Source organism: Falco biarmicus, chromosome Z (genome assembly GCF_023638135.1).
Source record: "Falco biarmicus isolate bFalBia1 chromosome Z, bFalBia1.pri, whole genome shotgun sequence".
Taxonomy (NCBI): Eukaryota; Metazoa; Chordata; class Aves; order Falconiformes; family Falconidae; genus Falco; species Falco biarmicus.
Window position 1 is genome coordinate 35,735,356 of NC_079311.1, and position 60,709 is coordinate 35,796,064.

At 38.8% G+C, this 60,709-nt stretch overlaps 1 protein-coding gene across 1 annotated transcript; it reads left to right on the top strand.

The window, feature by feature from the left end:
* Window positions 1–310: 310 nt before the first annotated feature.
* Window positions 311–16,328, top strand: ISOC1 (isochorismatase domain containing 1). Its single transcript, XM_056325261.1, has 5 exons — window positions 311–677; window positions 10,003–10,122; window positions 10,288–10,491; window positions 10,858–10,974; window positions 14,854–16,328. Exons 1-5 carry the CDS (start codon window positions 378–380, stop codon window positions 14,998–15,000), a joined length of 888 nt encoding a protein of 295 aa, XP_056181236.1. The 5' UTR covers window positions 311–377; the 3' UTR covers window positions 15,001–16,328.
* The last annotated feature ends 44,381 nt before the right edge of the window (window positions 16,329–60,709 follow it).

Below are 60,709 nucleotides of genomic sequence, written 5' to 3' on the forward strand. Positions count from 1 at the left end.
GGCGACAGCTGCGGCGGGGCTGCCCCCGGCGGGAGGCGCCTCCGCCGCTCCGGGACGCTCCGGCCGCGGGCGGGCGCTGGCGTGAGGGGCCGCTCCCGGCGCCGCCCGCCCGAGGGGGAGGCACTCGCCCGCCCAGGGGGAGCGGCGGCAGAAGTAACGCCCGCCCGGCGGCGGCGCCCCGGCGGCGCGCCCACCTCCGAGGGCTCTCGGGGCAGGGCCGGGCCCCATGGCGAGGAGGAGGAACGGCGGCAGCCGCGGCCGGGATTGGGAAGGGCCGGCGCCGCCCGCCCAGCCGGGGGGAGGAGGCGGCGGGGGGGGGAGGAGCGGCGGCGCGGGCCGCAGCGAGCTGGCGGGGATCGGCGCGGCTGCCCCTGAAGATGGCGGCGGCGGAGCCGGCCGCTGCGCTGGGCGGCGGGGGTTGCTCGCCGGCGGGCGGCGGCTCGGTGCCCGTCCTCTTCTGCTTCTCCGTCTTTGCGCGGCCCTCCAGCGTGCCCCACGGCGCCGGCTACGAGCTGCTGATCCAGAAGTTCCTCAGCCTCTACGGGGACCAGATAGACATGCACCGTAAGTTTGTGGTGCAGCTCTTCGCCGAGGAGTGGAGCCAGTACATAGACCTGCCGAAGGGCTTCCTGGTCAGCGAGCGCTGCAAGGTGCGCCTGGTGCCGCTGCAGATACAGGTGAGACCCGACGGCGGGTAGCGCTGGCCGCCACAGGTGTGTGTGGGGGCGGGCAGCCCCGTCCCGCCGCCGGCCGCGGCTGCCCGGCCTCCCCCGGAGCCCTCCGGGAGAAGCGGCGGCCGGAGGATCCCGCCGGGGCAGCCCGCCCCCACGGACTCTTCTTCGGGGAAACTTTTGTTTGACTGATGCGGCTAGGCAGGTGCGCTCCGCGCCGCATGCGGGTGGTAACCGGGTTCTGCTGCAGCGAGTCACCGCTTGCGTGGCCCCGCCGACGGGAAGATAGCCTGGTGCCTGAGACAATCAACGCTTCTCCTTTAAAGCAAGCGGCCGGTGGTACCCGGCCTTAGCCGGAGGTAATGCTGCTAGGTAGAAACTCAAAGGGTGCCCCTGAAGTGGGCTCTGCCAGAGCTGGGTCACACAGCTCGTAGGTTCCTAAGATTTCTGTATCCCTTCTTGCCTCAAAAAGTGCTTTCCCATTTACACGTTCGTAACTCACAGGTTTTGTGGCCGTGAACAGGGAAACCAGACTGCCAGACAGATACAGTACGTGTGTTTCATACTAAGATATCTTTATGCACACTGGAGATTCGTGTCAGTCATGCTGTGATAGTTACGCTCAAAGCAAAATCACTTCTTCCTTTCTCCAGCAACAAATTCAATTTTTAAAAAGTACAAACAACTAACCAAAGAAAAAAAAACAAAACACAATACGGTTACTGGTTTAATTCAGAACATTCTTCTTCACTTATAATTAAGAGGCTTTAGGGTTTTGAGCCAGCATTACTAATAAGTTGACAAAGTGATGTCCTAAAAACTGAAACATTGCTCATCTTCTCTTTATGTTTGCAGAAACAACCTAATTCACACTGTTTGTAAACCCTGCTTAATCGTAGTGTCTCGAACCCATAAACTCTCAAGGTGGCCTTTCACTTAGAGTGTACCTCAAGGATGCTTTTGGAGACTTTTGGCCTTTCCTGAACTCTGTGTGTGGAAAGAGTGGTTAAGAAGACCAAACCAGTTTAATAACTTGTTTTGTAATTTATTACACATTTCATCACTCATCGTATTCAGTTTAAAATCTTTCTCCTTTGTGCATTGCAAACAGAATGGATGGTTGCCCAGCCAGAGAACCTGGAAAGGACAGTCTCTCCAACTTGCAAAATGAGTTGGTATGCGTGTTAAGCAGAATTTGTGTAATCCGGGCGTGCAACAGTGGCACAGGTCAGAATTTTGTTTCTTATTTGTGCGTGCAGATCACTGTTTTGCAAAGACTCTTGCAGATGGCTTCTGCTCTGAAACTATAAATGCAGCCCAAGCATTGTAGCAGGACGTATCTCAGTGTAAAAGGTCAGTGTTGAGACATGGAAGGATCCCAGGGTGCAGAGGCATTATGCAGCTTTAAGTGACTGCAGGGATTCAGGATGAACCAATATTTAATGCACTAATTGCCTAACCGATCAGCCGTTTTCATTAATACTGTTGCAATTCCGTGACAATAGCAACTCTTGATATTAAAAATATGGTACTTGTGTATTATTTTTGTTATCTCCTTGATTTGCTTCAGCAGCTGAGAATGAGTTAGAGACAGCACAACAGTGTCAGTCAGCTTGCCTTAAGCCACCGGCAGGTGCTCAGAGATCACTTGTTCGGGGAACATTTGGTCTGGTACAGTCACAGATGGGCTTTTAAAAACCTTTAGGATTTACTGATGGGAAGATTATACTTTCTTTCTGTATGTTGATTCATGCACTGCCATTATTGTGTGCCTTCCCTGCTTCCCCCCTCCCCCGTGTTTTATCTGCAGTTACATATAAAATAGGTTTGTCAACTCTGCGTGTGGCATAGTCAGTTGAAATACCATTTTGGACGTGTCTTTCAAGAGGGATGACCTTTGCTCACTGATGTGATTAAGATGTGTATTTGGAAAGATATGTTTAGTTTAAAATTAAGATTCAGATACTAGCATCCATATCCCTAGACAGTAATTTCAGTATTTTTTATGCGTGTGCTTTATGAAATATCTGTATGTGTTTAATTAGGTGTGTCATTTTAACCCATAGAGCAGTAGGTTCCGTGGTCTCTGGAACGAGATCCTTCTGTTTTGATTCCTGGGCAAACCTTTCATGGAAGGATGACTTATGTTGCAATAGCTCAAGAAATATCAGTGCCAAATGGTGTTTGACAGGGTTGTTTTCGATTTCCTGTCCCTGCAGTTGAGGGGGGCAGTAATCTCACAGAGAAAGCACCATATGCTGCCCTTGGAAAGCCACTCCACGCAGCTCAGTTCAAGGCTCGATCTGTGCAGGGGCACTTGCTTTCTAGTTATATTTAGGCCTTTGTACTGTGCTCATATACATACATTAGTTTGGTTTAGCTGTCCTGGTGCGAAACAGCCACTTGAACTTTTAATGGCCACCCAGGGTCAGGCAGGCTGGTGGGATGCAGTATAAACCCTGATGTTCAGCCTGGCTGCTGCTCTTGAAACTCCGCAGTCACAGGCTTGCAGTGAGGAGGGACTTTTCCTTTGGCCTCTCCTAACTGGTGAGAAGAGCATTTGCTTGCAACTTGAGGGACTGAGTGCTAGCAGAAGGGAGCCATCTGCTTTTTGTGGATTTTATGTGTTTTAAAAGTTTTAACAGAATATTATTTATCGTGGGGGTGGGGAAATGCAGAACCACTTTAACCTCTTCTAACTCTAATTGCAGTTAAATAGTGCTGTTAAAACTGTTGTGTTTTGCTGTAACTGTTGTAGCTGCCTTTGGAGGAGAGAAGCAGTAAGAAAAAACATTTTGGAGATACTAGAAGACATGACAGTTATGCTTATTACAGCTGTGTAATAGAGGAGTTCAGACAGCATTCGAATCTGTGCCCGAGAGAGGCTATTTCACAGTCATTGTCATAACTTCAAGGTGACTTCTCTGCAGCAGTACTTGTGCTCTGCTTTTAAAAACTTGTAACCTGAAGATGCTAAAGCTGAAAGGGTAAATTTATTATTACTGAAATCATTGCCTAAAGCACCTCTGCTTCAGGGTGTTTTTAAAAGACAGGTTGATCTCTCAAGCATATTGTTCTTGCAGAAAGCTGCTTGCAGAATGATACTTAATTGTTGCTGAGAGACAGGTAAATAAAGTAGAACTATTTGTACACAGATTTTCAGTCTTTTTACATGTATCCATATTGCTGCATTCAGATGCTTTGAAAATCGAAGTAACATTAACTCAGGAGCCTAAATCCATTTTCTGAAAATCAGGAAAAGGCAAAGCGTAGATTGTAGGATACGAGTCAGATGAGGGGAGTTGTTTACATTTTCCCCCAAAGGTGTAATTATAAATTCTGATACATTACAGTGTTTCTAAATAAATATTTAAAAAACAAAACAAAAACCAAAAAACAACCAGCACTGGGAACCCTAAAGAAGGAGAAAAAAGGACTGAAAATATTGAGAGAGGTTTTTTCAAATCCAGACTCCTTGTTTGTATATCTTTACTCTGTAGCAAGCATTTTGATTGTTTTGGATTTTGATGAAGAATTTTGTACTGTCTTAATTATATGACCGTCATGTACTTACCTAACTAAATCTGTCCTTTTAAAATGCTGAATTACATGTAAAAGGCTGCACTTTGGCTTAGCATAAAATAAATATTTATATTTCTAAACTGAGACACTTGTAACCTATTTTTCCCTTGAAATACAGGAGAAGAAAATAGGATAGCGAGCTGCTTTTCATTGTTGTGTTTTAAATGCCATCCTTGAAATACCAAAGCTGCGAGGTCCTCTGCTCTGCCCTTTTGGTGGGTAACCCCGGCAAGAGGGTTTGGGTGGCTAGTGATGTCACATGGGATTATTTCTCTGCTTCCTTGTTCATAACAAATACGGGGGGAAAATTGTTTTTTGTGTGTGTAATGCTTTCCTGAACTTTGAATAGAGGACGTACAGGTAAAAAGCCAGTATATGTCAATATATTTGTAAAGCTGATTCTGTAATTACAGTACTTCATCACAGTCAGATTTTGTATGATTAATAATAATCAGCAGAGATGAAATAGATGTGAAAAAACACCTGTCCTTTCCCACCTAGCCCTTTTCTGGAGTAGGATTTAAAGCTGTCTGTGGCTCTTGACAGCATACATTTAAATCCTGGTCTGGACAAGGTCCTAGGGATGACTTCTCTAGCTGGGTAAAAGAGCTGCATCAGATTACATGTCCATCTGATGTACCTATTCTGGTTGTGCTGTGGATAACTTCCAGCTGGAGGGAAGGAAGTCCTGGTTAATAACTGAGCGGGTGAGGCAACAAATGGAGAAGCTTATATACTGCCTGGGGAAACTTCAGGTGATAGTTTTTTGGTTTGTTTTTTTTTTTTTTTGTTTTAAATTTAAGTTGTTTAATGATGTGCTGGCTGAGTAGATATTCTGTTTGGGGTGGATTCGGACAGGTACCATGTGGCTGCAGTGGCTCACCATCCTTGCCCTGCCTGCATTTCCTTGGAGTGAAAGCGCACAGGTACTGGTGTGCCAGCCCAGGGTTTCATGTTTGACTGTAGGTTTACCCCCACCCCAGCTTACCGGTAGGGTACAACACTGGAACAGAGCAGACACATTTTTTTGCTGCCAAGGCATGTGTGACGTGGAGGTGTCCCATGTCTGTTATATGAGAGCAAGTGAGTAGTAGGATTTATGTGGCACAGTGAAGAACCAGTAAATGGAAACTCTTTTATATGTAGTAGTTACTTCTGTGAGTTTATTTATGGACTACGTCAGCTACTATATGAAATTTAATTTCAAACTGCTTTTAGCTGCACTCCATCTTTCCCACATCTGCTATTCCTAGTAATACTAGGAAGTGTTGATTTTTTGATCGTGCCATCTATTTCTTCTGGTTCCTTCTTGTTCTGATATGCGTTGCATGGTTTGATTGAGACTGCATGTTAATCAGAAATAAATACTAAAATCAGTATAGGAAATATTTGTATTAGATTTTGTAAAAGCTTTTATTTAGCAAATACATAGTTGATGCAACTTTTTTTTTTTTAGAGTGCTGCTGTTGTTAAACTGAAGGCATAAATTAAATCATACTAAACCAACTTGATAGCAGGGGAAAGCAGATATAAGGCTGTTGTTCCAGTTACCTGTGATGTTTGACAGAAACTCATGGGATTGTGGTTTCAGTGGAAGTCTGTAATGAGGATGCTTCCTAGCTAGAAAGACAGTCAGTTTTCTTCCATGCTTCACTATCAAATCAGAATACTATTCAGTTGGGCTCTGTAAGATCTGTTCTGAATCCACTGTTTGTAAATATTCTGCCATCCATGTCATTGCTGAAACTTAGGGCAAATACTGTTTTTGCGGAAGACGCCAAGCTGAGAGCAGCTGCTAGCATCTGAGAGAACAGAACTCAGGCTTTCCACGGCAAGTTGGAGAAACAAGATGAAATAAAATGCAGTGCAAAATGGAAGCAACAAAGCTAGAAATCATTTCTATGCTAAGGTAGAAATAATCAAATATGCAAATAAAAGATGAGGGAGAGTTCAAGGGATGATTTTGAGGTTAAAATGCACCTCAGGAGTCTTAAGTATCATCAATTATGAAAAGAGCAAACAGTCTACTGGAAAGTACAAATTGAACAAGGTCTGCAAGGGCTGTGAATTGACCAATCTTCTCTGGGGGTGTGGTAGTGCCTAGAAGTATTAATAGCAGAGAAATACTACTGTTATAGTAGTATGGGATGCCTCGCTGTAGACTGCAATTTGGAAAGCACCCCAGAGAGGGCAGTGAAAATTGAGTTGTAGGAGGAAGGATTGAAACTGTTAGCTATGTTTTAGAATAAGGGAGGGGAAGGACTAAAGGGAGACCAAATCTGAGTCTTGACATGTGGTAATAGGTTTGTGCATGGTTATACATACGAACACACAGCAATGCTGTTGTGTTTCAAATCCACCATGGACAGAACTGGAAGTAACACTTTTCAACAACAGCAAAGGACCTGTGGGTGAGAAAACACTGCAAAGTAAGATAAGAGAGCTGTGGGATGAATCGTATAGGAGCCCTGTAAATTGTGTGTTGCTGATGGGTCACACCAGTTAGCTATCTGTGAAGAATATTTGTGTTTGGCTCATCCTTATGCAGAGGCAGACTGTGCAGCTCTTGAAGGCCTTCCTGGTCCATTCATACTAGTTCCTCTGCTAAGGATGGTTGTGCCATTCACTGCCTTTGTATAGGAAGGTGTATCCTAAGGCTGTAGACTAACTCCACGTAGGCCACTCTACAGTCTGCAGTAGTTTGAAGTGATCTTAAAGAAACGAAGTGATGAAATGATTTCTAGAAGAAAATAATGGTCTTTTCTTGCCATGTAAATGCCAAGACAAATGACACGTTTTCTGAGTAGGAGGCACACTTATTGTCTATTTCAGTTACCCGATTTGGCTGCTGAGTGGTAGGAAAGTTAAACGTGGTGATTGACTGTTCTGATGATACTAAGTGCCAGAGTTAGTGGATCACAGTAGGTGCTCACTGTGATGTTGAATTGTACGTTAGTACTTCCCACTGACTGGCTTCTGCATTGTTCGAGCATGCAGGTAGATGGTGTTCAAGAACGAGGCAGTTATTCGATTTTAGTTTCAAGCATTCTTGGTCCCAGGCCTCATTTATACATGGTGTAGAATTGCAGAAGTGTTGTTTGGAAGAGATATCTAGTGGCTGCCTTCCCTAACTCCTATGCAAAGCCAATTCTTGATCAAATCAGCTGTTTCTTTGCCCAGTGCTGAAAGCCTCCAAGGATGGAGATCCCACCACCTATGGTGATCTGTTTCAGTGCAGCTATACCTTCCTAGTGAAAAACTTCCCTTATGCTTGCAGTGATGCTCATCTGTCTTCCTGTGGCATTAGTGGGTTGGTCCCGTGCTAAAAACATCTGCTTTATGGATGTATCTGCATTTGCCTTTGTAACTGGTTGTGCTAATAGTATTGTTGTTTCATCCACAAGGACAGGAAGAACTGTGGTTTACAAGCACACAAGCATTTACAAACGTAACACACAGGTAATTTTCACAACAATTTGAACAGGCCATTCTGTATGGTTGAGCGTGGCTGTTACTGTAGCTTTTTAGTCTTGGGAATTGAGATCAAAAGCGTTTCACTCAGGAGACGTGGTGAAAAATTTGGGACTAATATTTAAGGATTCCCAGTTCCCTTGTGGTGAGTTGACCTTGGCTGGCCACCAGCTACCTACCAAGCTGCTCCATTGCTCCACCTCCTCGACAGGACAGGCGGAGAAAATATGCCAAAAAGCTTAAGGGTCAAGGTAAGGGCAGGGAGATCATTTACCAGTTACTCTCACAGGCAGAACAGACTTGACTTGGGGAAATCAGTTTATTGTCAATCAATAACAGAGTAGAATAATGAGAAATCAGAACAAATGTAAAAAACACGTTCCCCCCACCCCTTCCTTCTTCCCAGGCTCAGCTTCACTCCTGACTTCCCTACCTCCTCCATGCAAGTGGCACAGAAGGATGGGGAGTGGGGACTGTGGTCAGTTCATAACACTTCCATCTCTGCCCCAAATTCCTCCTCACACCCTTGTCCTGCTCCAGTGTGGGGTCCCTCCCATGGGAAATAGTTCTTCACAAACTTCTCAAATGTGGGTCCTTCCCATGGGCTGCAGTTCTTCATGAACTGCTCCAGCATGGCTCCCTTCCATGGGGGGCAGCCCTTCAGTAACAGACTGCTGCAGTGTGGGTCCCTGCAGTGTCACGTGTCCTGCTAGCAAACCTGTTCCAGTGTGGGCTCCTCTCCATGGGGCCACAAGTCTTGCCAGGAGCCTGCTCCAATGGGGTCTCTCCACAGGGTCACAGCCTCCTTCAGGCACATCCACCTGCTCTGGTGTGCGGTTCTCCATGGGCTGCAGGTGGGTATCTGCTCCACCACAGACCTCCAAGGGCTGCAGGGGGATGGCCTGCCTCACCATGGTCTTTGCCATGGGCTGCAGGGGAATGCATGCTCTGGTGCCTGGAGCACCTTCTGCCTCCTTCTGCACTGACCTGGGTGTCTGCAGAGCTGTTGCTCTCACGTATTCTCCTCTCTCCCAGCTGCAGTTGCACAGTGGGTTTTTTTACCTTTTCTTACAATATGTTATCAGAGAGGCACCACCAGCATCGCTGATGAGCTCAGCTTTGGTCAGCAACAAATCTGTCTTGGAGCCAGCTGGCACTGGCTCTGTCTGACATGGGGCAGCTTCTGTCATCTTCTCACAAAAGCCACCCCTGCAGCCTCCCCTCGCTACCAAAACCTTGCCACATAAACCAGATACATCTCTGTTCTTCCAAAATATACTATTTTACAGATTTTGTAATTTTGTTTTGATTTAAAACATCACAACCTCAGTTTGCAGAAAATGAAGTATATACAGGTAATGGCTACTTCCCAGAAACGGTTTATTCAATTTGATTTATCAGTCTGCTGAAAAGCTCCTGAATGAATGTAGTTGCTCTTGAGTTGCCTTACAACTAAATGATAGTATGTAGCTGCTTTCTTTCCCTGTAGCCTCCAGCTGAAGCCTTATCCTTTGCTTTTGCAGGTCGTACAAGTAATTTCACACAAGTACAAAGCACTCTTTCAAAGCATGAGCAAATGCAATCTTTGATTTCTTTTTCTCTTACCCTTCCCTTCTGCTCCACTTGATAGACTGTACAAGGGGAAGTCTGGGAGATTATTGTTATCATTAAAATGTGTTCAGTTCAGTTTCTGGTCATAATACTGATAAGCTTCTTTGGTTTTGTTCTAGCCTTTGGACTTTTCATCAGACTTCTGCTAGAAGATGTCACATACAAACTGTCCACACAATGAAACTGTTGAAAATATGTGTACCTACAGCATTGAAAACAAGTGGAAGTCTTGACTTTTTTTTTTTTTTTTTAACTTTAATGTATCCTGATTTATTTTCAGTTCCAGGAGCTGTGGATTTAAAAATGAATTTGAGGAATGTAATTTTGCTGTTTAGTACTTTTTTTTTTTTTTTTTTCACACTACTTTAGGCAGTACGCTTCTCCATCCTGCTTCAGGGTTGAGAAGTTTCCATATACATTTACATGGACTTGTGTCTCCCACTTAATAAAAATCTTGATTACCTATTGATGACTGTACTATACTGCTCAGTATTGGCCATTCATCTGAATTTAGAAACATACCAAAATCAGGCTTGAAAAACTTTAAAGAATTGACTTAAAGTGATATATAAATCTGTTACCTGGCAGAGGCATTGCAGACTTTTTCATTTTGCTGCTTTTCTGAAAGGGTTGTCACTGCCATGGAAAACATTATTTTGTTTTTCAGATGACTACTTTGGGCAACCTGACACCCTCAAGCACTGTGTTTTTCTGTTGTGATATGCAAGAGCGATTCCGGCCTGCCATCAAGTATTTTGGGGATATCATCAGCGTGGGCCAACGACTGGTATGGCTTTTGCTTTTTTTCTTGTTGTGACTTCTGATCACACATGTCAATTATTATTTCATACATAGCTAGTTTACTGGTTGTTCAGTTTCAGGCAATAATAGTGTCGCTATTGTTCTTCAGTAATGTCTTTTCTTGTACACTTTCTTCCATGCCCCCTTGCAGCTCCAAGGTGCACGGCTCTTAGGAATTCCAGTTATTGTAACTGAACAGTATCCTAAAGGTCTTGGCAGCACTGTGCAAGAAATTGATTTAACAGGAGCTAAACTTGTGCTTCCCAAAACAAAGTTTTCGATGGTGTTGCCAGAAGTTGAAGCAGCATTAGCAGAGATCCCTGGAGTCCGCAGCGTTGTACTTTTTGGAGTAGAAGTATGTGCCTTGTCATTCTTACGCTGTTTTATGGTAATGTCTGTTGCGTTAGTATTAATTACAGTATTGTGTAATTGCTTTGTGTAATTAAAAAAAAAGTCTATATATTGCTTAGAGCTCAGATGTCATAACAGATTAAATTATTCTTGTGTTACTTGCCTTTGATATTATAATAAAAATTGAAATTAGCTATTTGTAAACTGCAGACTGTAGTTTCGAGCTTCATTGGCATTTAAACCCCACATTGAGTAATTCTAGGGGTAGAAAGGAACGTGTTTGCACCCTTATTAATTTGGCATTGTGCTATTCATGTTTTATAATAATGGTTTGTTAGTGGGGTTTTTGCCTTTTGATTTTCCCATGTAGACTCATGTTTGCATCCAGCAAACAGCACTGGAATTAATTGGCAGAGGTCTAGAAGTTCATATCGTAGCTGATGCCACCTCATCAAGAAGTATGATGGACAGGATGTTTGCTCTTGAGGTAAGTGTCCTAGTCAAGGCTTTCTCCATCTTGGGTCTGTATGTTAATTTCCCTGCTTACTGTAAGGTAACAAGGAATTTCTAAGGACAATAAGCAGTGGACAGATGTAGACTTGAGAAGAAGTTAATGCTCTGATTCTCAGAGTACCTTCAGGGTGGAGAAGGATTACTGTCCTATTTTGGCTCCCTGAGTTATGATTTAATATGTGGAACCCGGTTTGGGATGCTTGGATTTTAAAAATGATTGTTTTGTGCAGTCTAGGTTACTCTCTATAACCATTAGCATTTTAGGATATTTTCTTGTGGAGTGTTACCTGTACAGCAGAGTTAAAGTTCTACAGACCTTTTGGTTCTGTTGTTCCAAACAGTATTTGTTCTGCTGTTGAAATTCCTTGAAATGCAATGTAAAATAGTAAGTGATCCTGTTCAGATCTCCTTCTTGTATGACTCTCCCTCCCTCTGCTCTTCCTCATCAGTGCAAATTAAAACTTAATCTCAAGACACTGTGATTATAGTAAAGACTTCCCCCCACCCCTTTCTTAGGAGCTTAGTCTAACTAAATGTTGAGAAAGTGGAGATAAATGTAACAAGAAGATTTAAAAGCACAACTATGTGGTAGCAAATTCATGCAAACAGATTTTTTTGATAGTGTACTTTAACTTACCTACAGGCATCACTGCTGGAAATAAAAAACTGATATATACGTTAAGTACTGCAATTTTTACCTCAGGCCCTAACAGCTATTTGGAAATTGAAATTTCTTCTGTTTCTCCTGAATAAGAGAATTAAAGGCTAAAGGGAAATCACCAGCATATACCATTTGATGAAACCCATGACTTTGATTAAATGGAAGCTTAATGTCATCCGTCATGTAAAGCGAAGTGACGCACACAGAGTGCGGGAATGACTGAGATCACGGACTTCCCAGGTCAATGTGGTGTTACAGCAGTAGTAGACAAAACAAGTATGGAAGAGCTGAAATGTGTCTGCCTTATTGTATAACTCTTTGTATGTCTGATTATCACTTACACTGTGTCTGCAGGTGTGGAAGGTGGTTCAGTGTAAGAGAGGTTAAAGCAGTGACTAGCTAGGTTTGTTTTTCTTTCTGATCAGAAAGGTATCAGTCATCTTAAAAGTGTGTTTGGTTGCAAAAGCGGTAATCCAGGAAAACTGGTCTGTTTTAGGTAACTTTTAAGCGTGTCTCTGCAATGTTTTCTCACTGAGCACAAAGAAAACATTTTGCTGTGTTCCCTTAAGTAGCTATCATTAAAATATGATTCAGGGAACATTTACTGGCTTCCTGTGATGAGCTAGCCAGTTATATGGCAGTAACTCCTCCTTCTCTGTGGTTGTGCATGCCAACATTGTCTCCTTTTTGCACTGTAGAGCCCCTTTTAAAAATGCTACTGAGGACTGTGGGTTAGAGTAGGCAAGAGGTAGGAGACCAAGAGAAACGGGGACATGTACTGGGCATGTCAGTAATCAGGATTGACCATGGTGATACGGTTCTTGGGGAAGTCAGTAAAATATCAAAGCACTGGGAAATCCTGCTTTAGTCTCACTGTACAGCTGATGGTTTCTAGGAGAGTCTGACATTGTCTCTTGTGCAAATTTGCTCCATAGCTTGTGAGTTGTGGTGAGGGTTGTTGATCTGGGATCCCTGGATCCTTCTCCTTACCTTTCTGGGAGGTATAACATTTACCTTTTCCCAGTATCACAGCCGCCCTCTGTTCACAGTGGCCTTTCAAGGATGATAAAGAGCGACCTTGCAGTGGTAACGATCAGCTTCTTCAGCAACCTCAAATAAATCCCATCTGGTCCCACCCACCCCTTCAGTTCTCCCCATTTCCCCTCACATAGCATGTGTTTTGATGGTGCTGGTGATGAACATGCAAATTTCTTTTCCTGTCCTAGAAAGTACAGTTTGAATTAATTGATAGCGAAAGCTTTCATGTCTGCCTGGATGACCCTAAAGAGTTGTCTCTGCTTCTGTTGTGTGCTTAAAAGTGACAGAAGGCAAAACCTTGCAATCAAAAAGAACCCTAGAGTCCAAAAAAACCTCAACATTTCCATGGATGAAATAATTCAGCCTAACTGGCCGAGGCTGTGACTGGTCTTCATCTCTGCCCTATCTGATGAAGAGGCCTCGCGTCACTGTTTGGTCTTGGATTGAGCCAGTTTAGTCTGTTCCTGCTGGATTTCTTTTCTGTTCTACTTGTTCCTGTGGTGTGGATGCACCACATGCTTGCTGCTTCCCTTTGTCTGTTCGAAGAAAACTTTTCCTTTCCTTGAAAATCAGCCAGTATGCTTAGCACATGCATCTCTTCACTCCCACTAATCTCAAAATTATATCAATTATATGTAGTCCCAGAAGTAGAGTATAAGGCAGTGCAAGCTTCTTTGCCATGTTGCGGTATGTTGTGCTTCTGAACAGAAGACATTCTCTTCGTCAATCAACGTTTCTCATATGACAAGGTTCTTCAAGAGTCTGTTTTTTCTCTCATCCATACTAGTTAAAAGCAAAAACTTTGTATTTCTGGAGAAGTACATCTTGAAAACATTGTCATAGTATTCTGATTTTCCTGTTTTTCTCTTTTATATGTGTATGTGGTTTAAACAAATGTGTCGCTGTACAGAGTAGGAGAGCAGTGGAAGCGATCAGCTTTATTTCAACTTAAGAATATCGCAAGGCTTGCTGCCAGTAGCAAGCAGGAAGCACTGACTTGAGTAAATCTAGCGTAGTTAATTATTATATAGATCGTAGTTACATATACTGTACTGGTCCCCTAAAATTAATAACTTTTCCCCAGTCAACTGCTTTGTAATTGAACAACTAGGCAGCAGTGATCTAGGTCTGCCCTAGAAATCCGGATCTTCTCTACAATTGAAACCTGTCTGAAGTTGTATGTATCTGTTTTTTCTGCCTTTTGCCCTCCTTTGGCTCATTCAGAACCACCTTAGATTTAGTGGAACACGCAGCTGATGAGGATGATGGAGGGGAAAGCTGGATCCATGAAGAGTTTTACTGCCAAAGCATACGATTGATTTCTGGAAAGCTGATGCGGGGCAGGGAGTTGTCAGCCTTTACTTAAAAATAACTTGCTACATAGGAACAACCATAATTTTAAAAGTCAAAAAACTTTATGCAGTATGTCCTGTGGTTTGAGCTACATGAAACATTGCTCTGTTTAGTTGCACACTTGTGAGATCTAGCAGATGTCTTTCAGTTTTGCTTTCTATGCAGTGATGCTTTTTATTCTGTAGCCTGTGAGAAGTAACTTGGGAGTTACTGAGGCTGTAATGAAATGTCTGTTTAAGGGAGCTGCTGTTGTGCCAGTATGATTTATAAGGTCTGTGGAAGAGGTATTTGTTCTGTCTCCTCAGATTAGTACTAGTGCTCTGTGTAGTCCAAAGACCGAAGTACTAGTACATAACAAGCCCTGAAAGAGCAATTGTTACTATTAAGTTTCTTGCTTAATGCCTTTAACTTGGACCTTGATATTTTCTTTTTCCCCAGGCCTTTCAAACATGCATGAAGTGAAGAAAGCTATGCTTTGGACAATGCAAGGGGAAAGGGTTTTTAATATAGGAGTGGGTAGGTCTTCTGCATATTAAATCTGACATGGGGAAAGAATCCAGTCCAAGTAGGAAGCCTTTATTTGTAATCCAGGGCAGCCTTTTTCCTCAGTGAAGTCTAAAACCAGTCACTTTACATCCTAGCTTTGTAAATAGTACCACTAAGAAATACTGGAATGGAATTGGCAATACTTTTGTTAATAGGTGTTTTTAAAAATACCATTAATCTTTTTTTACAAAATGTATACTCATTGGCATTTGCAAGTATCTCACGTTATTCTCTCTCCTCTCTTTTCTCTTTCAGCGTCTTGCTCGTACTGGAATTATAGTTACTACTAGTGAAGCTATATTGCTGCAGCTGGTAGCTGATAAAGAACATCCAAAATTCAAAGAAATCCAAAATCTCATTAAGGCGAGTGCCCCAGAGTCAGGGCTCCTTTCCAAAGTTTAAACAGGATGTGGAGGAAGTGGATCTCATTGTCATCTTTATGGAGGAACAAAAGCTGTAAACGCACATGTACACCTTCTTTGGTAGAAGTGTAAAATTAAAAATTGACATACTTGTGCTTACCTTAGCAAAATTGTCTGATTATACATCTGGGTGCCAGTATGTTCTGTTTAGTTAAAGCTGTCAGAGGCTTTGGGTACCATAGGACCCCTTTGTTGACAAATTTCCTTATTTATATTAAAAAAATAAAATTAACAGAGGTGCCTGCTAGTCTATACTTACACACTGATTGTAACAGCTCCAAAAAGTGCATATTTCTGTGACACCTCTTGATTGTGCACTTCATTGTAAACATATTCTGTGACATTCTATTTTACTTTTGTATGAATAGAAAATAATTATGTATTGGATAAATGTGATGTGAAACACTGTAATGTTCTATGTAAGTTAAGTATTTAATAGGGCATAAGTTAAACCCAATTAAGATACATGGACTACATGTGCGCTTTTGTCCCCTCGGATAAAATTTAGGCACTTTGCTTCATAGAAAAGATGCATAGATCAAGCAGCAGCTGATGTTTGATTGCTTTAGGTAGTGAAGCCTGCATCACAACTTTTGATGATTCTGAAAAGGATTGCCCAACCCTCTGCTTCACTTAGGTGTACGCAAACAGAAAACTGTCATTTAATGAATTCTTTGTGAACAACTGGTGCAAAGTCCTCCAGAACTAGCAGAAGATTACCAAAACTTTAAATACATTTATAATGCTAAGAATGTTAAAGAACAAAAGCTTTTCAGCTTCAAGTACTGAATCTACTACTATATTTTGATTTATTTATTGATTTTTTTATGCCATTTTAGACTAATAATTCCATCTTATTTACTCATTTGGCCAAGTGAGTGCCGAAAGAAACCTCAGCTTCTCTAGGTTTGTGTGCTTTTTTTGTGGGCTGCAGTTGGGTGGAGTTTGAATAGAGTCTGGCCTAAAAGCATTCTACAGAAAAGTAGCATCTTTAACTTAATGATATATATTTTTTTTTCTATCTAGAACCAATCTTTTAACACATGATTGTTCATAAAGGCACTTCCTTCATGTTCCAGTGGTTTAAACAATGTTGTATAAAGTTTACAGTGTGACTGACATTTATTTTTTTAAAAGAGTACTAGAAAATGTCATACTGAGCACTGATCTTTTTGGTAGAAAATCAATTACAGTACATGTGTTGTTTTAAATTGCTTATTTTCCCCACAAGATGGCTCTAAAAGAATTGTTTCATAGAGTTATAGCCTTTATATGTTCAAAACAAATAAAATGTTAACGTTTGCTGTCTCTCTTATGCTTGTGATATTTATTGAAGAGCAAATCCTGAAAGCTGTGTTTGCCATGAACCTTACTCTGTTTTATGCAGCTGTGGAATTTCTATAGATGTCGTGGGAATTTTGTGTAAAGATTAAGGGTGAATAATGTCTAATAAATCTTGTCTTCTGTGTCTAGTTACAGCATTATTTAGTGCTCCAAAATATGAGGAATGAAGGTTACACTTCTTGTTGGAGGCAGGGATGCGAGTTGAGCTGAAGAACTGTGGTCCTATATACTGACCTACTTCTTGCCACCTTTTCTGTTATATTAATCATGTTGCCTAGCAGTATAAAGTCCATTTATATAGATCAACAGCTAGGCACAAAAATGGTATAAATTTCTTATGAAATAATGGTTTTATTGCTTTCTTACCTTTATGTGTTGATGGTACCTAGAGGTTGTTATTGAAAGAAAATTGGTAACAGTTTTTTGACACACATTTATTTTTGGAACAACATCAGTTACCTCAATAACAAATACATTGGTTTTTAAGAGAGAATTGTATTTTTAATTAAAAATTTACCATTTTTATAGAAGCGTAAGTTGGAGGACAGATGTCACTGGTTCCTTTGCACATAGTCCTTTCCTAAGGTTTCTGCCACAAGGGGAATCATTTGCTAGCCAAATGGCCCTAGAGAAGAATCTGTACAATAAGTTTATATTCTCTCTCATGGTTTTGGGGTTTTGTTTGTTTGTTTGTTGGGTGGTGTTTTTTTTTATTTGCATAGCCTTCTGTGTATTTTCCTCAGGGGTTTTTTTTCTATAAGCTTAAAAAACAAGAAGGCAGAAATACTCAGTGTTATGCTATAAAACTGAGCTCTTAGGCTTCAGTCATACTGCCCCTAAATTCAGATATTTCTCCTTCATTAGATGATACATTAGTCAGCATCCCGTGGATCACTCAGATGAGATTCTAAGTGTGTTTATTTAAAAAGAACAGAAAAATTATTGCCATGCTTCTCTTATGTAATGTAAGTTTATTCACAGCAGAGAATTTCTGTTACTTCTTCATACTGTAACTCGTCTGCATTTTCTGTTCTCTGACAAGTGGCTGTTCCCATGCAGTAGAACAGCAGAAAAAAGCTATGTGAGAAGAGGTCTGCGGTCTCTTGCATTATCTAGTGTAAGTACTGTTTTGCCCTGCAAGTGTATGAAATGATATAATGAAGTAACACAGAGAATTGCTTAAGAGTACACTGAAGTGATTGTGCAGAAGCCTACCTCATCACTGTCTGAGTGCCAAGCTGTCCTTCCAAGGCTTCACCACAGCTGTGGCTGAGCGACAGGATTGCTACCTGCTGTAGGTAGCTTCAGTGTAATTTCTCTTTCCTTGGGAAGCAGAAAGACAGTCCTTAATGGAGAAGGCTAGTTTATTTTCCTTGGCAAGTGTTGTGTTTCTGTGCAAAGTTGCTGAAGTTGTTAGCCTCATGTTTGTCATCCTTTTCTCTGCTAAACCCTTACAAAGATGAGTTCTGTGACAGTTTAGTTTTTGAGTTTAAAATATGATCCTGCCTATTCACAGAACCGTGAACTTTTTATTATTTTTCCACCTGTATGGTAATTTTGTATGAAGTAAAGAAAGTAAGGTCTCCAGTACCCTTTGTGAAACCTGAAAATGGGGAATGAAGGAAAAAAATCAGCTGTTGCTAGCTGTTTCCTGTTACGGTCATCACCAAAGGCAGGAGAGTTGTTGCTGTGGGACTGCTCCACCTTTATTTCTGCACTTGCCTGATGGTAGTTCTCAGGTAAATCAATCACACTGCTTATTGAGTGTGTTTCCTATTAGACATCAGGGTGGTACCCTCTCCCTCCTGCGCATGCACACACTACCCCACCACCACTCTTTATAACACTACCTAAACAATGACATTAATCTTTCAGGAGAGAAGAATTAAGATCAGTCTTCTCTTTTTAACATGAACACTCTGTTTTTTTCTTTTAGAAGCCTTGTAAATACTAGTTTTGGTCAAGATTTTTGTTGAACTGAAACTACTGCTACAGATTTTTTCTTTTGTGTCAAGAGATGAACATTCAATGCTTTGCTGCTTTAAAAACTTTGTTTCAATTGAACATGAAGTAATAGCTGGAGCTGTGGAGCCCTGAAGAAAGGCAAATGATACTAAGGAGGATAAAGGCTTTTACTTTCACAAGCAGTGATGCCAACTAGTACTGTTATGTAGTTCACTTGTTACTCTTCAGAGTATTTTCTACCATATTAAGTGCTATGACAGTGACAGAACATGTCAGTGGTTTGTAGAATATATATTTTTTTCCCCCTCTGGTTAAATTAGAGGTAAACTACACTAGATGGGTGGAACAGATGTCCTTCAGATAGATTTAGAACAGCTGCTCCCCAAATGGGCTATGGCAAGAAGTCCTTGAAAAAAAAGTTCTGGTTTGACTGTCCAGTGCTGGTTTCTTCTTAATCTCTGCAATAGGAATACTTTCCTGAAGCTGCTGTTAGACTTTTCTGTAATGTCAAGAAATACTTCTAGTACCGCAGAGGTTACGATTGATAGTATGCTGCTGTTCCTGTTAGGACAGGGGAAAAAAATAAATTTATTTTTATATACAAATATATATAAAAAGATAAAAACCCAGACCCCACACTATTACTCATTTGATTTACCTAACTTAGTTTTTCATATTAGATAAAGAAATATTTGCAAAGGACTGCTGTGAATAGAAGGAATTTATTAAGCATTAGCGTGATTAGGTCAGCTTAATAGACTTACTAAAACTGCCAGGATTGGCAGCTCTCCTGCCACTGACAGCATTAGGCTTTGCTTTAATGAAACCCTTTTATCTACTCAAGAGAGAAGATTGAGCAAACAAATTGAGAGAGCAGTTAATAGAGAATAGATGGTGAAGTGTGAAGGCAAAATGGGAAAGAAAACTTGTTTTCTGATTATTTCCCCCGCCCTCCCCTGCCATGGGGATGTTAAGAAGCTGGAACACTTACTAACATGGAATGACAATCCTTAAGTTTGCAAAAACTGAGTAGGTCACAACAGTCCTCGCCTCTTGTCTCGCTGTGCACTTTATTCCCTTCCTGGAATGTTTCTACCTTATTTTCATTACCTTGTAACTGTCCAAAAAGCAGACTTTGCTAAGCTTTTTGGCTCTGAGTATCACAAAAATTGTCAACTAGAATGGTAAATATTCAGCTGTTGAAATAAAAAATACGGGGAAGGTGTTGGAGCAGGGGCTGAAGATGACGATATACTCAGCATTGACATCCCCGAGGCAGGTATGAACTGTTACCTGCACTGTGGTTTCAAGAGCAGGAATATGTCCAACTGAGGCTTGGAGAAACTAAAAGCTTGCTGAAAACCAAGATAGTTCATCATAACTGGGATGATTTTACCTACCTAGGACATGGATTTTTACAGCTAAAAGATCTTTTTGTACACCTGAAATGATGCAAGTCAGAACTAAATTGGTGTCACTCATCTTGCACCGTAGGGAGGAGGCTGGACTATTAGACTGAGCCAAAATCCATTAGAGGCAGCCTTTCACTGTGCTGCCACAGGGAAGCAGATGTTTGCAATTAATCCAAATGAGAATATTTGAACTGTTTTTTCAGAAGGATTTGCCTGTTCAAGTTCACAAAGCTCTTGGTAAAACTTTAGTTCAGCTGAGCTCTTGAATGGAGCTTACAATATCTTTCAGGTGTCTGGAAAAGCAGATGTTTAGTTACCACGTTTTTTCCATATTTCATAGGAGCTTATTAAAATTAATGTAATAATGCCATTATTTTGAAGTTCCAATATGTACCTGCTTGTGTTACTGGTGTACCAGTAAAACACATTAGACAGTCTGGTGTTCAGATTTTGATCCAGAATTTAAAGATTTCATTGGGTATCTTAGTAATTTCAATGGGATTTGAATTTAGGTGTTATGGACAGGGAAGACACCATGCAGATTTCCTCCTAAGTCATAAAGCAGGAAACATTGCTGATGGGAAGAACCAAGGAATAAGCCATCTTAACTGTTCACTGGAGTATTTGACTGACTCATGGCATCAGAGTTTCCCCTTTATGTCTCTGGCTAACTTAAAAAAGACAAACCGAGAGTCCTTTCAGACATCTTTGTGTGTGTGTATATATGTACAGTAGCATTGTTCAGTTTTGGTGTATGTGTAGTGAGGCAATGAAACTCTTTGAGTGTTTGTCATATTGAGTAACCCTGCTGGGTCTTCCCAGTAAAAATTCTTTTATCCAAGGAATCAAAGTATTATCATAGTGTCTGCTAGCAACCTCAAGGACCTTACAAGAAAAAGACAATCTAAAAGTGGGTGAAAAATGCCATACAGGAAAATGTTAATCACTAAAACATGATAAATACGAACTTACGCTCTTGGTGCCTACTGGCTGAAGGACCCATCATTTGCAAATCTTATGCCGTAAATACCATAAAGTATCTGCACGGTTCTGTTAGTGTTTAGTAGAAACGTTTGGGCTCATAAGTATGATTAAAATGAGCAGTTTCACTAAAATTATGAAAATCAACAGGAACAACACTTTACAGGAGATGTATTGCTCATAATCTAGTAAAACCATGCTAACCAGGTAGACTAGACCATTATGTTGCTTTACGAAGTTTCCTTACACAAAATAGAACCCATTGTAAAGATTTTAACTTGTATTTCTGCAACTTCTAGTGCAAGGATTAGGATGTTAAAAATTCCAAGGGGATTAATATATTAAAATATATTAAAATAAAACTTCCAAGGTAAGTAAATAGCTGAACAGGTAAAATCTTGCTCCTGTGTACTATGTGGGCATTTTACTGTTTCGATCAATAGACCAGGCTGTTGGTCTTTGTGTTTGATTGAAAATGAACAGGTTGCTGAGCTCTGGTGTAGCAGCAGAGAGCTGAAGCCCAGGACAGCTTTCTGCGCTCTGCTGGGGCTGGTGCAGCCAGCCTCTGATGGTGCTGCTAATTCCTCACTGCTGTGGTTTCTCTGGCAAGCTCTGACACACTCATTAACTGTGAATAATGACAAGGTGGGTTCTGAGCAGCCTGCCACAAATGGTTATTACATGGAATAAGTTACTTCGTACAAATAAAAGGAAATGTGCCATGTCACAGAGCTCACAGGTGGTGTCTGCTATTACTAAACTAAGTGGGATATGCTTGCTCCCCCACTCTGCCCTTGATAATCCCTCTTCCTCTCCCAAAGTAAGAAATAGAAGATTTTTGCTTAAAGCCTGTCAGGAGAGGAAGAAGAATCTGATTTAATCTGCACCATGTCTAGATTCAGGCCATGAATCCATTACATTGCTGTTACCATTGAATAGTTTATATCATAACCCTGCTCCAGTACAGTAACCTACTCGATGGTGTCCGTGGGTGGCTGTGACAGCAGGTGACAAGACACATCAGTGCCAGAACCATCCAAAGGCTCAGAGCAGGCTTTGCCAGCTCCAGGAGACAGGCCTTTGCAATGCACAGTATCAGTCACTCTAGGGAAACGTTGCAAGAAAGCCTGTAAGAGCAAAACAGCAGATTTCCTCTTAGCAAGCAGTAGTTGAATGCTTAAATGCATATCTCTCTATTGGAGCAACATTAAAGGGAAGAAAGGCTAAGGTCTGCTAAGGAACCCCTCTTCCCTCCTCAGTGATGAACAACTCCTCCCACAATTGTGCGGAGGTTGAGCAAAAGCCTGAAACTGGAAAGCTAAAAAGAGCAGTTTTACTGTTTCAGACAGTTATTTTAATGAGTACCCAAGAGGATACTCAAGCAATTTGCAGGTGGGGTTGAGACCAACAGTGCATGATGGTTCAGTGTTCCACAGTAGAGAAATACTCAAGATTTACCAAACTCCAGTCTGTAAAATGAGATGAGATTAGACAATTTTCCTGAAAAGCCATGATTTGCAAGGGTCACTGTGTTCTATTAAATGCTTGTATTTAATCATATACTCATGAAAAACAGTTTTTCTTATAAATGGTGTCATCATTTCTTTCAGAATGGCATATTTCAGTATATTTTTAGATTTCTGAATATTAAAAATAATGTTCCTATTATCATTAATTTAAATCGACTAGATAACATACGGCAGATTTACATGGCGAATTTTCTGGTGAGGATAGCTAATGTGGTCTCCTTTATAGAATTGTATTTTAACATTAGAAAACCTCTGTATTTCATGCTTTGCATATGGTGAAAAGAGTGGCAGTAGCTATGTTCCACATCATTCATTAACATTTCCCAGTGGAAAACTGACTAACACTAGCTGAAGTGCTGTGCTGAAGTAATTTCCTTTGTGAAAAACCTGTTCTAAGCATGCAAAGAGTGATGACAGAAAATATTTCTTGTAATGACTTGTTGGTAGAAGCAGTTTAGGGTTTGTAACAAAAAACAACATCCTTCAGGGATATGCATTGTAGCAATGAAAGTACAATAATTTGAAGGTGGTTTAAATTCATCTTTGAAGGTGACTGTTTGTTCTCCAAGCTAGGTTAGATCAAGTAGATCATGTATATTTCCATTGCTCATCATCAGTAATTTCCATTATTCAGGAAATAATTTCTGCATTGCTGGTAGCTGGTGCTCCAACTAGAATTTATATCACGTCTTTTAACATCACCAGTCTTGAACTGAAGCTTCAAACTCTTTCAACATGTACATTCAGTACACTTTTATACTGGCCTGCAGACAGCAGTCACACAAGTCAGCTGTGATCTGAGGCAGGCAGACCGCCCAGTCCCTGGTGCCTCAGTCCGGGCTCGCGCGGGCTGTTGCGGTGTTATGTGCTGTGCTTGCTGATGGCAAGTCCGCAGCGGCACCGCACAGCTGAGCTCCTGGTCTTGCTGCTTGTGCAGAAGCGTGTCTGGAACAGATGCCCTGTACCGTGGACCAAGGTAAGACATCTGAGCAGCTTCTGGAATGACACAGCTCATCTCTGGGAAGACAGAAAAGACAGCAATCAAGCCTCTCTGCCTATAGAAAAAGATGCTTAGGGGCTGAATTTGTGCCTCCTGCTGTTCTAAAAGTTCTCTTGTCTGTTCTCAGAAGCTAATATACAGGAAACACATTGCTTATGTCTTGACATTATACATTTGAAAAATCATGTTCAGTTCCCGGGATCTGTTGGCAAAACGGAATTTGGGGGGTCAAATGGGACACAGCACCAGATTTTTTTGTAACATACTACTTTAAGATGCTCCTTCAAAACTTTTGTATATACAGAAGAGGAAATTGTTGTCGTTTCTGGTCACATGGAACAACTATACACAGTGGAAATTGTTATAGCCAAAACTTAAAAGGTATATATCATCATATATATGGTAAGAATTTCTGGTATTATCTACTTACTCATTTCACATTTTAAACCTTAAACATACTTTTGTCATTGAGTGTCAGAAATCCAGGATATACAAATATGCAACAAACAGAGTAGAGCAGGGGCAACGCAGGATTCAAAGCCAAGCACCAGTGATGTCTTACAGCCATTGGCAGTATAATACGCTACTTACTTACTTGACCAATTTGTCCACAGAAAGGAATTGGTGTGAAATGAGGAAAAAGTATGAAGTAAAGGTGACTTACACTGATATTCACACAAAATAAAGGTTCTTAATGAAACCCCACTGTAACACTGTTGGTGCCTGACACAACTCCCTGCCCTCAAAAATACTTCTATGAATGTGTCTTCTCTTTTCTTTACGTGTGCAAGTCTATTACCTGTGTATGTGCTCAAGTAAATGTTTTTTTTTATAATCTTTGCCCTTTCACAAGTGCACATCTGTATTATTAAAGTAGATTTCTTTTCATGTCAGCTTTTGTTCCGCAAGTAAAAGACAACTAGTTGTCTTGCTGCTGGCCACTTATCTCCTATTGCAACTGCTGGACATAGCTAGGCTGATAATTACTTTCTTTGCAGATTATGTTCTGAAATCCAGATTATGATCCCAGTCTTTTTAGGTTAACAATCTGATAAACCCATGAGTAATCCCATTGATTACAAAGAGATTAACAGTTTCATGGGGTGCAATAGTTTCACCATATGTCCATAAAGCAAGCTAAAATACTCTCTATTCCTGCTGACTGCTGTTTCCACAGGTTATAGTAAATCACATATGGCTTTTTCCTTTTTTCCTAGGGAGAGTAATCTTTACATGCCTGAATTATGTGTGGTATAAACAGAAATAAGCACATTCTTGTTTAAGGGTGAATAATAATTAATGTTTAGTAATTATTATTAATACCAAGAGCATTTTTTCTGAAAATGATAGTTGCATTCCTTTCATTGTTACATGCAGCCTTGCAAAGACTTGACTATACTTTCAGTCTTTTCCAATAATTGATGGAGTAAACTCTTCTTTACTGAATGCTACCTATTGCTGTGTAAGACAGAAAGGTCACATGTGCATTGCCACACTGCATGTGATCCCATCCACGAAAAAAACCTGTTAGTATCCAAGGATCAGTGAAAAGGAAACCCAGGAAGTTGGTGGACAGACATCATTTGCTTCTCATATGCAGCAGTATAGTAAAGGGTGCATCTGGCTAGGCTTAACAGTATTGAAAGGGAGAGTTTCGACAGTCAAAACTGACAGCTTAGAAAGCTGTTCCTTACTGCTTCCCAGTTCTTAGCTGTTATTTTCAAGTTGAGAGGCTGGTGCCTGGCTGTGTGTTATTTTGGGCGCAGTAAAAATTTAAGAGTTTCAGGCACAAACCAAATATGCAGTGTGAACATAATTTTTAAATGGTTGGTTTATTTAAATTAGTGGGATGAAAGGATATATTTGCTCTCTAGATGAACATTGGAAGATAAATGCTAAGGAAGAGAAAAAAACCCATCAGAGCTTAAGAGTTATAATCACAAACAACCATCCAGGAGTGGCTCCAGACTGGAAAGTAAAGACAATTGCAAATCATCAGAAGAATGTGTTTCTGAAATATTCCTCCAGTGGAAATAGTAGCACAAACCCTGACCAGTTTCAGATGGAACCTGTATATGTAACCTGCAAATCAAATCCTGTCAATAATCAGTAATATAAGATATAGTTGCTTCCAATAGTAGGGAGCTGTTTATATGGTGGGCCAATCCATGAATATTTGCCACGTCATGAAGGTAAGCACTTCTCACCTGCACAGCCCAGCTGAGCCTGGCAGGCCTGCTCACAGTTGCACTGAAATTACTGGTGGGTCGAGACCACAGCCCTCAGACAGTGCTGTTTCAGGCAAAACTGATAAGAAGCTATAAGACTTTTATGAGAAAAAAATCTGTCTGGGAACTGAATCCAGGTCCCCTATAGGCTCGAGATTTATCCTTGACTAAATATTAGAATTATAAAACCCCCTTTTGTTTCTGTGTCGATAGATGTCATTAATCTGTTTACACAGAAATAATTATATTCTCACTTTTTGAAAATATATATTTAGGTTGCAGGACAGTATATCCTGCTGGATCCACCAGCCTGGGAGAGGTGATGCTGCTCAGCTCCACATGTCAGGATACAGCCACAGGGAAGCTGGAGATGCATTCCCAGCAGGCAGACACACACAGAGCACGTGTATACTCCACATATAGACCTATACTTATGTCTGGACACATGGACCAGACATTTGGAGCCCATGTGCAGACACACAAACACACCACACACACACATGTGCACACACACACACACACACCTGTCAGTCAGTGACAGAGTGAGGAAGGACTGTGGCAAGCAGCTGGGACTGGCTGTGCTGGCTGGCCACAGGGCACGGCTGACAAGTGTACCCATCAGCCAACTAATTACCTGCCACAAGCCCTTTTTGCCCCCTTGTCCCTCATTTTCCCACTCCTAGTCTTCCCCAGATCACCTCGACTCTGTTTTCACACCTTTGGTTCCCCCTCCCAAAGATCCCATAATAAATCCTATGGGACTCCATGCTGCTCCTCCCCTGCAGCCACATGTCCCCCAGCCCTGGGCAACACCCCTCAGCCAGAAGAGTGACCCAGGGGTGTTCCCCATGGCTGCTGCTGGTGGGTTTCATGCTGGGCACAGCCTGGGGCTCTCCTGGGACAGCCCTGGCAGACCCACGGCAAGGTGTCTTGTTCCTCAGGAGCCCATGATCTTGGTTCCTGCTTGCTGTCCTGCCCCTGGGTTCCTTGGGGCTTGTCTGATGGGCCTTTGATGAGCTGGTGGCCCTGGGGTTGGGGCCTGGGAGCAGCCAGAACAGGCTATTATTCGGGGTCCCCTCCTGCCATTGTTGCTCTGTGCTCCTTGGTGGGTGTGCAGATGAGCTTCATCAAATAACCTGACAAAAACAGTTCCATAATCAGATGTTTGCAACATGCCATATGTAAAGAAAGCAAGTACCAACATAAGGAATTTGATAATAAATTGTCTTTCACCTTCTGACTCACATGTCCTTTAACACCCTTGTAGTACTGCAGGCAAATGACTTCTTGCATTGCGATCTCTCTCTTTGCTTGTGAGCAAGCAAGTAACCATGGTGAAAGAAGGAGGCAAAGCTTTCATTTTCCCAGGATGATGAGCTCTAGTAAGTCTACCATTAGTTCCTCCATATAGTCCCATTACTTATTATTAATGATTGAATCTTTTAGCATCATTTACTATTGTATGAGAAGAAGAGAATGGAAATTAATAAATATCCAACCTGGGGGAAAAATGTCTGTGTGGCAGGAAATTATAGACTGGAAAAAGTGGGTTAACTGGCAAGGCTGATAAAAGGCTGAAGCATGTCATTAAAGTACTATGAACTTTGACAAATTCAGTCACATGGGTACCTCTGAACCTATGCAGGAAAACAGAAACCAGTTCTGTTGCATTCAATTTTTCTTCTATTTTATAGACACCTGTGATAAAAGGAAGAGAGAGTTTGCTTGCTGGTTTAGTGCTTGCTTTGTAATGATGCCTTTTAATTAGTATTTAAATTATGAGCTTTAAACTACATTAAACAATGTTATCTTCAAAAGTAAAGCTGTACTTCAACAAGAATAACAATGAATTATATTGAATATGTTCTTTCCCGTGACATTACAATAATGCTGTCTCTGGGGTATTTTTTTGTATCTTTGAATTTTTCGTACAGAAATACAAACATCTTAGATATAGTCATAAAATCAAGGTAGCATATTTTGAGGCTTTAGATAAAAGTGTTCATTTTCAGTGGAATGTGGCTTCAGTCATATTAAAGCAAACTGATTAAATTTCAGATATTCTGATTTTCATCCCTTTTTGTTCATCTTTCAAAATTACATGTACTCCTGAACACTTCTAGTAAGCACTGGAATTTCTTTGGGACATCTCATGACAAGTGTAGTTTATGACATAGAAAGTGTAAACTTAATTTACTCTTTCCATTCATTCTTAAGTTGCTTGTATATCTGGCATAGGTAAAACCTGTTTTAGGGCTAAAACTATTTGCTGTGGCAGTCCTGAATTGAAACCTCTGCATGTTTAGGATTAAATATAAAACTCCTAATCCCCCCAGCCACACACACAAGCGCACACACCCACTCACATGCTTTAACTGTGAGGTTTTGCTGACATTTCATAGCTTTTTTTTACTTCTAGAATGTTTCAGCAACAGAAGCCAGTGTCCCTCATTACAGATTATTCGTTTAACTTCATAGCTTTTTGCACAAAGACCTGGATGCTGCAAATCCCTGGGGTAGTTTGCTCTGAACTTGCATAATTGATGGTCCATTAGCATTGCTTAGCTTTCAATTACAGTATCTTGGGAGTGGTAGCAATTATTTCTTAACAACTTAACAATAAGGCCTTTAGTACCTTTCAAAAACCTCAATGTCTATTAGAAATCTTTATGTTTAAATACACACACATATTCTGTTTTCCGTATCCTCTTCAAGTTTCAAACGTCTTTGTTCCGTTGTAAGGTGGCATTACACTGCATGTATCACTATGACAGCAGTCTGGGGACAACTGACAGCTCAGCGCTTCACAGTGGTTCACCCTCTGCGCACCCTTGCAGCCCACAGCCTCCAAGCTAATGCATCTTTTGTGTTCTCGAAGAGGATGACAGCATTTTCCACTGACTTTACAGAAGCACAGCTGATTGGAAAATGTGACAGCAAGGAAAATGTGAGTCCGTGTAGACTGATTTTAACAATAGCTCGTTCTGAGTCTCTTCACTAGGGAGCAACATGGGAGAGATACTCATAAGCTGGCTGTGTAGCAGCTGGAAGACAGATACACACTAGGCTGCATGAGGTCTGCTTTGGGGTTGACCCTGAAGAAAACATGGTATTTTAAAGGCATTGGATAGCAGAAGCAAACCAAGGAATGCACAGTTGCCCCTGTTGCCAGCTTCCACGGTAGGCTGCACTAGAAACTCAGCAGCTCGCCAGGGGGAGGGTGCAGTAAGTATGGGAGAGATGGCTGTTGTGTTAAATCACAGTTTTGCAGACCAGTAGCCATGGGCTTAACACTTCACAAAATAGGGATAAATGTAACAGAGAAGGGACCCACGATCACAGGTTTGTTACTGTGCTCATTACTTTGTGAACAGTCACTTCAACTCACTGTCAAACAACTGTGTTAATTCTCCAGCTAATCATTGGAACTCACTTACTGTAACTTCTCGAATTTAAGGGTGATATTTCTTTTTATCAATATATTCAACATTGGTTTCAGAGATTTCAAAACCACTGATTAATAGCTACTCAGCAAGTTGTTAAGTAATATTGTGTCTCCAAATTCAGATGGAGTGGTTATAAACAATTTAAGGAACAGTCCACTCTTTAATAGTAAGGATTGTAAATGCTGTGTCTGTAGTGCACAGGGTTTGATGGTAAGATTTAATGAGTGTTTGCTGTTCCCTTCATCAAGAAAATCTAGACCATCCACACATATAAAAAACATATGTTATTTGCTCAAAAATAAGGTAAAAGAAGTCACTTCAACAAATAGTTGCTGTGATACAGTGAAATCTATGTATATACTGGACAATCAGAAAGCTATTCTTCACACACTGAAGTAAGAAAACATGCTTGTAATAAGTAACTAAAGGTAATTTGCTGATCCACCAAGTTAAGCAAGAGGAACGAACCCATTGTGGTGGTCTTAAGAACTTCCTATTTAACAAGAAGAGACATGTCCACAATGTTATCTTGCTACACCAAACATGGGAACGTCCTGTCCAACAAGAAACCACGATAACAGAAGAAACAGAGGGGTGTACTGAAGATGTCAGAAGTGATCTCGGTGAAGACAACAAGAGCTGCTCAGCTTGCTTGAATTTGCACACCGCTGGTGGAGCAGGAGACTCCCCAGCCGCCCAGTGCTGTTTTGCTTACTTGTCGCTTGCTTTAATAAATCAAATTTTCTAATTGGCCAGTCTCTGTCATTTAATTGGACAGGTAAACTATAACAATGCTCAGGGCTGCATAATTAACTACAGTTGGATTGTAAAACAGAAAGGAAGACTGCAGTTGGTTAATAAAACCACAACTGCCTTGAAAGTGTGTTGTCTCAGGATAATCCTTTAACTCCAGCCATAGGTTAATCAGTAACCATGTGAATGGTAGAGCAATCACTGTGGAAACTGGCACATGCAGTACTTAGGAAAACATTAAGTGCTGAAAAGGTGAAGAGATGGAGCAAAGTAATCAGGCAATGCTTCAGAGTTGAATTTTGATTCAGAGGACAATGCTTTTACAGGATATATTTAACCCTTAGAGGTAGAACCAGCCCAGGCTTACAAAGCATCTGTATTTGCATACGAACCAGTCTGATTTCTGGATGTCCTCATTCGGAGCTCAGTTTTTGCATCTTTATAGCTGACTCTGCCAAAAAGGCCAGTTTCGAAGATCTGACGTACAGTAATGAGAACACTAGTGTTTTTGACATATATGGTATGGTTTATGATATTATATGATTAAGGACTAGTGGATCCACTATGAAACAGTGACTATATGTAGAGAAACCCAGTCCTTAAATTCTGCCCTATAATGTTAGAATTTTTTAATATTTTTTTCCCCTGTGAAAAGTTGGAGAATCTGGTAGCACATCTTAATTTGAAGAAATAGGATTAGAATAATCTTTAGAGAAAATCTTACTTTTAGATTTTTTAAAAGATCTATCTGTAATCCTGTGATGATTTGGTTTTCTGTGGATTTTTTTCCCTATTGTATACTGGAAACAAACAAAAAAAGTGGTCATTAAAAAATTAGTTTTTGTTACCATCATGCTTGTCCTTCACTAGAAGATTGCTGATGCTCTCTCTGGGAGATATATTGCAAGGAAATATAGCCAAGAAACATTTAACTTTTAACCTAGCAAAGAAATACTGGTAGAAAACAATACATTCAATGTTAAGATAAGGTCTGCAGAAATGTGAAGCACCTTGATTTCTCTCTGTATTTCACAGAATATAAAACATTCATAACAATTTAAAATAAGAATTCTACTTGTGTACCATGGGTTACTGACCCTATAGAGACATCCCCTAAAAAAACCACCAGCATATTAAAAAAAGCACTAGTCTTACAAAAATGTTTTGATTACTTCCTCCCATGTTTTCAAAATGAGTAACAAAAGTCTCCAAAGTAAAGTTTTTCCATTTGAATAGGGCCCAAACTGATACACTGGTGCCAACTATGCTTGAGCGTTTGTGATAATAGTAAGGGTATGTAGGAAATAATCAGGTACCACTAATCCTTTCAGGCATGACTTTTCCAATGGGTGTTGTGCAATGCGTATTTATGTATCTGGTCTCTGCTGAATGAGACACCTGACTAGCCGTGCATCTTGTACTGCCAGCTACGGCTTTGACTTTTGGGCATTAGGTTCCAGAATACCTATTTCCTTTGCAATCACTGCCAAGGGTCAGGCCACCCACACTGCAATAGCAATCCCTCTTTTAATGTTGTCTAGGAAAAAAAAGAAATAAAAGCCTTATCCAAACTTTTATGGTGACACAGATGAGCCAGACAGATGCTTAGGAAGGATTATCTAGCAGAAAGAGGGAAATGGTTCAAGAAGGAGCCTGGGGGATATTTTGTCTGAGGGTTTCTCAAAGGGGAATGTTCAAACCCTTCTACCAGTTCTAGTAAAAAAGCGAGTTGAGGTAAAATTTTGCCTGCAAACATTGCTACAAAAAAATAACTTTTACAATGAAAGAGGCTTAAATTATCCCCCCAAACTAGCTAGACATACTGAGTGCACTTAAATTCTGCATTTGCAAAGCTCCTGTTGGGGAAGAAACAATTTCACTCAGGTATAGCTCAACTACATTGAGAGCTTTGTCCTGTCCCTTCTCTGGTATGACTTCTTGACATGGAGTAAGTCAAATACCTGAATGTTTTCAGCAAGAGAGATCTGGAATTCTGTTTAAACCAAAGGCACATGTGGAAAAAAGGCAGTGTTATAAGGGACTGATGCAAATCACATCATCTTCAAAGGCTAAAGAATGGAGTCTGTAAATCATAAGTGTATTTTTTGCTAATGAATTATTGATTTATTTAATTTTGTTAATTAAGCATTGATTATTGCTGCTTTGTATTATTAATAGTTTTCTAATGCTAACTATGAAGGATTAATTAGCACAAAATTAATGAAACTTCCCATGGCTTTGATTTTATAATAATGTCTAGTAAACTTGATGCATATAATTTCAGTAATAATTCGATACTTCTTTTGTTTTGGGAGAACTCTATCCGGAAGGTGGGGTATTTTCAGTATTCAGTAACTGGCTATATGTTACACTGAAATAATGAATGCTCTTTTTCAGAGGGGTTTCAAGGGTCTGCTAAGGAATGCAGTTAAAGGAGTGAGAGGCCTTAGGGGTATTTCAGAAGTTTGTCTTGAGTTCTGTTACTTTTCAGTTTCTGTCTCCTTTAGAGAGCAATTTGTTCTTCATTTGTAAGCCAAGATCCAATTTAATACCTGCATAATTACCATAACATGTCAGAAAAAGAGGTACTCTGGTAGAATCTGATAATAGATTTCATTTAAATTGGGAAGTAGAAGGTGGGCACTGCTCTTCAGAAAAAGTAGGTCACTTGCCAGTGAAGGCTTCTGGCAAGACAGTGTATGCTGGTGTTTGTAAGAACATAAGAACAAATCCATTTCACGTTGTACACAACTAGTAAGAGAAATATTTACCTACTTTCTAAAGAAAGTTTTATTTTAAGCTAGAACTTACCATATGCTGAATGGTGTGTCTTAAAAGCATAACTGTAATCTTTACCAAAGCCCTGAGAGGAAGAGATTCCTGCCAGACTCTTCCACCTCACCAAAAAATTTTCAGAAAACCTACAGAACAGAATGCCTGATAGCATTATTGTGTTGGACTGAGTATGAGCAGTATATAGATTTACATTTTCAGTCTTAACTAAGATCTGTTCCTTTTGCTGATTTATCAGGAAGAGTCAATCACCAGAAAAGACTAGAAAGGCTGCTTAATCCATACACTCTATACATGGCGTCAAAGGTTTGGGGATTTAGTACCCTAAGAATGATATACATCTCTCTTTCTCATTTAAGAAGACTCTACATAATTCAGTTATATTAAATATTGGAAACTGCAAGAAATTTAAGCAAACCCATCTACTTGATGAGAGTATAAAATAAGCTGCTTTCCTATCTTAATACATGCCTCAGTATGATCTACTTCTGCAAAGTTTAAGTAATATTATTTCCATATACCCAAACTCCCTGAACTGGGTGATGAAACTCATATTCTAGCTTCTAAAATTCTCTTTTAAACTTGAATTCAAATCCTTTCCAGGTTCTTTCTGTCACTCAGAAACCTATAGTTTTCCATTTTTTTATTTTATGTCTTACAAAAGCTTACAAACTTTTCATTTGTAACCCAAAATGCAACGTATCAGCTATAATACGTAAGACGGCAGCTCCCTTGCCAATGCACTAGGTAATGTCTTTACTTGAAAGTGAAAACAGGAAGGTGTGTTCATTTCTTAACAGAAAAACACATCAATTGCCCTTGTGTGCAGTTAATTGGGATGAGAAAATGTTCAGATAGGAAAGTATCTCCTGCTTTATGAGAGGAAGGAAACCTTCAGTTTGAATTCTCTCTTCTACATGTATATCCTAAAGGCACGGTAGAGAAGTAGGACTTCAGCAGTAGCACCTACTGCCCTATAACCAGAATATAAAAATATCCTGTACAAAGCCAGACCACAGGCCTATCTAGGCAGGTGGCCAGTCACCCACAGTGGCCATAAACAGATGGTTAGGAGGCCAAGAAAATAAGAACAAGGCATGTATTTGTTGTACTTTCCCAATCTTCAACCTTCCTCAGCTTAATGTGTTTCCTGGGGTAGATGTGATTTTCTGTCATTATTAAAGCCTCCAAGCACTTCTCCAGATTTCCTTTCACCCTATATATGTATTATAGCATCTGAAAACACCTGTTCTTGTTTCATTCTGTACCAGGAAGAACCACCTTCTTGTGTGGTTTCAAACTCTCCTCTTACTGGTTTTTTTTTTTGGTTTTTTTTTTTTGTTTGTTTGTTTTCTGCCAGCCACTTCCTGTATCAGCAAGGACCGTAAACAGTCAGTCCCCAGATATGGTCTCTAGACTACCTTGATTTTTGTAGACATGTGTGATATTACCTCATCCCCAAATGTCCTTTTTCCCTTCTGAAGCACCCTGAACTTCAGTACTCCCCACACAGAAGCTGTTCCATGCCTTTGATCACCCTTATTGCCTGCTGAACATTTTCAGCGTTAATGTATTCTGCTTGGAATGAGGGGACCAGACTGAATTGTTCAAAGAGGCAGTGTACCAGAGCTTTATATGGTGGCACTGTAATGTTTTCTGGTTTATTTCCTTGTTTTGAGCCCTGGGCAGAAAGTAATCCTTTCACTAAGTTTGTAGCCCCAAGGTCCTACTCCAGGAGCGGTAATGGTCACTTCTGAACCTCGCTTTTTAGAAGTGGAGTTGGGATTGATTTTGCCAGTATAGATCACCTTGTGACACTGGCTTTCATTCACCTTGTGTTTTGTTGCCCACACAGTGGATATAGTAAGATATTTCTGTCATTTCTCTGTTGGCCTGTGTCCTTGCAGATTTATTAGGTTTATTCAGCAAGCTGTCACCTTATAGTTTTTCAGGTCATTTTACTCACACATCACAGATTACTTGCTTTTTCTCATGATTTACTGTAGTATTATAGGGGCCTCTTTTTCCCTAAAAGCAACCTTCTTTTCCTACAGAAAGAACCTGTGCAGAGGAACATTTTGGTGACCACACTTAATGATTTTCTCTTCTTACTACTGAAAACACAGGGCTGAACAAGTTTTAAAACCTAGAGAAAGACATGGTTCATGAATTATGATTTTATATTTCAAATGTGTTGAAAAAAATCCTAAACATGACAATTTCTGGAAGAAAACATTATCTGGAAGATGTTTTTTTTTGAAATAAAGCACCTTATGCAACAACGTACACAACATGTCTTCCTTCAGTGACAGGCTCTGTAGTAGATATTTGATTGAAAAAACACCTGTATAATAATCCAGCAGATGGAGGGAATGCCCAGGATTAAATAATTTTAAAAAAACCAAACACAGCATGGGAAGTGTTGATGAAGTAATGATAGGAGTAAGACAAACACTTGTTTAAACCTAGACTTTTGAAAAGAAGTCCAGAAGTTGGGGCAGAAATCTTGTAGATGCTGTTAAAAACATTCAGAAATGTGATGGTGTGAGAAAAAAATTATTTAAAAAGTGGCTGGTAAAATGAGAATTAAGAACAGGATGTGATATGATTTACTAGTAAAGATGAGAAGTGATGAACAAATTAACATACTTCACCAGAACAGTCCTGCTTAGGCCAGGTATGGGCCAATGTGAGAAATCTTTCAAGACTGCTTTGTAAGAGTAGCATGTTTTCTTAAGAACTGCATGGTTTTGTATCTTTTTTTTTTTCTTTTATGGACTGCCATATCTTTGAAAAAAATAAAATTGTCTTCCCCTGAAGATGTGCAGTTACCGACTTGGATGAATATGACCTGCTTTCCCATTCCCTACACTAACAAGGAACCACTTACTAATGACAACCAGCTTTCCCAGATGCATTTACAAAGCTCATATTTTCATTTTATACTGATTTAGAAATTCTTTCCCATAAAAACTGTGCAGTCAATGGAGTAGAAATCCTACCCTGTCAGAAAGCCCATGGAATATCAAGCATCTTCTCAAGAATAAGCAGAAGGGGCAGGAATGAGCATCTGTGTTGCCTTTTCTTCTTCACTGTGTGTCCCTCTCTCCTCAGAGGTCTGTAATTGTCAAGATTTATTTTCTGGAGGAAAAGCAGAAATCTCTTGACAAACGTATGTTTCTGTGCATAACATTTTGCAAGAGGAAAAGAATTTCTGTTAACTAGAAACAACTCTCCAACTCATCTCAGATTTTTTGGCTTTTTTTTTTTTTTTTTTAATTAGTTCTTAAAGTGGAGTAAGTGGCAGAGCCTTTTGCAGTGAGTCCCACTGTCTTTGGCACAATTCCCTCTCCTGCATTTCTCTACTGGAACTTGAATTCGTATTTCCAAAGGTTCAGGAGAGACACTGATCCCTAATTCTACATGGCTTAGGGCTGATTAATTGTAGTCTCTCCACTGAAGCAGTAGTAGAGAATACATAGAAAGTATATAATGTAGAGAGTACATTCATTTTCATGTAATCCAAAACAATTTTGCTTTCTCTTTTAAGTACAAATGTAACCAAACAAAATATGAATATTTCATACAACTTTTCTAGGTGAATATTACACTTCCAAGCTCCTCCAATTGGCCTTCAGAGGAATTCTTAGTTTTCAAGGATACATAACATCGGTCCCCAAAACACAACTGGAAATGCAAATGTCACACAAGCAAAAATCAAATCACGGTTTGAGAGGGATGTTCAGATGTTATGATCAGCAAGGTAGCTGTCCTGTGACAGGTTTTGCACAGGCATGCCCTGGTATGCAGCAGGGCTGACAGCACTTCAGAAGGTTCCAGCCACTGTTGGAAGTGGCCAGTTTGAATATTACAGAGCATTTTAATAAACATCAATGAACAAAATAGAATTAATACTAAATAACACCTGGAATATTGTCTGTCTTTTTTTACCTCTGACTATTGTAAACCAGTTGAGCAATCTCTTCTGGAGAACCGTGCTACAGCAAACTTGGTATGCTGTTTGGGGTGCAATCTAGAGAATAAAAATACTCTTATTGCAATCACTGTGCTACTTTTTGAATCAGTCACAGGTTGACTATCGTGTCTGTGCAGTTGTGCACTGACAAGAGGTGGTGCTGCAGCCTTAGTGCTGCAATTGTTTCACGCCTACCCACTTCTGCTTTCCTCGGAAAAAAGCAAGTTAGGGCTGATGGATTGGATGACAATATTCTTTCCCCAAACTGGAAAATGAAATTATTCAGCAGAAGTTTTAATCAAGTGTAGAATTTAAATGGTTGTGGGATTTTTGTTTTCCACTCCCCCCCACCCCCCAAGTAATAAAAAAACCCCAATAGAAATGCAACTTCTTTTACACCTTGCAAATTTCTGCTGGATATAACTTCAGAAATGATTATGAGATAGGACTTTATTCAGTTCAGCTTGATGAATGCCCAAGCAAAATGTCAAATGCCTGAACCTGCTAAATGCTAGTATTGACTACTGGGAAAAAGAATACTTTTACATTCTATATTGTGGAGGTTACCTTTCTGGAAATGTCTTCTAGGAAATGGAAAGTTCTAATTCTTTAGTAAGCTTGAAGTAGGGAGGGGCAAAAGACCTCTGAGTGGAGTGAGAAAGGCTTAGATACACATGTATGTATTTTTTTCTGCATGACTTCGATGCTCCTGAAAGTGAGAAACAAATAGCAATGGCTTGGATCAGACATGGTGAGGGCAACCACTGTGAAATCCTCCCCATGTAACTCTTCTAGTGCACCTCAGTGCTGGCTTGTGGTACCTATCTTGGTTCCAGCCCTGGACCTCTCTTGAGCAGAGGCTGCCAGCTGTACAGCATTGTGCCAAATTACGTGGTGGTTTTCAGATATGTGCAAAATGTGCCAAAGAGAGATTTATTTAAAGAAATGAATCAGGTGTTGAGATGTTGTTATAAATAAAATAGCACCATTTATATGCTGAACTGATTTTGAAAGTCTCTTTTGATACGCAAATCGAAACAATCCAACTCTTGTTAAAATGTTGAGGTGTTTAATTGTGGTTTTTTTTTCCAATTATAAAAAAAGAAAGCCACATTGACCAGCCTCAACTGTGAAATTGTTGGTTAGTTAGTATGCATAGTAGCAACCCAAGGAATTAAGTTGTGAAGAGCCAAACGTGGAACAACAGGTTAAGTGGAACAACCTCTTACCAAGTTTTAAGGGTTCCCTTCTCAGAGCTTGTTCTGCTCGGCACACAAAGGGCAGAGTGATTCATGGACCCGTGTAGCTCACATGTTGCTGGATCCCTCAGTAATACAGATGTGTGGATGTAACAGAGGAAACTTCCAGTTTTAGATTCAGCCACTGCCAGACAAAATAAAGCCACAGAGCATAAAATCATAGAAAAATATTTTTAACATGGTAACTGCATACCCTGACTTGTTTCTTGGTTCCATAGTTTTGGAAATAGACTTGATGAAAAAGAAGAAAAAAGCCCTGATTAGTATGTTCAGACCTGTAGGGTAGGATTTTCAGAAGTGCTTAGCGCTGGTCTTTCTTTGCCCCCTCTGACATCAACCGGAGCAGGAATAAGTCAATGCTGATGATGCTATCCTTAGCATGTTCTATAATAGAACTAATACTTCAAGTGAACACACATTATTCCTTTTTTCTTTCATCTAATTAATACTGTCTTTTAATTAATTTACTCTTTAAATTGGTTAGCAGGGAATATTCAATGGCTAAATTAACTTTTGTTACTTCATCCTTAAAAAGGCTTGCTGCTTTTAGGGAATATAGGACAACTAGATGCAATTTCAGAAGCTATCCAAGTGTCATGGCAACATACTGGTGAATGCAACAGAAACCTGGGAGTTCTATCAAGATAAGCATAAAAAATAGATGATTGGTCAGAGCTCTGTAGGCTGCAAAATGGTCTAGAAATCTCATAAAAGGTGGTGACGCATTTCTGTGAGGTTCGTAGTACCTCTTGGTTTTAGCCATCTGGAAGAACCAGAAGGATCACAGCAACAAACTCTTTTTCATTTGTCTTTTCTTTTTGGTTGGCTAATAGTGTCTTTTCTCACCAAAACTGAAAGGTAAAGAGGGAAAATTATACATGTACTTAAATGACTTGAACATGCAAAGTTTAAATGGACCTTTGTCTGTAAACTCAGGTCTGGGCTTTTTTAATGGGATCATAAATTTAGAAAGGATGTAATGACATAATTTTCCCCTTTAAATCTGATCTAAAATTGAAAGCTAAAATTCTGTTTTTGGTTACACCACAGCAAATTTGAGCTAGTCCTAATTAGTGAATTTTCACTAGTAGCTTACATAAGCACTGAACAAATTAGGATTTAGCACACAGACTTTTTTTTTTTTTTTTTGGGGTGGTGGTGGTGGTGTGTCCCAAAAACTAGTGTTATAACACAGAGAGAATAAGAACTTGAAAACTGTTCTTTCCTGGTAATTCTACTACCCTATAGTCACGGTAAGCACCTATCCAGTTCTGTGATAACAAGTGATGAACAAGACAAATACGCATCCTTATCTTTAGTCATTATTTTCCTAGTTTTTGATCAACTACCCCATTAAGAGATAGAAGGAATCAGCAAAGAGCACTGGAATTTTAAAGATCCTGATCTGAACCTCAGATCTGGGTTAGGTGATAATCCTAGATTTGAAAATGAAGTCAATGTGAAGGAGGGTAGGTCCTCCTCCAAACAGCCCAGCTCAGACTCCTTATTGTTCTTTTGTCTGTGGATTCCACTGCCAGACACTACTGGCTGTTTGTTTTTGGTTTTTTTTTTTTTCCAAACAGTTTAACAGGGACTTCTGTTGCTTTCATGGGATTATTTAATGGAACTGTTCAATAGCACAAATTTGTTAGAAATCTTTTTAGGTATAGTATCCTCTCATTTTCCTCAGTTTTCTAGTCAAACAGAATACTGTTCAGTTTCCTTTATGTATGAAGTGTTAATTGCTAAGGTAGATGCAATTAGCTATTAAACATTCAATCAAATGTTTAGTTTTAATTGATATTATGGGGTGAGAACTTTTCCTGCCATAACTTTGAAAGCTTCAGTTGTCATAACAAGTACTGTATGTGTAACATTTAATACAGAGAAATTATTGCTGCTGCTTGATACAACTTTCCAATAGTTGTTTTTTTGTTTTTTTGGGTTTTTTTTTCTGAACCACAGATGCCATACAAGTGAATTCAATACTAGCTCAGCTGCTAAAACAGTAATATGGAGCACTGGCATATTTCCCTCTTTCAACACAGAAGATTCTACACAGCAGACAATGGTGACCTAGTTACAAGAGGTACTATAGGAAAGAAAAGTGAAAATAGAGGAAAGTAATATCACAGGCCACTCTTTCTTACTGTGTGGCTCCTCCTGCGAATAACTCAGAAATAGAAGGATTCTTCATCTTATGACACTAAGATTGTTCATTTATGACAATAGAAAGAGGTGTATTAGAATGTTTTGAGAGACTAGTAAAGACAAATTATTTTGGAAAAACATTTTAGGGTATGCTTTTCCTCCTCTTTCTTTCTGACTTTGCTGATGAGCTAGTATATTCAAGTATAAATTAACCAGCAGGTGGTAGCAGTGTTTAAGATTTCTAGAACTGGTATCTAAATGATGGAAGTTACTAGTCCATAGAGAAAATATTTCAGAGAACACAGACCACACAGTCAATGCCTCTGCAAGTTTACCTTTGTGGCCAGGTTCCTTCATCTTTATTGATGTTGGATGAACATTTAATTGACACCCTTAAGATATTTCAGATTATTTCATGTGCAGGGTAATGGCAGAATGAGACTAATAGGGCCTTTTTTGGGGGGGGGGGGTGGGTTGGTTGTTTTTTTTTTTTTTTTTTTGGCAGGAGGTGAATTATTAGCTTGATGATTCATCTTCACTGTAGTCCTCATTTCACCACTGTTCCTTCTGCATCTGCAAAACATAGAAATGGTTTGAAAGCATTCACATTGTAGGGGGTGAGGCGTGAGGGTGTCATATCCACTTCACTTCTAGTACATTTAAGCTCTATCCTTTTATTCTATTTGGCTTCCTTTGTTGTAGTCATTAAAGTGAATGGAAAAAATGCAACTCCATGCTATCACCTTTTTTGTAATTACTCTTGTACCTAAGACACGTAATTGCAAACAATATGACAGCTCTGGATGTTATAGCAGAAACAGAGTTTGATTTTAACAAGAGAACTTTTGTGTTATTAACGTAATTTAAGGACATGATATGTACAGTCTCTGTAATTGCTAGTTCATTTCTGAAAAGTTCCTGAGGCAGTTGCCTGTTAATAAACACATGCAAGTGTGATAACAACACTGTTAACAGTTAACACTGTGGCAAGGTAGCTGTACTTGAATATGTGACCTTGTTTGAATAAGAAATTTTGATTCACACTAGACAACAGTTAAGAAAAGCATGTTACTGATCCACATAGCCAAGGACTTTCCCAGCCAATAAGTAAGGAAAAAGAAGTATATCTCCTCAGACCTCAGCTTTAAGAGGTTATGATTAATACATTCAAATGATATTTAAGATCCTTTCAACAACTGCCCACATTCGTGTAAATATTAGCAAAAAGACTCTAGCAACAAAACACACTGGCCATTGCACAAGATGCAACTTTGTGGTCATATCGGGGCTTGTCTTTTGCATTCAAGGGATATTCATTGTCCTTCTCCACATTTGGCCATGCAAAATCTAACAAAATGGGAAGGAAAAGCATAACTGTTAGGATATAATTGTGACAGAAATACAAAACTTACAATATACATAAAAATAGTTCCAGTAACTTCTTTTTGTAGTTTGTACCTTCTCTAGTTTAAGGGGGGGGGGGGGGGGGGAGAAAAAAAGCTACAAGAGAGGTAAGCAGTGAGAAGCAAGAAGAAAACAGTAGATCTGAGTCACAAGTTAGAAACAGAATTATTTAGTCATAACATAATACCATGTAAATACAGCCATGGTAAACTAATGCAAAGGATCAGCAGACAAATAAAAGATTTCATTTGAGGTAATTTTGCCTGCTGTGATGTTCCTAGTGATTTAACTTGTAAGTTAGTAAGGACTATCTGTATGATAAGATTTATTCACATATTTATATAAATAGATCCTGCTTCAGCTAAATTGATACAGCTGCCCTGTATAGAAATTGTATCCAGAATGCTTCATTATAAACTATCTGCAGTTATTTTGGCATTAAAATGAACTCATCGTAAGATTTTAAGGTGATTCTTTAAATATTCCAGAACAGAATGCACATAGCACATGCACTTAGTATCATAAACTATCAGAAAACTATGCTGGTACAGCAACATATTGCAATTTCCAGCCAGGGATGTATAGTTTCTCTCAGTGCCTTATGTTAAGTCTTCTATGAAACAGACATCTTGTGTCCTTCTTATTACTTCAGAGGTAGTTGTAATGTATGAACTTGATACAGCTGCCAAGAGCTGTTCCTCTTGGCAGGGTCAACCACATTTTTGAGAACCCAACTTCCTCTTTTCCCTTTACCGCTAGTAATTTATGGAAATTATTGTATTTCTTCAGGTTATTTTCTTATATATTTCTCTTTGATAAGTGCTTTGTAATCCATTGATCTTTAATTCAAGCAACTCTCTAGACGTTGTCAATAACATTTTCTCTTTCTGGCATGAATTAGATTGTGAGTAGTGATAGTAAAACATCATTTACTGTCTTGCACCTGTTAACTGTATGAAGAATAGATAGCTGAAGTTGTTAAAAAAATCTATTAATTGGTGTAGAATTCAGTTAAATATTTGGCTGCACATACAACTTCACAGGGTGTCCTTAAAACTGTAAATGTAGGCGGTTGCTGAAGCGAGTCATTCATGAATTACCATGTGTTACCCTTGCTAACTCATTAAGAATTCAATGGCAAGTAGACTAGAAAGCTTTGCTGATTCTCCTCAGTAACCAGGTGCAGTTCAGCAGTTGTCTAGAAGTTACAGAGTCATGTCAGCACATCATGTCTGAAGTTAAATGGGTTGAACACCGCAGCTGTACAGCTTCCACACAAGATCTGTCTTCTTTGGGCCAGCTTGGGCTAGAGGAACTGAGCTCACATCTCCCTGCAGCTGCCTATATAGATTTGCCTTGAGAACTGTGGTATTACTATAGTCTCTTTTCCCATTGTAGTTTCTTTTCCCTGTGTTTGGTACAAATTTTTCATGCTGATACTCTCTATAGCAAAGCTTGCCAAGTTAACATGAATGGGATACCTCAGGCTGTCACCCCATTGTTTCAGATGTTCTGGTGCTTGTTCAGAATTTCTCACCTCCTACTACATGTCAGTTTCAGAAAATAAATAGTATTTACAGTAACACATATAAGCTCCATTCATTGTCCTGGGTTATGGACAGGGTTAGGTTTGGGAGAGAGACACAACCTAGAGATCCCATTGGTGTGGGGCTGCAAAGAGGATGCCAAAGGAAAGGGATGGACTGCAGAAAGCTTTTTCCCTAAGCCCATTTTGCCCTGGACTGAGGGGTGTGTTAAGGCTAGCCAGGGTGTGCTAAAACTGGCCTTGTCCTAACCATCATGGAAAAGTGTCTGAGCCATGTGCTATATTTTACATATGTATTATATGCCTCTCAGTCATGTGAGAAAATCTGTGGTTTGCAGTATGAAGAAGGCTGGGCATGCCTATAGTGGGTAGATAAGGCATAGAAATTATTTTTAAATCAGAGGCTGAGCACAAACTATCGGTGGCAATTATTGTAAAATTAATCACCATTAATGGCTTTTCTGCTTCTCAGTATCTCTATTAGTTTGTTCGTGACTGAAGGTCCAATCGGAACCCCACTACACAGCGTTTAAAGTCTCCGTCCGTCTTTACATAGAATTGAATATGGACCTGAAATAATTGCTTCTGTACACCAGCTTAACGAATAACCAAAGTCTGCTCTTTTATGTGAAAATCAACTTCATTTCTTCATAAGGAGAGCATAGCCTCATTCTTTGAATTGCTGATGAAAAAAGTAATAGTAATTTTATCCCACTATGTGATGAATCACACTTGTTCCCTGTTAAAATCTGAATGTGTTTCATCAGCTTTTCCATACCAGTGCAGAAAGAAACATTGCTTAAATTTGTTTATGGACTGTATTCCTAACAAGGTCTTAATCCAGTCCTTGGGTGGGCTTTTTCTTGTTTATTATATGAAAGGTTTGGTTATTTCGTACCTTTTGGTTTTCAGGTTGTAAATTTCTGGAATGACAAGTTGGATCTGACATGTGCTCTTTTTTTTGCTTTTATTTCACCTATCCTTCTTTCATAATTTATAGATGCTTTTCATAGCAATACTTAGTTTATGAAACTATTTGCCTTAATGAGTCACTTAAACACACTTAATGAGTCACTTAAACACATTGAATGAGTCATGTATTACACAATAAGTAATTTTCAATTTCACTTTGCAGAAATAATCATAGTAATGATTAGAAGTCTGCAGTACCTGAATATGATGGTTTATTATGTGTTTTGGTTGTGCCTTATATGTACTCGTAAATATGTCGTATGGCCAGCCAGTAAGCAGCTCCAAGCACTTTTTTTTTCAGTGAAGCAGAACACTCTTACACTTAAGGTAAAAAAAAGATCTTCCAGAAGGACAGACAAGTGCAACAGCTGAGCTCTTAGGCATTTGGCTAATTGACAATATTTCTATACTTCTGTGAAAATACTTAATCCGTCCCCACATTTTTTACTTATCACTAGCCCCCACTGCGAGCATTCCTGTTAGTAGGGTGTTCTGCTGTGACTAAATAAAAATTAGTAATGCCATACTGACATTCCCTATTGAGCATAATAAGGCTGCCTTGTTTGAGATTTTTCTTTTAATTTCCTGTCATAGCTTCTTGCTTTTGAAAGGATGAGGGAACTTGTATGCAGTAGGCATGTCAGGTATTGCTAAAACATTTAGTCCATGCGATAGCTGTCTCACTAAGGTAAAAGATAGGACTCACTTGTGTTTTTGAATGCTGGGAAATATTCTTCCATATTTTTTTAAATAATTTTCATCTATGTAGGAGATGATTACCCTTCTGGGTAAAATGGATATTGAGATGCTAAGAAGCAAGGAAGATAATGTGACCTGCTTATTGTACTGATTCATGGGAAAGGAATCCAAGGACATACAGTAACACGAAGAAACTGTAGCATTTGTTCAACTCACCTGCCTTCTCACAGGGCACTGATTATTAACATAGTTCTGAAAAAATGCTGCTAATGATCAAGTGCCTTGTGTCTGTGGCGTAGCACCTGGACTTGTTTAAGGACGGGACGTCACGTTCACAGGCAGTGTAAGGAATCTTATCAGATGCTGCAGGTGGTGCAGCTAGTCAGTGCATATTGGTTTGCTTTTATAGGATTGACTTGTGAATGAATCAGCCATGAAAAAATATTCTGTATATTTCATAATTTAGGGCACTAAAAATTTCTGAGGAAAACTGAAGCAGTTGAAACATATTTAAAACTCACAAGCTGTTTATTTATTTTCCAGACCATAAACTGAGAACTCTGGAAGAGGATCAGTCTTCTGTCCAGTAACTACCCGCACTGTCCCTCAAGCTCTGTGCTATCATGACCTGTTACTTCACTTCCCTTTGCTAGTGTCACCATCTAAATATCATTTAAATGTGTAAATTGGCAAAATATTATTCAATAATTTAACTCTGCCATTCTGGATAACCTCTCCAGTTTCCTGGTTAGATTACTTGCAGTATCTGTAACATGAAGAGCTAATCAGCTGTAATCAGCTCACAAGCTTGCCCTGTGGTTGTGCACGTCTGCTGTTGTTTATTGCTGCCCTTCGAAAACGCACACACTCCTTTCTCTAATGAAAAATCAAACTGATAATTACAAAACATTGGATAACAAAGACAAGCAAAGTTCTGCAAGCTAGAAACAAGAACTGAGGAACACAGAATATATTTTGGTTTTGTAATATTTTGGTTTAATCTCAGATTCTTGTTTTGGTTTTGGTATTGTTTTTTATCTGTCAGAGTTTAATTCTTAGGGAATGGCTATGCACTTTATGCGAGAGAATGGTCTGGGAGGATAACTAGTATGTAATTTGTGTTTATAATGAAAATTAGGAAAAAGTATTTGGAAATATCAGTATCAAGACATGTAGCTGGTAAACCATTTAAATACATTATTTTATAGATGCTTTTTATTTAGCTAGTTTATGGCTAGGAAAATGATGCATGCATGTTCACAAGCACATCCTTCTATTCTTTTCTTTTCTTTTGGCCAGGAGTGGGGAAGAGTCAGTTTTGTTCTATATTGCTGCTTCCAGTGTAGTTCTGTTTCCAACAGTAAATCAGTTCCTGCAGCATATGATCTTGGATATTTTCCCCAGTGTGCTTAAGCTTCAAGTTGGACTAGAACAGGAAACCTCTCTTAATCTTACTTGATAGTAATGATCTGTTCAGAGAAAGGTCAAATGCCCACTAGATCTATCATAACCTTTCCCCCTTCAATGAGACATTGCTAATCACTCAATTAAGGATCCTTGCAGAGTTGACCAAAATTTCCTAAAATGTTGATTCATCTCCCGTTTAGAAGATCACATGGCAATGAATAATTGCTCTCCTTTTCTAGGAGGCCTTTTCCATGACATCTCCATTTTCAAATCAATCACCTGTCTCAGCTGATATATGAGCATACACACACAGATACACATACACACACATATATGCATATATACACATATGGGTATCTGTATATATGTGTATATACACACAATTACATATAAAAATATAAATGTATCTGAACGCATATGAAACTACTTTAGCTATAAGAAATTATGAATGTGATAAACTCGTATAATCAAGTAGGACCTTTCAGACCATAACTCCAAATTTGTAAATTTGTTTTTAGATATTGTCATCTAGTATGCTTACTGTTTCTTCCATTTTGGTAAAAGTCTAATAAACATTATTCAGCCATTATTCAGATTATGAGGGGAAAAATGGGGCAAAACACCCTAGAGGAAAACCACATGTGAAACTGTGCTTGACACAGTCATGTTGGTAGTGTGCTAATATTAACTACTGGCAATTTCACATTACCTTGTACTGTTTTGCTCTGGCTTATTCTCATCCTTTGCAGCTTCTGTAGTTGCATATATAATGTCATGTGGAACATTGTCGAAAGCCTTTTTAGACAAACGCAGTACATGTGATCAGTGCTTTCCTTTGCTCAGGAGGCTATTAATCTGTTAGAAGAAGAAAAGAGTTTGTTTTGACATGGTTCAGTTATTGATGGTGTTTGCAATTTGGCTTGCTCTCACCTTCATTGTATTCAAAGAACTGACATTCATTTGTTTAATTACTCTTTCCCCTTGGCCCCATGGGTCTTAAACTCAGGGATGTGTACATACCTCACAGAACCACAGAATGGTTGATGTTGGAAGGCACTTCTGGGGACTATCTGGTCCAACCCCCCTGCTCCAGCAAGGCCACATACAACCAGTTGCTGACAACTGTGTCTAAACAGGTTTTGAATATCTCTGAGAAGGGAGACTCCACAACCTCCCTAGTAAACCTTTTCCAGTGGTCCTGCTCCTATTTCTATTTTTTTACAGATGACCATCATTCTTGATTTCTTCCAGTGCTTACCCGTCATTGCCACTAAACATATGAATGCTCCTGATCTTTTCAACTGGACATCAGAAAGACTAAGGTTGAATTACCTTGAAGGTGACCATAGATTAACCTGGTTGCACAGAAATGGACCAACAGTGCTCTATAGTCACAGTTACCGTAACATAAGGTAGCAATAAATAACTGTTGGGAAGGCAATACATTAATTCCTTCTTAATTCAGAAAGATCTTGTGGTTAAGCTCAGTTGAAAACCTTGAATTGACCTACTTAAATCCTTGATTTTTACCTTCTCCTTTGTGATTATTAAGCCTGTTGTAGGAAATATTTACTTGGTAAAAATAAACTGAATGAGAATGATCTACTCTTGACCTTGCAAACAAGAATTGTAAGAGTTATCACCTCTACCTGTTCTCCTTGACAGCCTTTCCACTTCCCCCCCTGCCCACCACGCCTCCCCCCTTCCAATTCAGTTTCCAATTGGAATTTCATGAATGTGAGAAGCTGAGTGAAATTCATGAGGCTGAGTTAAAATCAGTACATAATTCTAGTCAGAAAAGCACATGTTGGGACCAGATCTAGAATCCTAAACTGGTGCTACTGCTGCTGCCAACATCCCCACTATTTTATCTAATGGTTGACTGTGTGCATGGAGGAAGACATTCATATCTGCCATGGTTTAACCCTAGCTGGCAACTAAATACTATACAGCTGTTCACTCACCACCCCTGGCCCCGATGGGAGGGGAAGGAGAATCGGAAAAAAGGTAAAATCCATGGGTTGACATAGAACATTTAAATAATTGAAATAAAATGTAGTAGCAGTAGTAGTAGTAGTAGTAATAGTAAATAATTTTTATGAAAAGGAAGACAACAAAAAGAGAGAGAAATAATACAGACAAGACAGACAAGTGATGCAGAATACACTTGCTCACCACCCGCTGACTGATGTCCAGACAGTCCCTGAGCAGCAACTGGTGCCTCCTGGCCAACTCCCCCCAGTCTATATACTGAACCTGACTTTCTATGGCATGGAATATCCCTTTGGCTAGTGCAGGTCATCTGTCCTGGCTCTGCTCCCTGCCGGCTTCTTGTGCACCTCCTCAGTGGCAGAGCACGGGAAACTGAAAAATCCTTGGTGTAGTATAAACACTACTTAGCAACAATTAAAACCATCAGTGCTCTATGAACATAATTCTCATACTGAATCCAAAACCACAGCACTGTACCAGCTACTATGAAGAAAATTAACTCTATCTCAGCTGAAACAATATATTTCCCTCTCTTTTAGGTAGAAAACAGGCCTTATATGTCCTCAGGAAAAGTGTTTTTTTCATCAGGCTATAGGGTGCTTTGAAATAGACTGTTTTCCATCTAATTCAATATACATTATGTCAATTTTGGATATCCAATCATGAATAAATGCCCTAAACAACCTCCATTCTAAACTTTTTACTCACCTATTACCTATATTAAACATCTGATAAACTAATCAGTATCATCAAACTAACCAAAAGAGTGTCGTAGTACCCCACAGCCTATGAGTGAAGTTCTCTGGGACGGCAGGCATGCCAGTTTGTTCTCTTCCCTCTCTGTCTCTGCTTGAAAGCACAGGTGAGACTCAGGGCTCCCTGCCCCGATGGATATCTTCACCTGGAGAACAGGTGTTCTGTGCTGTAAGAGGGAAGCACTGAACTTAGTAGAGGTCACAAGATAGTAGTGTAAAATAAAAATAACTTGCTCTCTGAAGTTTTGTGGTGTAGCGTTTAAGGCTCATTCCTTTAAGTGTAACATTATAAAAAGTAATTTTAGAACAAAAAGTGCTATCAAAACAGATTTTTTTTGAAAAAAGATATGAATTGTCCTAGCATTTTTGCTTACTAAGGTCTTCTGAAGCAGTCTAAGTATATGAAACATGAAGTGTACATACTAGAAGGGCATAATTTAGGATTCTGTTACTTGTGTCTAAATGTCTAGACCAGGTATCCTGTTCAGTTCAGCAGTAAGCCAGCTGTTACAGTTTACCAACTACTATGCAAACACTTGGAGCTTGGATAGATTTCAAAAATACTAATGACATTTGATTTTCCAGTCTGGAAAATGAATCATTAGCTCTTCACCTACTGTATGTAAACTACAAACTATTTTATTACAGCTACAGTTATTTCTGTAAATTTATTTATTTCAATGTAAAAGCACTATTGGACTTATAAACAGTAATGGATATTTTGTCTATTAGAAAGCAGAACTACCTTGGTAGAGTACAGGATTAACAATCAGAATTGTTAACTTCTATCCCTGGTTCTTTCAATAATTTGTTGTATTATTCCATGTAAATCACTTTCTTATTTTTCCAAATGCATTCCACATCTTTAACTACTTTTCAGGTTATAATACTGATATTTGCAAAACAAGTTGATATTTTTGAATAGGCAGTATTGTAAGTGACTAAAGGTCTTTCTAGATATGAGAAAGTTCAGGTGAAAATCTGAATATAACTGTATTGGATCTGCCTGTCCTATATTATTAATATTATTCTTCCATTCTCTTAGACCTGGCACAATAATTTCAAAAATCATTAATTATTTTACGATGAGTAGAAAATTTTGTTGACTTCCTCTCTTTGTCTTCAGCTTGCAACTTTTATTTGTGTCAGTGGGAATTCCACATGTAGATCCAAGATTAAGGAGCAAGTTGTCTTTTAATGTACACTTCCTGGCAAAGGTGCACATTATTTAAAGTACTCTTCCTTGTTCCTTTCACTAGTTCTGGACTTGCTGATATTTGCCTTCCATTTATAGGGCTTCAAAATCATGCTAGTTGTAGAAATTAAGAAACACTTAGCATTTTTAAGTATCAGTTCTGTCAAGAAGTGTCGGGTAAGTTTTGCTCCATTGCTTACACGATTTGCAATATAAGAATATTGTACAGTATCTTTCTTCTTCTATGATATTGGGTCTTACATATAGATTTACAGAAGGATACATTCTAATCAGCTTGTATTAAAGACAGTATGTGCAAATGCTAAGAAAAAAGCATAATAAATAAAATGGAAATAGTATCAATAAGTAACTTCATAGTGGATAACACAGGCGTAAATGTCCAATTTTTAGTATCTATTTATAGGTAAATATAGTCTAATTTGCTTGAACTCTGAGAATAATTAGCCCTATAAAGTTTCTTTATGGGCTTGCAGAAAGAAGTTTTTTTTCAAAGGTAATAAGGTTAACAGTCCTTGTCTTTGAATTACTTTGAAGTGAATTCAGTGCTATCAGTCTTCAAAATGCTGAGGCAAAAACATTTGGTCTCTAATGCAGCCCTGGAGGCCACACAGCTCTGCACTGCCTGAAGAGATTGCTATCCTGAAACACAGCAGTTTAAATGAAGAAAAAGATTTGCAACACGTTTTTTAAGACTCATCAGCCTGATCACTGTGCTGAAGTTACTGGCTCATTTGATTGCAAGTGTTGCAAAGCTCCAAGGCTTAAATAGATGGTCTTTTGAGCTATGAGGCTCGGCCAACATTCTAAATGAAGGTGACACAATTTATACAAGCAGTGATTTGGTTTATTTTACCTGACCCAGAGTAGAAATGGGGTCCTCATCCCACAACAGAGGTGATGGAGTTCTAATCTCAAACTCTTTGTAGAGAGTCCCAGCATACCTCAGCCTTCTTATCAGATGAGCTCAACACTTCAGATGTTCCTTGTCTTCTCCCCAGAGGCTTGTGGAAAGCACAGCTGGTCAAATCTGATGTGTTGATGAAAAATAGTAACTAACATTCTTTATTATTTTCTTTTTTTTTTTTTTTTTTTGTAATCATAATTTTCACTTTTACCCGGGAAGAAGTGTTGGCAGAACTGGAAAACAGAAGTAGATGATTAATCTGAGTTGTCTCACCAGGAAATCTTGGCAAAATGCAATTAGGTTACAAGGTATGATCAACTTCTTATGTCGTTAATTTCAAAACTTCAAAATTGGTCTATGCAGGAGATGCTATCACAGTTTTTCGAGCTGGTAGGAGCTGTAGTCGTTTATATAGGGAAAGCTAAATAAAAGTTAGAAAAACTGGAAGATATTATCCAAAGAAATAATTTTTAATATTTTCTTTAGAAGAGATAGTAAGCATAAAAATACAGCTGTCATAAAAAGTTCTATGTTCTATGAAAAGATACTGTGTGTTTAGCAAAGATTTAGCCTCCAAAATAAATGGCAGGATTCTTTTTCTGCCTTACCTTCAAATTTCAGTGGAAACTTAAAAGACAGCTGTTAATAACAGAATCATTACCAAGTAATTAGCACAGAACACTAACTTAAATACAGAACAAATTAATTTGCTTTACAATAATTGAGTACTAGTATTTAAGTAGCGAAAATACTGTTTTGTTATTTTTTGTATTAACAATGTATTTAATTTGTTAATTAAAAGGTCAATAATACTTTATTTGTTTTACACTGATTACTTCAATGTGACAGCTAAATATGTTTTAATGATAAATATAACAACACCATGATTTGTTGATTAATCATAAATTATTATTTAATTTGTTTTGCTGTAATTAAATATGAACATTTAAGAGCCATTCTGTTCTAATAACGGCATCCTGTACCAAAGTAAAATTTCTAGTTACAGTGTAATTTCTGGCTGACCATAATACTGCTTGTTTGTTATACAGTGTCAAAGTTGTAACGCACCTGGGATTAAATTAAATCTTGGTGCAAAAGGGACAGACTTCAGTGATTTCAAGAGGATTATTTGTGCATATCTTGGGTCAGCTTCTAGTACCCTTTATTTATTATGCAATACCTGTTAAATCCATATAACACCCTTCTTGCTTCCTTCCTTGTTTTTGCTGAAAGTGCTTTGACCTGATATATTGAATTATGAGACTAAAAGTATTTTGGTATTTTAAATGCTTTATTGAATTGGTTTGACCAATGTGAAAGCTCATTTTTCCAGTCCTTTGGACAGATATAAGAAGTATTATTGCCTTGTAATCTTCATTAGTATCTAGTGTCTGTGATGTTCCCACCTTCTATCAGAATATCTGGATGTTGTATACCAAAATTGGGTCTTGGAATGCCTTGACATTAGGTACCCTGATACCTGCATATTAAATACAGGAGAATTTAGGTAAGTGGATAGTGATACCTCTGAAATTGTGGTCTCTTTGACTGTATGGTACTTCTATTTTATTTTGTGCATTTGGTTCATTATTTTTTATCTGTAGGTCAATAAAAGCATTAAGACACAAGATAGTCTCCTAGGCTTCTGAAGTTCCTTGACTATAAAAATACGCAAGAACTACCTTCACTGCTTGGTTTGTGGCATTAGAAAATCAAAACTAACAAAATAAAAGCCTTTATTTTGGAAAATAATCAAATAATTCTTTTCCAAATTTTTGTCTCAGCCTGAGAAAGGTAAGTACAAAGCAAAAAAAACCACCACCCCCCCCCCAAACCACCCCAGATTTGGCCCAAGAGTTATACCTGCCAGACAGCTCTCTGAGCATTTGAACTGCTCATGGTACCACATAAAGATTTATGTTAGAGAGAGGCTGCAGGAGACTCAGTCCTGTACATGAATTTGCTCTGCTGGACCCGTGCAAGATCCCAATACCATTGGGACTTAGGGAGGCATAAAGCCAACCAGCCTCACATAGATTTATCTGAGAAGATCAGAGTCTTAGATGGCAAATGTGAATTTTGTTGAATGGTTCATTAATTTTTAACAGCTTTGGGGAAAACAAAATGAATGACAGAACTATTAGTTTCACAGCTCATAGATCATAACTCAGAGAGAATGAGAGAGTGAGCAGGCTGGGGTACTGCAATTCCCCACTAAGGCCTCCCATCATCACGAGCACAAACTTCCTATTACATGGTGGGGAGGCAGCCAGCATCGTTCGGCAGCAGGCATCAATTGTTTCAGAAGTTTATTTTGCTACAGTGCAAAGGTGTAGCATTTTTAAGAATAATTTATAGGAATGTTAATGGCTTATTTTGCCAGTATTTTATCAATGTTGGGATATATCCTTAGGCTGTTGAAAACATATCCATAGATATGCTTAATATACAAGACTTGGTAAACGCGTATTCTTACTGGCCTGCCCGACTTGTGTAAAACTTGACATTTTTGTTTCACCTGAAACTTCTGAAGTACCATAGTTTTGTTCTCATGCTAAGCAAAGCTGAAAAATTGAACTTTCAGAATGCTAATCCCAGAAAAAGTGTCAGAAACTTTCAGTTCATTAAAGGATTATACATTTCCTGATGGACTTCCTATTTAAATAAAAATGTGTGACATCTCAAAATGTTTTTGTGTGCCTTGCCAAACTGCCTTTCCTCCTCTATAGAGGTTTAATGGAGGAATGTTTCTCAGTTCTGCAGGTACCTGGCAAATGACAACTCCTCGATAAGGCCCATGATAAGGCTTGGTAGGACGGAAGGATGCACTGCACTGCAGGAGAGGAACTCTTCAATGGTTCTGGGCTCAGAAAAAAAAATAACAGTACCTTGAATTACATGTCTGATGGGGCAGGGGGCTGCTAACAAAATGTTGAACTGATTAGGTTCAACAAACAAAGCCATTCTGAAAGATGAAACCAGTTCCATTGATAAAGAAGAATTTTTAGGGCTAAACAACATATCTTTTCAAATAAAACTATTATTAGGTGGAAAATGTTGACAAGTTACATTTTCATTTTTTAATAAATCTTCATATTACGCTATCTGTTGCTGGATACTGATGTTACATTTGATGACATTTCTTCTGACAAGCAGTAGAAACTCTTGAGTGTGAATTAGGTTCATTGACAGAATGTGTTCAGAAACTGTTGTCCCTAAAACACTAATTTTAACACATCCAACATCTGCATTACATTAGATATAATTCATACAGTATAATTCCAGTCATTTACAGTAAGCATTGAAGGCAATTTAAAACATATGTCTCATAAACTGTCTGCCATAATCTATGCAAATTCACACAGATGCTTATGCCCAGTATGCTAAAGAATGGGTTTAAGCATATTTCTGCATTTACTGAAAATCTTTCAAATTTTCTGTCAGTTCTTGACTTCTATATATCATAGATAGCTACTAGCCATAACCTTTCTTTTTACAGTCCCTAAATAGCTTTTGTGTGATTCCAAGAGTAGGCATGAACTGATTTTACTTGGGCTAAGCTACCACAATGACATGCCACTAGTTGAGCTGGACACATGCACTCAGCTAAATTTACGAGAAGTGGAAACATTTGGTTATGGGTGAATCCATCCTTACATGGGTGTGTCATGCATTCCAATAGCCATGACAAATACTTCATAGTTCTGTATACAGATGCCTATTCCTACGACATTTGTCCATGGTAATTCTACAGAATGTGTCATATGAAATATAATGACTGTCTCTGATGGCATTATAGAATATTCACCTTCTGTCTTTGCTAGCATATAGGACATGCTATCTGCTTTCACCTGGCGTAATTTTTCATCTAATAAAACTCATCAAAAACTCCATTTTAGTTGTGAGAAACAGGATGCTTCTCATGTTTGTAGTAAAAATTGCTATCACAAAGTATTCACTGTGACTGTGATCTGTGTTATGGTGACTCTGATTTTTTTTTTTTTTTTTTAATTAGGAAAAAAGAAACCTGAGGAAAGAAACTGGATATACACTAATTTTAGAAGTAAAGTAGAGAGGTGATGCATATGTTATGATGGTCTTTATTCACTTGCTGGGTACTAAGTTGTTTTAACCCTCTCCTTAAATGGGCAGCAGAAAACCCGATTTCAGTACTCAAGTCTCAAAAAGCACAACAGAATTACAGTTTTGGTCCTGGAACTGCAAGAAAAAGAGTCAAATTATTGAATAGAACAATTTAATTTCTTAGGGCTTCAGGGAATGTGCACACAGACACACACACGCATATATACATGTGTATATATATACATGCACACACATACACATATATTTTTGCATATGTATGTACATAAATATAAAAACTGCAGACTTGAACAGTAGGCAGCTCCCACTGTGGTGTTTTGACTTCCAATTGCATCAGAATGGTATTCTCCAACTACAACTGGGTAACAATCATGGGACTTAATTTTATTTCCACAAAGTGGTGATAAGTTTCATCTGCAGCAGTTTTAGAGGTGCAAGGGAACTTATGGTGTGTTAAAACTTATGCTGTTTTAATCAGAAAGTTGACTTCTTTTCCTAAGCTACAATAGGACATCAACTTTGAGATCTCCAGACATCTGCTTTCAACGTTTATACTTGCTCAGTTTTCATGAAGTGGTTTAAAATGTCTGAAGTAAACAAAGTAACTGCATGGAAATAGTATTTTTTATACCTTCTATTCACAGTAATCATAGGATAGTGTTCCAATGTATTAGCAAATCTTAGGTAAAATAAAAGTAGCATTTTATGAAATGTTACAAGGAGTCCATACATCCACCAATCCTTGTCCCTCTCATTGAACTTCTTGAGTAAAATCCTGGAACCACTGCAATCAGCTGGGGTTTTGCTATTCTTTCCACTGGGACAGGATACCCCCACCTGTTTCTCACCAGCTAGTAAAAATAAAATAGGGGCAACATTAGCTCTATGACTTTTGCAATGTCAATGTCAGAAAGGTGTTTTGTTTTCTATCACCTTTAGTTGCAGATAAGATGCTCTTAGATGCCACTGACAGAACATTAATAATGTTAATTGATAACAAATTTGCTAATTAGTTATATTCCCAGAAAAGAAAAAGTTCCCTTTCATTCCAGTGAAAAGGAGATAGGAGTCACAGACATCTCATGCCCATATCTCTAAAAAAGCCACATGGAAATCAGTGACCATTCTCCTGACCTTTCAGAAACATCTATCCAAAATCTACAAGAAACCTACCAGGAAACAGGGATCTTAGTCAGTAGTCCCTAAAGTAGTTAAGCATTGGTTGCTAAAGTAAAGAGATCTTTGTCACCCAAATACTTCCTTTGATTTAACTTGGAAAGGTTGCTGGAAAATTGTTTAAGTTGGCCTTTTCCCATCCAGTGATTTCTGTGTAGTCCACATCTAAGTAAACATGTAATCACAACAGCATAGAATTATGTTAAAATCTGACTCTAGAATAGTAAAGGATTTAGTGGCTTTGTCAAAGTGACCAGAAATATTTTTTGTTGTAATGCTAATCAGCACTTTAAGTTTGAAATGTATATTATTATGTAGCTCAGCTTGTTAAAGCTGGGTGAAGGTACAAGTGAAAACCAAATCAAAATTGGCTTTCTTTGTTTCCTGCTCAGAAAAATATAAAGAATTTCATTCAATTAATCACTGCTTTCATGCCTCTTGTGTGGCCTTCACACATATTTGGAGGTTAAGATCATAAACCAGACTATTTTTTTTCTATAAAAGGTCCTTATTGTTAAGCACTGTTTGATCTGGGGAAAAGCTAATTTCATTTTTCCCTGCCTTACTGTCAGTATATTCTAAACCAGAACTATTGAACAGAGATAAGGGAAAAAATTCTGCAGGCAATAACTTCTCTGTGAGCTTGGAGATTAGATCAGACAACCTGAACTAGAAATATCGCTGTTGAGAGTTGCCTTCAGTAAGGGTAAACACAATAATTTCTGAGGATTCCTGCTCAATATCCTTGCCTTTTCACAGATGGGAGATATTTGAGAGGGGCAAAAAAGGGAAGACAAGGCATTTATGAACCACTAGAAGGAGTGCTAGTACATTCAGGTTCTCAGAACCCTATGAAATATTGTCTAGACAGAATCGGATTGTCAAAAAAAAAGACAAATCAGAGAAAAATACTGTATTGATCTGCGGGACAAACAACTATGAAGAACTTTGAATAAAATAAATAAAATAAAACTTTGAAGAAAATGCACATTGGAATTGGTGTAATTTGTAGTGTACTGCTGTACTAATGAATAAGAAAATCTAATTCTCCATGAAATTCTGACATTCAGCACTGAATTTCTGAGGAATCTGATCAGTATTTTATGAAGTCACCTACAAAATCACAGTCCATTAAGTAAGTCAAAACAAGTGAACTTCTTTCAACCTTGGTGATGATTCATTACATTCCACTTAGAATAATAGCTTCACTCCAACCTCAACTGTTTTTTTCCACTGACAGCCAGATTATATATTAAATTCTATAGAAATCTGACTTTTTTTATTAGCTTGCTTTTGTCTACACTTACAGTGGGAGTGACATGCAGTGTGTTACCTGACTGAATTCCTGTTACACATCATAAAAGATACATACATGGCAGTTAATTGTATCTCCTCTCCCCCTTCATTTTTCTGCCTCTCTTCTCTCTCTTGCTTTCTATCAAATCTTGAAATGAATTTCTGAAGTACTAGAAAGCTGATAATGAATGCACAGAGATTTGAATCATGAGTCAGTTCCAAGAAAAATACTGGAACAAGTAATCATTGTACTGCAACACAGCATTATCTAAATTCTCCTTTCCAATTTTTAACAACAGATTTTATCTTTTAAAATAAACATATTTAAATACTCTAATGGGCTATGGAGACCATGTAAGCATATATACATTTGTCTTTTGTCAGTATGTTTTCAAAATATAGTGGTGTATCACAAATACATAGATGCAGTTGTTCAGCGGAACAGGGAATACATGAAGATCAGGTTATCTCTTATTTCTCTTTAATCTTTTTACTGAAAATTATTTCCAGTCTTCAGTTCACCTCTTTACTTTCCAGTCTCAAAGATCTTATGGCTTGGAGAAATCACCAAGGTGGCCTATTTATGGAAGAATAATATGCAAATATAAAAAGTCAGACTAACAGGGAATGTGAGCAGAATGTGATGCAGAGTACTTGAATGATTCAATGACTCTATGATTCTATGATTTCTGAGACTTCACATAACGACATCTCTATCTTTACTTAGGAATGATAAATTTCTTATCTGTATGTTTTACTTCACAAAGGCAAAAACATATCTGAATCCACTCCAATTTACTGCTGCGAGAGGTTTCTTTTGGCATTGATTTCCATGAGCTTGTGTGGAGATTAAGATGAATAGTACTTTGAAACATTTGCTAATTGGTAAAAAACCTATCTGATGATTTTTTGTTTGCTCATCTCCTTAAAAGTCTAATAGGTGCCTTTTTGTAGACAATGTATAGGGAGTTGAGTATCTGATTTTTGCAGGTCTCACCATGCAATGTTCAGGTAACTTTTTCTACATTCTCTTTGTCAAGAAACGTGACTGACAGTGATACAGCAGCCCACTTGTATCTACAGCTAACTGAGAAGGTGACAGCCTGTTGAGACAGAAAATTTCTTATAAAGCAACTATGTAAAAGTCTTAATCCTGCTTCCTATAGAGGTCAGCGAGAGTTTTGCATTTGACTTTGTGGAAGCCAAATTGGTCCCTGGTTGAACAGAAAACAATCACTCACTGTATAGTGAGAATTTATATCCTGCAAAAAAGAGTGTCTATTATTAAAAGGGACTGACATAGGGGTCACTGGGCAATTTTAGTAGCCTACAGATCATTACATTTAGTACCCATTTTTTTTTCTTTTATGCAAGAAAAACTCACAGTGACTTCAGTAAGAGTTTTTCTTACTTAAGGAGTACAGGATTGGGTACTTAGTTGAGAACTAAAGCAGCATTAATGACTTCCATATGTCGTTGCATAAAACTCATTCATGTGTTTTTGATTTAGTGGATTATAAAACAGAAAACAAAAATATTCTGTGTAACTTTTTGTGAGAAACAGAAATGCTTCAAAGATCACGGATGAGAACAATTGGATTTTAGTTAGATGTGCAGTAATTGTTTGAACCCTGGAAATCAGTTCTGCAAAACAGTCTCTTGTTCTTTTTGTTCAGTCTATCTGTCTTACATATTGTTTCCATTCTCTTGTCTTCACCTTTTTTATTTCCAAAAGCCCTGTGGGGATATTATGTCAGCACTTCTTGACCTCATGTGGTGAAGTTGTCAATGTTGAATTAAGTATTTTTTTAATACAGCCATACCAATCCCGTGCACCGATCTTCTATGCAATGTCCTTGACTATATAGTGAGGTGAAAATGCTTGAAGTAATGCTGTAACTGCACTAAAGTGAGAATGTGGAAACTAGCAAAATAATATGAACTTGTTACATAATGATTGACTCAATGTATGAATAGTGTTCACCTCTTAGTTTTATGCAGAAATGCTTCAGCACAAACACAATCCCCTGCCCTAGGATACAGGATTGCAAAGAGCAAGATTAAAAAAAAAATAGAAATAAAAACTTTTGCTACTGGATCTGTAAATAATATTAGCAGCACCCTTAGATACTGAAAAGAATTAAACTTTTTTTTTTCTTTTTTTTTTTTTTTTAATGAGCATACCAGAATATCATATAACCTAGTCCTGTAAGGACAGCTGTCCAAAGTGAACTTCTACTTTGAGCTCAGAATCTGGTATTTGCTGTTATTCACATTCTCTAACTCAGGTTCCCCCCCTTGGCCATATTTGGGTTCCTTTGCCAGATATCTGTAGGCAGACAGCATGAAAACCACTGCTATTTTTGCATTTATTGTATTCAAAGTTTAGCTCATACTTTACCTGCATGTGAACCATGTAACACAGTGTAAACCCTAGATCATGATACAAGGATTTTATCTTTTCCTTCACATCTATTTAATGAACTGTGCTGTATTACTCTGTTACTGGTGAAGTGAGGAAGAAACCATGAATATTGTAGTCTTTTAATGAGCTGTGGTCATACCAGATTAGGAGTTTTCAAGCAAACTTGCTGTGGCTGGAGATTTAGGTCAGTAGGTCAGGAATTACTCATTTAGAGAAAAAAAGGTTGATGTTGACCAACAAGGCCATAAAATTTAGCAGCCTGTGTTGAAGCAGACATATGTAAAAACAGCAAATAATGCAAGCTGAAGTGGAATAAAAGGATCAAGGCACTGGAAACATTTCCAGGCCTCTTCCTGTGGATTACTACATTCTTAAGAGCTTTACTGAGAACACTGTCAACTCTTGAGGAGGGAAGACAAGTCAGTAGAAAGAAATGGATGAGCAGTCAGCATTTCATACATGCAGAATGTAATTTTCCCACTATCTAAAACCTAAGTGTTGCCCCCAGTAGTTCATATATCTCTTTCCTTGCAAAGTAAAGTTAGAACTTCCTCCATTGTGCACTTCCAGGCCTTTGACCCTCTCACCTGTTTGCAGAGGTGTCTCTCTCATGTCTCCCCATGCTTCGAATGCTGCCTGGTATCTCCCTGCATTGTGGTCATTCTCTGCAGCATTGCCTTTATGGAGCACTCTGGGGCACTGTCTTTGGAAGCTAGCAGAGAAAAATGAGATAATTCATGGAAAACAGGTTGTGGAGAAGGAATGATTCAGTAGTTATTATCTCAGGGCATTTCCCATCTCTCACCATTCCTTGGAAATCCTGATGGATCTTTCCAGCTGAATGGTATGACCACTGAAGTATTACTCATCTAATCCTAAACTGTTGAGGTGTCATTGATGATGAATGCTGCACCTCCATTTTGATTTTAAAGAAGTTATTTGATTATGTAAGCAAACGA

Excerpts from the sequence above, each read along its gene's own strand:
- ISOC1 (XM_056325261.1), top strand. The coding sequence starts at position 378 with ATGGCGGCGGCGGAGCCGGCCGCTGCGCTGGGCGGCGGGGGTTGCTCG. Across the intron at positions 678-10,002 it reads TGGTGCCGCTGCAGATACAG|ATGACTACTTTGGGCAACCT; the intron begins GTGAGACCCGAC and ends TTTGTTTTTCAG. Across the intron at positions 10,975-14,853 it reads ACAGGATGTTTGCTCTTGAG|CGTCTTGCTCGTACTGGAAT; the intron begins GTAAGTGTCCTA and ends TTTCTCTTTCAG.